Source organism: Dipteris shenzhenensis, chromosome 33 (assembly GCF_047967505.1).
Source record: "Dipteris shenzhenensis isolate YYH24624 ecotype China chromosome 33, Dip_SZ_1.0, whole genome shotgun sequence".
Taxonomy (NCBI): Eukaryota; Viridiplantae; Streptophyta; class Polypodiopsida; order Gleicheniales; family Dipteridaceae; genus Dipteris; species Dipteris shenzhenensis.
In genome coordinates, this window is record NC_141628.1 from 41,114,884 (window position 1) to 41,186,972 (window position 72,089).

Genomic DNA, 72,089 nt, shown 5'->3' on the forward strand with positions numbered 1-72,089 from the left:
CTACGTGGAAGAGGGGTCGGACCAGGGGTAGTCGTAGTGCTAGGTCCGAGAGGAGTCGGACTAGGGGTAGTCCTCGGGGTAGTTGCCTGAGAGGAATCAAAGTCCTTTGGAGCATATAGATCGTGAGCTCTCCTCCTGTGAGGCTGTCCGTACTCATTGGATGAGCGACGTGATCCCATGTCTAACATAGATACAAACAGAAAACAAAAAAACAAACATAAGCATTCTCATAGGCATAGGCATAGGTAAGAAGAAAGAAGAGGGAAAGGAAAGAAGAGGGAAAGGAAAGAGGGAAAGAAGATGGAAAGGAAAGAAAAGAAGAGGCAAGAAGAGGCAAGAAGATGGACAGAGGCAAGAAGAAAGAAGAGGGAAAGGAAAGAAGAGGGAAAGGAAAGAGGCAAGAAGAAAGAATAGGGAAAGGAAAGAAGAGGGAAAGGAAAGAGGGAAAGAAGATGGAAAGAAAGATGGAAAGGAAAGAAGGAAAGAAAAGAGGGAAAGAAGATGCTTCTCTCATTCTCTATTTCCGCATAAGCTCATGCATAAGCATGAGCTTATGCGGAAACTTAAGCATAAGCTCATGCTCATGCATGAGCATAAGCATGAGCTTATGCTTATGCTTATGCTTAAGCATAGGCATCGGAAATAGAGAAGGAGCTTATGCGGAAATAGAGAAGGAGTTTCCGCATAAGCTTCTCTCATTCTCTATTTCCGCATACGCTCATGCATAAGCATGAGCTTATGCGGAAACTTAAGCTCATGAGCATAAGCATGAGCTTATGCTTATGCTTATTCTTAAGCATAGGCATCGGAAATAGAGAAGGAGCTTATGTAGAAATAGAGAATGAGTTTCCACATAAGCTTCTCTCATTCTGTATTTCCGCATAAGCTCATGCATAAGCATGAGCTTATGCGGAAACTTAAGCATAAGCTCATGCTCATGCAAGAGCATAAGCATGAGCTTATGCTTATGCTTAAGCATAAGCATAAGCATAAGCTCATGCTTATGCTCATGCGGAAAAAGAGAAGGAGCTTATGTGGAAATAGAGAATGAGTTTCCGCATAAGCTTCTCTTATTCTCTATTTCAGCATGAGCTCATGCGGAAACTTAAGCATAAGCTCATGCTCATGCATGAGCATAAGCATTAAGCTCATGCGGAAAAAGAGAAGGAGCTTATGCGGAAATAGAGAATGAGTTTCCGCATAAGCTTCTCTCATTCTCTATTTCCGCATAAGCTCATGCATAAGCATGAGCTTATGCGGAAACTTAAGCATAAGCTCATGCTCATGCATGAGCATAAGCATAAGCTTATGCGGAAGCTCATGCGGAAAAAGAGAAGGAGCTTATGCGGAAATAGAGAATGAGTTTCCGCATAAGCTTCTCTCATTCTCTATTTCTGCATAAGCTCATGAGCTTATGCGGAAACTTAAGCATAAGCTCATGCTCATGCATGAGCATAAGCATAAGCTCATGCGGAAGCTCATGCGGAAAAAGAGAAGGAGCTTATAGAGAATGAGTTTCCGCATAAGCTTCTCTCGTTTTCTATTTCTGCATAAGCTCATGCATAAGCATGAGCTTAAGCGGAAACTTAAGCATAAGCTCATGCTCATGCATGAGCATAAGCATAAGCTCATGCGGAAGCTCATGCAGAAAAAGAGAAGGAGCTTATGTGGAAATAGAGAATGAGTTTCCGCATAAGCTTCTCTCATTCTCTATTTCCGCATAAGCTCATGCAAAAGCATAAGCTCTTATGCGGAAACTTAAGCATAAGCTCATGCTCATGCATGAGCATAAGCATGAGCTTATTCTTATGCTTATGCATAAGAATAAGCATAAGCATAAGCTCATGTGGAAAAAGAGAAGGAGCTTATGCGGAAAAAGAGAATAAGCTTCTCTCATTCTCTATTTCCGCATAAGCTCATGCAAAAGCATAAGCTTATGCGGAAACTTAAGCATAAGCTCATGCTCATGCATGAGCATAAGCATGAGCTTATGCTTATGCTTATGCATAAGCATAAGCATAAGCATAAGCTCATGCTTATGCTCATGCGGAAAAAGAGAAGAAGCTTATGCGGAAATAGAGAATGAGAGAAGCATAAGCTTCTCTCATTCTCTATTTCCGCATAAGCTCATGCATAAGCATAAGCTTATGCGGAAACTTAAGCATAAGCTCATGCTCATGCATGAGCATAAGCTCATGCTTATGCTCATGCGGAAAAAGAGAAGGAGCTTATGCGGAAATAGAGTATCATGAGAGAAGCATAAGCTTCTCTCATTCTCTATTTCCGCATAAGCTCATGCATAAGCATAAGCTTATGCGGAAACTTAAGCATAAGCTCATGCTCATGCATGAGCATAAGCTCATGCTTATGCTCATGCGGAAAAAGAGAAGGAGCTTATGCGGAAAAAGAGAAGGAGCTTATGTGGAAATAGAGAATGAGAGAAGCATAAGCTTCTCTCATTCTCTATTTCCGCATAAGCTCACGCATATTAAGCATGAGCTTATGCGGAAACTTAAGCATAAGCTCATGCTCATGTATAAGCATAAGCATAAGCATAAGCTCATGCTTATGCTCATGCGGAAAAAGAGAAGGAGCTTATGCGGAAATAGAGAATGAGAGAAGCATAAGCTTCTCTCATTCTCTATTTCTGCATAAGCTCACACATAAGCATGAGCTTATGCGGAAACTTAAGCATAAGCTCATGCTCATGTATGAGCATAAGCATGAGCTTATGCTTATGCTTATGCTTAAGCATAAGCTCATGCTTATGCTCATGCAGAAAAAGAGAAGGAGCTTATGCGGAAATAGAGAATGAGAGAAGCATAAGCTTCTCTCATTCTCTATTTCCGCATAAGCTCACGCATAAGCATGAGCTTATGTGGAAACTTAAGCATAAGCTCATGCTCATGTATGAGCATAAGCATGAGCTTATGCTTATGCTTATGCTTAAGCATAAGCATAAGCATAAGCTCATGCTTATGCTCATGCGGAAAAAGAGAAGGAGCTTATGTAGAAATAGAGAATGAGAGAAGCATAAGCTTCTCTCATTCTCTATTTCCGCATAAGTTCACGCATAAGCATGAGCGTATGCAGAAACTTAAGCATAAGATCATGCTCATGTATGAGCATAAGCATGAGTTTATGCTTATGCTTATGCTTAAGCATAAGCTCATGCTTATGCTCATGCGGAAAAAGAGAAGGAGCTTATGCATAAGCTCATGCTCATGCATGAGCATAAGCATAAGCTCATGCTCATGTATTAGCATAAGCATAAGCTCCTTCTTATGCGAAAACATTCGCATAAGGTCATGCTCATGCATTAGCATAAGCATAAGCTCGTGCTTATGCTCATGCATGAGCATGAGCTTATGCGCGAGCTTATGCTTATGCTAATGCATGAGCATGAGCTTATGCGAACGAGAGAAGGGGAAAATAGAGAAGGGGGAAAGAGAGAAGGGGGAATGAGAGAAGCATAAGCATAAGAGAATAAGAGGGAAAGGAAATAGAGAATAAGAGGGAAAGGAAAGAGAGAAGGGAAAAGAGATGAGGGGGAAAGAGAGAAGGGGGAAAGAGAGAATAAGAGAAGAGGGAAAAAAAAGAAGGGGAAAAAAGGAGAATAAGAGAAGGGGGAAGAAGAAAAGAGTGGGAGGGGAAGAGAGGGTTCATACACCCATCACTGCAGCTAGCGCTTAAGGCGCTAGCTGCAAGCCAATGCAAATAACAAAAATAATAAATGGAAAAAAGAGGAAGCACTTACCTGAAAAAGTATGTCCCGCTTGGTGTAGTGGACTGGCCCTACAAAAGAGAGAAAACAACCCATTTTTTCAAATAAGATGTTAGTGGAAGGAGGAGATTACAAAAGCAACTTCTTGAAGGGAGGAGATTGAGGAGACAAGGAAAGGAGGAGATTGAGGAGACAAGGAGAAAGAGAAGGAAGAGAAATACAGAAAAAAGAGGTGAGTTCTCTTTCTTTCTTGAAATCTCGTTTTTTGTTTCAATCCTTTCAAAACAAGCATGAAAACTAGTTTACAGGTTTAGCAATACAAGAAGAAACACTCACAAAACTAAAGCTAACAAACAAACAACCTACATTGTTGAAACAAACTCACCTCTTGAAGAACTTTCTTTCAAGAAACCAAAGAGGGAAAAGGATAGAGAGGCAGTACAAGAGGTAGGAGAAGGGTGAGGAGTGGAAAATAGAGTGGGAGGTTGCTTGGAATAGGTGGGAGGTCGTCGAAAATAGGTGGGAGGAGATTTTGGGTTGCTTACTTGAGAGATTAGGGAATAGTATGAAGAAAACACCGCGCGTTTAGCGTTTCGAGTTTTAACCCACAGTGTTGCTATATAGCGACGCTCATTCGTCGCTATATAGTGACGCTTTTAATTAAAAACGTTGCTATATAGCGACGGAACAGAGCGTCACTATATAGCGATGCTTACTGTCTCTTTTTTAATATGGCCTCAAGAGAAGCTCAAACATGCTATTTTATAATTGTCAATATCTCCTCTTCATGCTTATATTGTGATTTTATAAGTGTAGATGGAAGGGACGAGTGGAAGCTCGTCCGATGATGCACCAACGCCCGGGAGCACGAAGTGGCTTACGGAGAGGTTATACTGTCATTGCACTCATTGCAAGCGAGAAGTACGATATCAACGTCGTATTATCATGCGCCACTTGCGGATGTATGGGGAGGAGCCGGAACCAGTACCCCCCGTTGGTGTTGCACATGTTGATGGATCATCGGTAAGTCAAAGCTATTTAAGTTCACAATCTTATTGTATACCAGGAAATAGAAGATCTTATATTTACACGAAATCTTAAAACAGGATGAGGAGGGTGACGAGGGTACACATATACCTTCTCACTTTCAACAAGACTATAGTCTCCCGAATGATGACGAGGGTATGGTCAACATGATGGATTCCATTTTTAGGGGCACTACATCCCACGTACACGTGATGTCAGAGTCTGAGGTCAAAATGCGAGAGTTGCAATCAACACAATCGTACGAGGGTGCTAGGATGTCTAAACTACGTGCTTGTCTCTCAATCTTGAATCTACAAGTACAGTATGGGTGGTCGGATACAAGTGTCTCGGCCTTAATGAGGTTAGCCCTTGCATTAATTTGACTCATTATTTGGATATTGTTTGATTTGAGAATCATCATTTGGATAGTGTCTTTGTCATAGGTTGCTCTAGAAGATGTTGCCTGCACCAAATACCATGCCCGCATCAAGAGATGAAGCGAAAAAGATGCTAACAACGGTGGGTATGGATTATGATACCATCCATGCTTGCCATAATGATTGTATTCTCTTTCGTCGTGAGCATGGAGATTTGGCTAGTTGTCCAAAGTGTGGGGAACAACGATATAGAGATGACTTGCAGGGTGAGCGGATACCGGTAAAGGTCTTAAGACACTTTCCCATCATTGCAAGAATACAACACATGTTTCGATGCAAATCCATAGCGGAGTTGATGACATGGCATGCATCTCATCGGTCCACTGATCACACATTGAGGATTCCCGCAGATTGTGCAGCTTGGAAGCACATCGATAATCAGTGGCTGGACTTTGCGAGGGAGCCATGCAACTTACATCTTGGGCTAGCCATGGATGGCGTGAATCCTTTCGGGTTACGCTCGACATCTTGGTCGACATGGCCCATAGTCGTGGTGAATTACAATATCCCACCATGGCTAACAATAAAAAAGGGACACCTCATGCTTGCACTACTTGTGCTAGGAAAGTACAAGGCAAAAAACATGGACTTGCACATGGCACCTTTGATAGAGAAGTTACAGATATTATGGAGAGGAGTGCAGGTCTTTGATATTTCCAGAGCTCCTAGACATACCAATGATATTTTGGTCAGGGGTATCTTGATGTGGACCATGCATGACTACCCAGGATATGGAGAGTGCGCAGGTACGTGGTTATGTCTTTACATGTACAATGAGGGATTATGCTTTTTTTACTCTCTTTTGCATGCATGTCTTGTACTAACACATTCATGCACACGTGCAGGACTTGTTACAAGTGGGTACCATGCTTGTCCTGTTTGTGGACCGGCTCTGAAATCGCTTGCACTCTACTCCAAACATATGAGGAAAAATGTTTATGAAGGTCATGCTCGATACCTTTCGCTCGACCATCTCGCACGTGGAGGTCAGCTTGATCCACCACCATCATATTTGAAGGCAAGTGATTGGATTTAAGCTTGGAGGGCGAATGGAGAGGAACCTCCTCCTGGTATGAAGAGGCTATCGATCTTTCACGAGCTTCCTTATTGGGGTCAGCTACAAATCAATCATTTCTTGGATCCCATGCATATCTTCAAGAATGTGGGGGCTACTATTTGGGCACACTTGGTTGGTTCCAAGGACTCGAGAGGAGTGCGAGAAGACTTGCGTGCTATGAATAGGATGTCTCGTTTGTGGCCCCAAGTGCATGCTTCGAGAAAAGTTGTCCTCCCGAAGGCAACGTGGATCCTCTCTACGAGGGAGGAGGCAGCGGTCAAGGCAGACATTACCTCTTTTCAAACACCGAGAGGGTACATGCGTTGCTTGAAAGGAGCATTTTCAAAGGACAATAAGCTTAGTGGCCTCAAGTCCCATGATTGGCACAAGGTCTTACAGGTATTCTAAGTAGAATTAGTCTACCGATAATAGTGATGCGTTAGCGTAATTATTATTATGTTATATTGTTGACATGACTTCATTGTTGCTTTGATAGTTCATCCTCCCAATTACAATAAAAGGGTGCTTACAAGAAGATGTTAGAAATGCTATATTCAAGATCTGTGGTATTGTGAGGTATGCTTACTATCAAATCGCATTATGTATTTTCTTAATGCACATGTGAAATAGGTGGATATCTCAAATATCTTACATATGCATGGACATGTGAAATAGGTGGATATCTCAAAAAGAGATCTCTATATCGAGAATTGAGAAGGCTAGGGTGGAATCCATCGAAGCCGTATGCTTGCTTGAGAAGCACTTTCCCTCAAGCATTATGACAACTCAAGTCCACTTGCTTGTGCACATAGTTGATGAGGTGACTATAGCAGGTACCATTCATAATCGATGGATGTTTTTTCTCGAGCAGTTTATGAAAACTTTAAAGGGGTTTGTAAGACAAAGAGCAAGACCGGAAGCAAGCATGGCAGAGGGATGGCTTGTGCAAGAGTCATTAGTATATATCACAGAGTTTCTTGCATCCACGGATCCTGATATGCCACAAGCTTGGCACAACAAGGATGATGATCACATCATTGGCGAGGTTTCCCAAGGAAAAGGGATTGAAAGAAAGATGAGCGAAGAGCAAATGGAGAAATTCAATAAGTTTTCTATCCTCAATAGCCCTGAGATGCAGAAGTGGATTGAGAGATATGAAGTGGTCAAAGCAGAAAGAATAAATGCAAGGACGAGATTCAGAGTAATGTATAGGCGATCACAACCATATCCACGAGATCTGGCTCTTCTCCCTACTCACATGTCACTTGATTGGCTACAACTGGCTCTACGTAAAGCCGAACATGATGGAGAGACAATAAACGAGCGCGAGCGGGAGTTATCATCTGGATGTATGGGTGCATGTAAGTTTCTTATCTCTTGACGTAATTAAGTAATTATTTGTGGCAATATATGCTATAAAATAGGTGCATCTTCATTGTTTTAATGATGCTCTTTTAAAGTATAGTGCATTATGGTCATATGGACGACATTTTCACGTGGAACGCATCGATTCAAAGAGAGTCACGTATGATTGTGGAGTCATGTCTAACTTCACATAAGATAGCTGAGCAAGTGCTTTGGATACCAATCTTCTCTCCTCACAGTTGGATTATTGTGGAACCATACGCGACATCTATGAAATTGATTTCAGACGATTTACTATTTTCATTCTTGATGTAAAATGGTTTAGAACTACTTACAACGGTCCCCATGCGATAGTGAGAAAAGATAGTAGCGGTCTCTTTGCAATAGACTCCACCAAACATTGGACCGATGAAAGTGATACTTTTATTCTTCCCGAGCACTGTGAGCGGGTGCATACTAATGATTTAATTAGTCGAATCTTTCATTTTTAAAGTCCATTGATATATATATAATTGACGACATTTGGCACCCATCTTCAATATAGGTGGTTTTTCATCCAGATCGTTCTGATCCAAGATGGTGGTACGTGATCCAAGTTGCACCACGAAGTAAGCAAATTTTTGAAGATCGAGATGTGGATATGGAGATGCCACTACCAATGCCGGATCCAATTGATGAATCTAGCGAAGAAGATGTAGATCACCATATGAGCCAAGAGGAAGATGCGCATAATGACATCGCATGGGAGGAGGATGGAGATCACGATATTGACGAAGAAGACAACAATCATCAAGATCAATCACCACACTTAAGCCTTATTGAAGAAGATGATCAAATACTTTTAGGTGAACGTACGATGCTAGAATACGATGATGATATAGGAGATCAACTCGGTATAGAGTTGGAGATAGACTTGCTTGGCGCCTTAGACTTGGCTCAAGATGAAACAATTGATGTAAATGCTCTTATTTGATTTTTCTCATCTCAAACTTGGACATGAATATATGAGCTTCAAAGGCTTGATGTACATGCTCTCTTTTTTTTTTTCTCTATGAGCTCAAACATGTATGAAAATTTAAAAAAATTTGTCATTGGAAAAAACTAACTTTTAAGGCCTATTTTAAAAAAAAAAACCTCTCTGTAAAAACGTCGCTATAATATTTTGTATCAGTGTTGCTATATAGTAACTTTTGAAAGTCGCTATATAGCGACTTTTACAAAAGTCACTATATAGCGACTTTTAGCAACAGTCGCTATATAGCGACGATTTACGAAACCCGCTTTTCATACTGATGATTAATGTTAAGCGGGCGCTAAACATCGGTACATAAACGTCGCAATAGGATCCGTGTGTAGTAGTGGGAGAGCTACAACATTTACTATGATATGGTATGAGTCAAGGGGTAGGAAGGAGAACCAGGATAACAATACATTATATAGTAGTTGTCTGAAAAAGGAATGGGTCCCAAACCATGATGCAATTTCAAACCTTTCCATAGAAATAGTCAAAGTATCTTGGAAATCAAGGACGAAGAAAACAAAGAAGCACATGGAGTGTGATGTAGAAGAAAAAATGAAAAATTCGCAACCAATTATCTTGCATATTATAGAGTTCATAAAGATGCTTGCCAAGGAGGAAGTAGAAGGAGATAGCGCAAATGAAGAATGCCCATGATACTCCCATGATAACACCTTTCAAATATCACTACAAGTCACATGCCCTTTTTCGATGAAAATACCGACCTTTTTTACACTAAACAATTTTTTTTAACGGGCACAAAGGTCGGTATTTACATCGCTATAAGCATCGAAAAAGAACGGTCGCTATATAAGCATCACTATATAGTGACACTAATAAGCGTCGCTATATAGCGACACTGGTAAACGTTGCTATATAGCGACACTGGTAAACGTCGCTATATAGCAATACTGGTAAACGTTACTATATAGCGACGATTAACAAAAGCTTTTAAAAAAACATTAGTGGGGCTAAATAGGGCCACAGCAAGCCCTGCTTTGCCCTACTAATTTTTTTTAAAAAGTAATTGCAAAAGAATGTTGTTTGTTATAAATTTTTTTTGGTGAAAAGGGTGATACAAAATCGCTCAAAAGAGCTGAGCAATAGAAGCATATACATGTCAAAGATATGCAACATTGTTTATTACAAAATTACCCTTTTGAAAGAGAGGAGAAAAGAAGAAAAGAAGGAAAAAAAGAGAAAAAGAGAGAAAGCATATGCTTATGAAAAGAAGAGAAAAGAAAATGAAAGAGAGGAAATAAGAGAGGGAAAAAGAAGAGAAAGGAAGAGGGCAAAAGAGAAGGAAAAAAGAGAGGGGAAAATCATATGAGCATATGAGCATATGCTCATGAATAAGCATAAGCATATGAGCATAAGCATAGGCAAATGCATATGCTTATGAAAAGAACAAAAGAAAGGATGAAAGAGAGGAAATAAGAGAGGGGAAAAGAAGAGGGGAAAAGAGGAGAAGGAAGAGAAAGGAAGATGAGAAAAGAGAAGGAAAAAAGAGAGGGGAAAAGCATATGAGCATATGAGCATATGATCATGCATAAGCATAAGCATATGAGCATAAGCATAAACAAATGCATATACTTATGAAAAGAAGAGAAAAGAGGATGAAAGAGAGGAAATAAGAGAAGGGAAAAGAAGAGAAGGAAGAGGAAGGAAGAGGGGGAAAAAGAATGAAAAAAGAGAGGGGAAAGGAGCATAAGCATAAGAGAAGGAAAAAGAAGAGGGGAAAATAAGAAAAGAGAGAAGAAAAGAAGAAAAAAAAGAGAAAAAGAGAGAAAGCATATGCTTATGCTTATGCATGAGCATATGAGCATATGCTCATTCATAATGAGAGAGATACATAGACAAATGAATATGCTGATGAAAAGAAGAGAAAAGAGGATGAAAGAGAGGAAATAAGAGAGGGGAAAAGCAGAGAAAGAAGAGAAAGAAAGAGGGGAAAAGAGAAGGGAAAAAGAGAGGGGAAAAGAAGAAAAGAGAGGAAAAAAGAGGAAGCTTATGCTTATACTTATGCATGAGCATATTAGCATATGCTTATGAAAAGAGGAGAAAAGATGATGAAAGAGAGGAAATAAGAGAGGGGAAAAGAAGAGAAGGAAGAGGGAAAAAGAGAAGGAAAAAAGAGAGGGGAAAAGCATATGAGCATATGAGCATATGCTCATGCATAAGCATAGGCAAATGCATATGCTTATGAAAAGAAGACAATGAAAAAAGAGAGGGGAAAAGAAGAAAAGAGAGGAAGAAGTGGAAATAAGAGGGGGAGGGAAAGAGGGGGAAAAGAGGGAGGAAAAGAGGAAAAGAGGGAAAGAAGAGGGAATAAGAGAAGAGAGGGAAAGAAAGGGTTCCTACGCCCATCACTGCAGCTAGCGCTTAAAGCATTAGTTGCAAACCAATGCAAATAACGGAAACCAAAAAAAGAAAAAAGAGGAAGCTCTTTTTTACCTAAAAAAGTCTCGCTCAGTGTTTCGTGGACTGGCCCTACAAAAGAGAGGAGACATACCAATTTTCAAATAACTAGTTAGATGAAAAAGGAGTTTGGAGAAGCAACTTTCCATAGGGATTGGATTGAGGGGACAACCATAAGCCTACAAATAAGGAGAAAGCAAGAAAGGAAGGGAAAGGGGAGGAAGAGAAATACCAAAAAGAGAAGAGCAAATCTCGTTTTTTATCCTTAATCTCTGAAAATCAAGCATGAAAATTAGCACATAGGCTTATCAATGTAAGGAGAAACATGCTTCAACTCTCACAAAATGAAATCTCATAAAAAATGAACCTACATTGCTTAAAGAGACACACCTTCTTGAAAAACTTCCTTTCACACAAGTAGAAAGAGAGAAGGGTGGAGAGGGAGCACAAGTGTCAATGGGAGAGGGGCTTGGTAGGGGTGAGGAGTATGGGGAATAGAGGAGGAAAGCGAGGTCGCCGAATAGAGGATGAAAGTGTGGGAGGAGAGTTTTTTACTTTTCTCGCAATAGAGTTGTTAAAGATGGCATCGCGCGGGGTTTCAGGTTTTAGTCCCCCAGTGTCACTATATAGCGACATTGTTCAGTTGTTATATAGCGACACTCAAACCCTAAAAGTGTCGCTATATAGCGACACTTATACCCTAAAAGTATCACTCTCGTATCACTATATACTTATACACTAAAAGCATCGCTATATAGCGACAGTTTAGGGCACTTGATCTATGAAGAAAGAAAAGGAGCTCATGGGTGGCTATTTTTTGGATCTTAATGGATTTCATTGCATTTTGTGTTGTGATTTTGGAGGTGTGCAGATGGAAGGGACGAGTGAAAGCTTGTCAGATGATGCACCAATGCTTAGGAGCACAGAGTGGCTTTCGAAGAGGTTCTATTGTCATTGAACTCATTGCAAGCGAGAAGTACAACATCAATGCCGTATTGTCATGCACCACTTAAGGATGTATGGGGAGGAACCCAAACTAGTACCCACCGTTGGTGGTGCACGTGGTGATGGATCATTGGAAAGTCAATGCTATTTGAGTTCATGATCAATATTGCATGCATACATGACACAAAATCTTGAGACAAGATCTTATATTTACATGAAACCTTGAGACAGGATGAGGAGGGTGGTGTGCATATACCTTCACACTTTGAGAAGGAGTATAGTCTCCTAGATGTGCCAGATGATGATGAGGGTATGGTGGACATGATGGATTCTATTTTTAGGGGCAATGCATGTGATGTTCGAGTATAAGGCCGTGTACATGGTACCTTTGATAGAGGAGTTATAGATCTTATGGACATGAGTGCAGGTCTTTGATATTTCTAGAGCTCCTAGACATACCAATGGCATTTTTGTGTGGAACACATCGATTCAAAGAGAGTCACATATGATTGTGGAGTCATGGCTAACTTCACACAAGATAGCCGAGCAAGTGCTTCGGATACCAATCTTCTCTCCTTGCAGTTAGATTATTGTGGGACCATATACAAAATCTATGAAATTAATTTCAGACAATTTAGTATTTTCATTCTTGATGTAAAATGGTTTAGAAATATTTACGATGGTCTTTGTTCTTCTCAAGCATTGTGAGCAGGTGCATACTAATGATTTAATTAATTGAATCTTTCGTTTTTAAATATCAATTGTACATGTACTTAAGCATAGTTTCATATAATTGATGGCATTTGGCACCCATCTTCAATATAGGTGGTTTTTCATCCGGATCATTCTGATCCAAGATGGTGGTACGTGATCCAAGTTGCACCACAAAGTAAGCAAATTTTTGAAGATAGAGATGTGGATATGGAGATGCCATTACCAATGCTAGATCCAATTGATCCAGATGGATTTAGAGAAGAAGATGAAGATCACAATATGAGCCAAGAGGAAGATGTGCATAATGACATCATATGGGAGGAATATGGAGATCATGATATTGAGGAAATATGGAGATCATGATATTGAGGAAGAAGATGACGATCATCAAGAATCACCCGACTTTATTGAAGAAGATGATCAAGTCTATGGTGAACGTACAATGCCAGAGTATGATGATGATATAGGAGATCAACTCAGTATAGAGTTGGAGATGGACTTGTTTGGTGCACTAGACTTAGCTCAGGATGAAGCTAAGTCTCAAACACGGACATGAATATATGAGCCTCAAACTTAATGTACATGCTCTTGTACTTTTATTCTTTCAAAGGATCAAACAGGTATGAAAAGAATTTTTTTTTTTCATTGGGTAAAACTATCTTTAAAGGTCGGTGTGGGAAAAAACACTCTCTATAAAACGTCACTATATAACAACCTTTTACAAGTCTAGCAAGTGTTGCTATATAGCGACACTTTTAAGCCCGCTTTGCATACTAATGATTAGCACCTTGCGTGCGCTAAACGTCGATGCTTAACCATCGAAAAAGGGCCTATGCCTTGTAGTGTATCGAGAAAGACTGAAGGTGGTGGTGGTGATCAGATGAGAGTGAATGAAGATGACACCTAACATTCGAACAAGCAAATGTTTAGATTGCTCATTTCTATGACAGTAGAAAAGGACATTCGAACAAGCAAATGTTTGAATTGCCTATTTCTACTTACATAATCAAATTATTGAAAAGGCCACAATAGATCCTTTCATGTTTGGATCGCCCATTTGTACTTAACTCACTATAAGGCAAAAATAAGTTATTGAAAAGGCCACAACAGATCCTTTGTACAAAGACTCATTCCGAGCAATATTTCTTGTAAACTTATGATAATGTAAAATTGCAAGCATAGCTATTGCTATTTTTAGAGTATAAAAGAGGCTTCCATCATGTCTCATGTCTATATAAAACTTTTAATTTCTTGAATATTCAAGAGTCTTATAGTTTTCTACATTGAAAGTAAAAAGAGTCTCGTAAGTATCTTGTGTATACCTTTTTTAAATTTTGTGAATCTTCAAGAGCGTGGTTTTTCATGGATTTAAACTAATAACTCAATAGATTTTTTAATTTAAGAATACGATTCTTAAAAGAAAGAGATACAAAATTAGGATCTAATAGTAGTTTTTGCATTATTAGTGCAACATTGTAGAGAGATGTTATGAAATGTATTGTGTGGAAATGATAGTGCTAGAAAGTAAACTTTTGATTCTTGAATGACATTTTCGTAAAGTAAGCTTTTCATTTGGGAAGGATTTTAAGGGCTAGTCCAAATGTAAACATATGAGTCCAAATTTAATTAAATAAGTGTTAATATGTATGTGTGTGTGTGCATGCATCAAGAGAGAGAGAGAGAGAGAGAGAGAGAGAGAGAGAGAGAGGATCAAAGTTCTTCAAAGTATTTTTGGTTGATAATCAGGGCCAGGTATATGGTTTGCAATCATCATTCTTATCACCCTCTAACATGTGTGTGTGTGTGTGTGTACACATGCTTATCTCAAGAAGAATCACAAGGGTAAAAAACATCTTCACTTTATTGATGGTGATGTAGTTCTTTTGCAAAAGTTTTTGCACGTAAACAATCTCACTGTGGAGGATATCCTTTTGGATACTCCCCCTGCTGGGTTGCATTTTCCTTTCTGTACTTTTTGCTTAGCCTTTTGGTTTTTCCCAAGGGCCTACTTGTAATCTTTTAACTTTTGTACTTCATGGTGGATTTTCACCTCTTTTGAGGTTTCCCATAGAGAAATATAAGATTTCACTAAAAAAGTGTGTGTACACATGCATATATATATATATAGACATACATACATACATACCAACAAAGGAGGCCCTTCAAGGGTCCCCTTTAGTTTCAAGGGCTATATCGGCATGCGTTGTCATAGTTTCTCCCATGTCCAAGTTTCGAGGGTGTTGGTCACCTACAATCATGCCAATGCTTAGTGTAGCATAGATGTTCACAAGTGTAGCTCAATCCTCAGGTTTTAATCTAGTGAGAGGTGTAGGTTGAAGCATGGATAGCAACTCTCACACTCACATAGGTGAGAAAGAGGGTTGTAACATGGGTGGAGGCTCTCACCTCCATGGGATTTTAAGGGTTTAGAAATGGTTGCACGGTTCAGAAGGGGGAGAAGGTTGAGAGACAGAACTATTGTTGAGGAACATTTGTAAATGGTGACTTCATGCTTGGCGTGTGTCTAATTTTTGTGGATATAGACTCACTCTTTGTAGGCTCTATACATTGTCATCCAGATACCCATACTTCTTTTAGTACATTGCATGGTCTATCAATATTTGCAATCGTTGTTGGAATAGATGGTATTATCCACTTTCTTGATACAAATTTTAGGAATCCATGCTCACCTTAATCTTTTATACAAGTGTTGATGTCTGTTGGGTACAAAGTTTGCACATCTTTCTCTTGGGGGGGTCACTTAGTGTAATATGTCTATATCATGTGCATTCAAGGCTTCTTTTTTTAATCCCTAAGTAACCTATTTTTATCATTTCCTTATGCCCCCTCTATAATTTTTTTGAAAATTTAAAAGCTCTAAAATGTAAGTATAATTTTGTTTCTAGAGGGATTTTTAATGTCATTATGTGAGAGATACAATACTACTTTTGCAGTCGTTTTGGAGGAAATATGAGAGATATAGAATGTATCAGACATGTTATTTGAGGCTACACACATGAAAGAGAGGAACTTGAGTGCAACAATAGGGAACATGCAAATTCAACCCTGATGGCAGTGCCAAAAGACTAAGAGAAACAGAGAGTAAACAAGGCAATGCATGTATATCAAAAATAAGAGAGAAAAATAGCAAAGAAGCCAAATCATGTGTGCCATACACACTAAGTTCCAAGACTAAAGAGGTATGCAAATTAACTTGAAATATGCAAAGAGCTCCTGCAAGCCAAAAGAAAAAACATTTATAGAAATTCTTTGTCAAAGATTGGGAGAAGATTGGAAACTTTTATAAATGACATGTATGCTTCAAAATGTCACAAAACCATGTGTTTGGATTAGTCAAATCGACAAAATATTTTATGGGAATACATAGTAGTTATTTCTTCTTCTTTTTTGGCAGAATCCCAACCTTTATTTTTTTTTAAAAGAAGAGAAAATACATAGTGTGCATATATGTCATCATGTCTGAGTACAAAACTTCCAAAGCCTTAGGACCAGAGTCTGGATAAGGCTTTACAAACATCGTTCCTATGAACTAAAGATACCATTATTCTCTGAATTTCCTCCATGTCGCTTCCAATCGGGATTCTTCCAAGCGGAGGGTGTTGAAAGGCTCTTCCATTTCTGAACTTTCAAACAAGGACAATATACTAGCTCTTAGAGGTTGCATCATTTGATATGTGAGATCGTTTTGCTTGCCTCTATCATCGAGAAGCGTCATTCTCCACTTGAACTTGGAAGCTACATGCATGTTGTTCAATTTTCTTTCTACCACCATCCAAAGTTCCCTAGAGATGGGGCACGCCCATAGCAAATGCATATGAGGTTTCTCTGAACCTGTAGTAAAGTGAACACTCCGGGGGGATGCAGGGTTCCATTTTGATAGCTGAGATTGGACCCGCAGTTTGCCTATCGGAACCCATTGTGTAGCATCCCAGACTCTCCTCAATCTAGCTACCCACTAGTCCCCACTCCATCTCACAGGGCATGGAATCTCCATTGCCTGTGTGCAACTTCTGCACCTGTCGTTGCCTTTGACTCCCTAAAGTCACGACTATTCAGTCTTTTGCGGGGCTTGCCAACCGGACTCGTGAACTCCCTAAAGTCCTGAGCCTCCCTATAGAGGTGGCTAGTTGGCTAATTGCTCTTAATCCTCTAGATTGTGCTCAGTAACTAGCTGCCTCTCTCTATTGTTAAGATCGAACTCCCTGGCAATTTGATCGGGCTGCTTCCAATTTGCCCATTTGCCCCGCCTAGGTCCCAGATCTCTAAAGGCTATAATGCCCTTTTTAGAGATTCTCATAACGAGTCTTGGGTTTTCATGAATTATTGCTAGGCCACCCAAGAATGCCCAATCTGCTATCCATAGGGACCTACCTAGAGACGCATCTCCATAGAAATTGTGTAATCCAGTCCAAGGGCCAATTCGAAATGTAAAATAAGGAATTTTTATGTTTTCTGTTATTTTCAATGTGTAATATTTATATTGGTGCATCAGGGGACACATGGCGAGCTGCGATTAACACGTGGCAAACTACCACTAGCACGCCCAATTGGGCTTCATGCCCCTTAACTATACCTGCATTTGCCCCTTAACTATACCTGCATTTTGCCGTTTGGGTAGTGATGGTGGCCGTCGCTCTGAGGATTCTTAATGATGGAAAGAATATGGCGAAAGCCTGAAACGCTACAGCTATTAGCTGCAACGCACACAGACTTTTTCAATAAATTTGGAGACGTCCACCTCTAGCAAATCATTCGAAGATTGCTTGCTGTTCTTCGACGATATCCTCCGCTTCCGGGTCGTGTAGCCATGGCGGACAATCAATACTTATCTGAAGCCATGGATACTGAGAATAACACCTTTGGCAACGGTACGCTTTCCTTCCTTCAGCTTTAACTTCATCTTTTAACTTCGTTTCTTTTAGATTTTCTAGTTTCGTGAATGCTGAGGCTCGACTTTCATGTGCGGCTATTATGTTCTTCTCAGTTCGTGTGATTTTCTATCAGAGACTTCGATAAGACGCCTAGCGATAGTGAGCCTGTGTCACTTCTTGACTGTTCGGTTTGTGTAGAGCTCGAGAAACGCTATGGGAAGACGCCCATGATTGAAGGAGCAGATGAAACTGCTGCCCATTCTGGTTCATGCGGAATTTTATATTGAAGAATCTGTTTTTCGCTTATGCATTTGGCTTGCATGGCGTTGAATACTCTCTCCTATCCTGGCATCGTCATTTGGCAAGTCTAAGAGAGATGCCCACTTGTTGAACCACTCTGCGATCAAGAAACCAGCGAAGAAATCATTCCAGAAGGCATTTCACACAGCTGCTAAGGCGGCCTACGTTGAAGGTTAATTTCTTTTTGCATTCGTCTGTCCGTGGTCTGTCTGTTCTGCAAACGTTTGTTCGTGTTCCGTCTGTCGTCCGCATGTGCACCTTTCCTCCCGCTGCTACTGACTCCTCGTGCTATGGACTCCAAACTTCGTTAAGCGATTCCCTCAGGGCTTGCCCGTCATCTCGTTGAAGGCCGCCTCCAACTCCTCTCTTCATCACTCTCTCTCACCCTCTCCCTCCCTCGCCTCTCTCTTGCTCTTCACGCTCGGCCACACCCCCTGCCTCCTGCTAGATTGAACCTTCTCAAACCCACCACCTGCTTCTCCAATTGCTCGCTTATATCACACCGCCGATTGCCCTTTCAACGTTACCTTAAAATTTATTTTTGCAATGCTGCCTCCCACGACTGATTAATTAATAGGCGTTTTTTTTCTGGGGGCCCTATTTGTATGCGTTTGTTCGTGGTTTTCTAGTTCTGTGCACTAAACATTTTCATGTTTCTTTTCAGGTACACGGTGTCCCGAACGATGTGTTGCTCCTGCATTTTCATTTTGTCTAAAATTTAAAATTTTAGTTGGGCATGATAGTTTCTTAGATTCGTTTTACTTAAGATTTTAATTGCTTGGTATAGTTAAGGGCCATTAAATATGTTGTAGAGAGTCCTTTGTAGTAGAATATAACTATTGCATCCTAGTGAAATATTAATGTGCTTCTACCATACTTTACCTTATGGTAGAAAACATATGTTACTTTTCTTTAGAAATTAAATTACATTTACTGAAATGCTACTTTGTTTCATTGAATTCTTCTTTTTTTGATTGTGTAAATTGCCTAACCATGTATCTTTCTATTTATATGCATGCCTAACCATGTATTTTTCATTTATTTGCATGCATGAGGAAATTTTGCCTTTAAAAAACATGTTACATAGTAGTTAAGCAAAACACTAGTTAATCCTAATGGTTGATTATTCACATTGTAATGAATAAATAATTTCTTATATATGTCGCAACATTATTGGCAGTAGCAAATTGTCTATTACACCCATGAAGGCTTTGGAAGATGAAGTGAACTCATCTTAAGATAGTTATCTTGACAAATTATTTGAGCAAAAGAATGATGGAAATAATCAAGCCATTGTTGTAGCAAATAAAGAATATCTAAAGGATTCCACCTCATTTCCAATATTATACATATAGCAACGCACTGATTGCATCATTCATAGATTTGCTTTCGAGGGAAAGCTCTTGGCTAAATATGGAACATACAAGGCTAAAGACCTAGAGTATGATGTTGTTCTTTAAGCTGACTTCACAGATAGACACAATTGTGACACTATCACATTTGTTGTCCCTCATTCCTATGTAGATCAATACAAAGATAAGTTGGAGGTAGATGGCTTCTATAGGATTGAAGGGCCTTTAGTGATAAAGAAGAGCCTTGGTGAAAGTGGTACTTCTTCTTATTCAATTCATCTTGATGCCACAATTAGTGTTTTTAAAGGTGAACCATTTGAAGGAACTCTCACTTTGTTGAATGATCACAAGCTTGCAAAATATGTGCCTTTTGTCACAAAGAATTGTAGGTTTTTGAAGCAACCCAATATGGCAATGGGCACTATATCATTTGTTATCATCAAAGTTGACAAGGATGGAGGAGTAGTAGATCAATTAATCATTACAGATGGCCCAAGAAATGAAGACCATGGTGCAGTAAACAGAACCTTCTAATTGTACTTCAAAATGCATGGTAAATTTTAAAACACACATAATAATGAGTTCATTTTTAATGTTTTCTAACTCACTTTTGTGAACGAATGCAAGAGTTTGTTTGCATGCCTTGTTGAGGAGTATAATGAAGAAGGCATTGTCATGTACACACTAAAGAATGTGTCCTATATGGTAGTAAGAAATACATTGTGTGTCTTTGACTTCACAATTTTAGCAAACATGCCTGATGGTGCAAAGAAAGAAGAGCTTACCCAAGTGCTTGTTACCCAAGTTCGAAGTCTTGCATATAGGCACATGGTAAAACTTATACTTGCTCTTGAAGGTTCATTGAATTTTTTATTGTTTTTCACTAACTTGTAATGTTTCTTGTAGGTCAATGGTAAACTACAATTCACAAATTTGAACTCCCAACTTGTGGAATATTCATGTGCAGTTTGTGCGGACACACGTGTGAGTCAGGATCTTCAATGACCTTTTTGCTACACCTGCAATCGTAAGCAAGAGATCATTCAAACACCTTGCTTGACGAGAAAGATAGTTCAATGACTTGGTGAAGACGTTGCAATACACTTGCAAGGATCCCATGTTGACTCCATTCTCCCTTTAGAGGCTCCTTTCTTAGAGCTTCATAGTGAAAGTGCTCTTCGTGTTTGCTCAATGCTCCATTGCATTAAGTGTAGTGGCACTTTTACAGTGAATAGTTCTGGGCATGTAATAGGCTTTGAAGGAAGCTCTTGATTGTAGTGCACCATTTCTTGATCTCTACAAGGTGTACTTTGTCAATGGAAATTTAACATTGTGTTGATATTGTCTTTGTATTTTTTGAATGAAAAATGGACGTCTCATTAAAAACAAGTTGTCAAAAATATCAATGTGTTTGATCTTGAATCAAATGTTGCTTTCTTGCAGCAATATCCACAAAACACATAGATGAGAAATTGTTTAGTTGATCTTCTTCCATTGCAAACATATTCCAATCTGCTAGAAATCATTAATAAATGTGTTCAAACAGGTGAACTATTTGAAGTGCTTCCTTGGAAAATGCTCTCAAACCTTCACCATAATTCATCTAATAAAATTACATGTGCTCAAGAAGTCAAAAAAATGGTAGCAAATATCTCAATGTCTAGATCTTTATTATGTAGTTGCTTTACAAATTTTTCGCGTGCATTGGGTTGTTCATTCAAAGTCATTTGTAAAACTAATAAAAATGCCTATCAATGCTAACATGCACACTTTCATAATAATATTTTGGTGCATATGCTTTTACTAGATGAAACTACAATACCTATGCAAATATCACCTTTACGATATATCCAACGAAAAAGAGCATACATCCCTCGGACAAAAGAACATGAAAGCCAACTTGGTTTGATCGTTTTGAACAACCTTAAATTAAGTGCGAAAGAGGTTGCTATGATATTCATTGAAACATATAAATATGTACCTTACAATATACAATCTATTGCACAGAAGGTATATAAAATTAAGGTCCCAATTATCGCAAAAGAGCAAACCAAGGTATTTGAAAGTACAATAGCAAACAAAGAAATTGATATAAGAGAAGACAATTGTTCTTCAAAGAAAGGAACAAGTTTTAATTTAAGGAAGGATGAAGAAACAAAGAAGAGAAAAGCAACTAGGCCTGTTGCAATACACAAATACATGAAAGCAATTCAAGATACACCACAATATTCTTGCAAATGTTGTCATACATTAACATTCTTGTCCAATATGCATGCAATAGATCATTCAATAAGTACTTTTTTAATTCAAAATAACATCATTACTAAGGAATTTAATCCCAAAGAAAAAAGCTTATGCTTAATTTGTTTCAAATATATCAAGAGAAAGATAGTACGAATGATTTGTCATATCAACATGCCACTTGCTAAGAAAAAAAAAATACACTAGTCTTCTTAATGATATTGAAGCTCGCCTTATTTCTATTGGAACCCCTTTTGCTCAGATACACAAACTCAATTTTGATGGACAATACAGCCTCATGGGAAGCATCGTGACTATTTTTGATGATTAGATTAAACATTAAATGGGCTCAATATATAGAGTCTTTGCAAGAAAATCAAATACAAGAGAACTCATCATTAAACAACAACATCGATGATGATAATGATACCTAATTAGAGACACATTGATACATGGGATTTACTATAGCCAAGAAGTAATTGACTTTGAAGACAAAAGAATAAATATTGCACCCTTAGAAGGTTTCTCACCTTTAAGCATCTTTAAGGACAAACATTGTGAAGAACTAGCCTTCCCTAAACTCTTTTAGGGATGTCAACACTTATATAATGTACCAGATCATGCTTCAAACCAAGGCATTTCACAATGGGAAGTGACTAACAAAGACCACCATTTTGCATTCTCCATAGAAAGATTATTTTTTAAAACCATGAAAATATTGGTTCATCAAGTACTATCATCAACTTGAGTGCGTATGCGCAAAGCACAATTACATGGTCGAACATTAAGGGCAAAAGACACAATGTAGAACACATATGTTGAATGCCTTCTCCATTCCAATAGAGGATATCGTGACTTCACATGCATGCGAACATCATCTGACCACAAGATGAAGTTACAAAAAAACCTTTTTGGCATGGTTAGACAACTAGGTCCTCCAACGTTTTTTATTACATTCTCATCAATAGAAGGACTATTAAAACCTTTGTTGCACCATGCAAGCAGCCACCTCAGCCCAATCAACCGTCGCTCCCATTACCTTCTGCTCAATAAATCACGGCTTTGTTCCTATGCGAAACGTGCATCTCGTCTCTGTGTCTGTAGAAAGGCGACCCATCGCAGCTTGCTGTGGGCCCAATTTATGAGAGTTAGATAAAGTGCATGCAATATGGAGTAAAACAAATAGAACAATACATTAAATGAGAAGAAGCAGACTTACCACGGTTGCCTTGAATGCCAACCATCTGCCTGCACCAAACTGTGAAGTACCTATGACGTCCAACCATCTCCTCGCAGCCCTCCTCTGACCCTTAAACATTTCGGGATGGTCCCTATTCTGCTTCTTGAAAAAATTCTAATTAGCTTTATCTGCCCAGCTGGGTTTAGCCCTCCCCTTTTTGATGGAAGTACGCAAGGTTTCAGGACCTACGATGCTTCAAGACCAAACCCATGCGCTCTTGCATGTAACTCTCATTGAACTCCCAATTTGAGGGGTTAGGGTATTTTGCTTTCAATTCATTGATGACTGCCTACTTTTGGTCATCTTGATACGGCCAGTCAGTAGCTATGGCACTCCTAAAGTGGTGGCTCATCAACCACCTCATGGTGGGCATCACTGCTATGTCCTTTTTATCTTCTATTATCTCTTCAGCAGTCGTGATTTGATAGGATAGGTCCTGGGTAAGGACTCATGGTAGTGGTAGAGTCAGAGCGAGTGGTGTTTGTGTGAGCACTTCCAGAGCGAGGAGTAGCAGTGGGAGTAGGAGAGGACAAAGGACACTGGTACTAGGTCTCGAGATCAAGTGGAGACCTGCAGGGATGTGAGTGTGCTCACTCATCTACATCTCCCGAGTCAGCACAACATAAGCAACCCCTCCTACTCTTCCTTCCCTTACGATGGGCATGCCTAGGTGATGACCCCTTAGTCGAAGGGGCTAGAGGGGATGGCTGTGTAGTAGATCCAGCCATGGGTGTAGGCAAGGGAATTGCTGAGGTCCTCTGGGATAGCACAGAGAAGAATTTCGCTGCCTCCTCATCAGTCATCTGTGCCACAAACTTATCGGGACTCTTGACAAAGCCATGGGCTGCTAGCAAAGGAGTTCCCCGAGAGGTAGTCGCAGTGCTACGTCCGAGAGGAGTCGGGCCAAGGGTAGTCACAGGGGTAGGCCCCTGAGGTGTTGCCTGAGGGGAATCAAATTCCTTTGGAGAATAGAGATCATGATGTCTCCTCCTACGACAGTTTTCGTACTCGTCAAACATGCGGCGTGATCCCATGTCTAATGTAGACACAAACACGAAAACAAAAAACAAAAAACAAGAGCGGGTAAGAAGCGGAAAGTATATTAGGGAAAGTGAATAGAAGCAAAAGAGAAGGACATCCAAGCTATACCTTGATTGTGATGATGACTAGCTCTTCAAAATTGAGAGAAAAAACTACTTTGAAAATTTCTCCTTTATAAATAACGTCTTTCAATCAATAGGTAGCTATACCCCACCTCAATTAATCTCCATTCTCTCTTTGAGGAGCAAATTGACCAAGTCCTTGCATATGATGTGACAAAAAGAGCAAATGTCCCAAGGAGACATGGCATTACAAGTGTAGACTTCAATGCCAAGACCCAGTGATCACATATTTGTACACAACCTATTTGTTGAAGCTAGTTACAATTCCAGGTGCATCCAATAGGGCTTCAGGTACTGTAAATGAACTTGTTAACATCCAATAGTTGCTATGTGTAGTATAATAAAATTGTTTCTCTTGCATTAATGAAGAGAATTTACATCAACAGCTTCATCCTAAGCCAAGTCTAATGTGCCAAATAAGTCTATCTCTAACTCTATATCGAGTTGATCTCCTATATCATCATCATACTATCATCATCATACTCTAGCATCGTACATTCACCAAAGAGTACTTGATCATCTTCTTCAATAAAGTTTGGTGATTCTTGATGATCGTCATCTTCTTCCTCAATATCGTGATCTCCATCTTCCTCCTTTACGATGTCATTATATGCATCTTCCTCTTCGATCATATTGTGATCTTCATCTTCTTCGCTAGATCCATCTAGATCAATTGGATCTGGCATTGGTATTGGCATCTCCATATCCACATTTCTTTCTTCAATACTTCATGGTGCAACTTGGATCACATACCACCATCTTGGATCAAAATGATCCGGATGAAGAACCACCTATATTGAAGATGGGTGCTAAATGCCATCAATTATATATATATAATTATGCTTAAGTACATGTATCAATGGATCTTTAAAAACAAAAGCTTCGATTAATTAAATCATTAGTATGCACCTGCTCACATTGCTCGGGAAGAACAAAAGTATCACTTTCATCGGTCCAAAGTTTGGTGGAGACTATTGCAAAGAAACCGCTACTGTCTTTTCTCACTCTCGCATGGGGACCACTGTAAATAGTTCTAAACCATTTTACATCAAGAATGAAAATACTAAATCGTCTAAAATCAACTTCATAGATTTCGCATATGGTTCCACAATAATCTAACTGTTAGGAGAGAAGATTGGTATTCGAAGCACTTGCTCGGCTATCTTGTGTGAAGTCAGCCATGACTCAACAATCATACGTGACTCTCTTTGAATCGATGCGTTCCACACAAAAATGTCATCCATATGATCATAATGCAGTGTACTTTTTGTATTGTAAAAGAGCATCATTAAAACAATGAAGATGCATCTATTTTATAGCGTATATTGCCACAAATAATTACTTAATTACATCAAGAGGTAAGAGACTTGCATGCATCATACATCCAGATGATAACTCTCACTCGTGCTCTTTTATTATCTCTCCATCGCGTTCTGCTTTACGTAGAGCCAATTGTAGCCAATCAAGTGACATGTGAGTGGGGAGAAGGGCGAGATCTTGTGGATATGGTTGCGATCGCCTGTACATTACTCTGAATCTTGTCCTTGCATTTATTCTTTCTGCTTTGGCCGCTTCATATCTCTCAATTCACTTCTGCATCTCCTTGCTATTGAGGATACAAAACTTATTGAATTTCTCCATTTGCTCTTCGCTCATCTTTCTTTTAATCTCTTTTCCTTGGGGAACCTCACCAACGATGCGATCATCATCGTTGTTATGCCAACGACATATCAGGATCCATGGATGCAAGAAACTCCATGATATATACTAATGACTCTTGCACAAGCCATACTTTTACCATGCTTGCTTCTAATCTTGCTCTTTGTCTTACAAATCCCTTCAAAGTTTTCATAACTACTCAAGAAAAAATCCACCGACTATGAACAGTGCCTGCAATGGCCACCTCATCAACTATGTGTACAAGCAAGTGCACTTGAGTTGTCATAATGCTCGAGGGAAAGTGCTTCTCAACAAAAGAATACGGCTTCGATGGATTCCACCCTAGACTTCTCGATGCTCGATATGGAGCTCTGTTTTTTAGATATCCACCTATTTCACATGCCCATGTATGATATATTCATAATCTGTCTACATATTATTTAGCTTAAATTGAAGAAAATGCAATCAATGCAATTTGATAGTAAGCATACCTCACAATACCATTGATCTTGAATATAGCATTTCTAACATCTTCTTGTAAGCACCCTTTTATTATAATTGGGAGGATGAACTATCAAAGCAACAAAGAAGTCATGTCAACAATATAACATAATCATAATTACACTAACGCATCATGATTATTGGTACACTAATCCTACAGCTTAGATTACCTATAAGATCTTGTGCCAATCATGGGACTTGAGCCCACTAAGCTTATTGTCCTTTGAAAATGCTCCTTTCAAGCAACTCATGTACCCTGTGGGTGTTTGAAAAGAGGCAATGTCTGCCTTGACTAGTGCCTCCTCTCTTGTAGAGGATCCATGTTGCTTTCGGGAGGATAACTTTTCCTGAAGCATGCACTTGGGGCCACAAACGAGACATGCTATTCATAACATGCAAGAACTCCTCTTGAGTCTTTGGAACCAACCAAGTGTGCCTGAGTCTTTGGAACCAACCAAGTGTGCCCAAATAGTAGCCCCCACATTCTTGAAGATATGCATGGCATCCAAGAGATGATTGATTTGTAACTGACCCCAATAAGGAAGCTCGCGAAAGATCGATAGCCTCTTCATACCATGAGGAGGTTCCTCTGCATTCACTCTCCAAGCCTGAATCTAGTCACTTGCCTTCAAATATGGTGGTGGTGGATCAAGCTGACCTCCACGCGTGAGATGGTCCAGCAGAAGGTCTCGAGTATTACCTTCATAAACATTTTTCCTCATATGCTTGGAGTATCGTGCAAGTGATTTCAAACCCGGTCCACAAACAGGACAAGCATGATATCCACTTGTAACAAGCCTTGCATGCGTACATAAATGTGTTAGTATAAGACATGCGTGTGAAAGAGAGTCATAAAAGCATAATCCTATATTATATATGTAAAGATACAACCACGTACCTGTACACTCTCCATATCCTAGGTAGTCATGCGTGGTCCACATCAAGATACCCCTGATTAAAATATCATTGGTATGTCTAGGAGCTCTGGAAATATCAAAGACCTGCACTCCTCTCCATAAGATCTATAACTCCTCTATCAAAGGTGCGATGTACACGTCCATATTTTTGGCCTTGTACTTCCTTGGCACAAGTAGTGCAAGCATGAGGTGTCCCTTATTTATTATTAGCCATGGTGGGATATTGTAATTCACCAAGACTATGGGCCATATCAACCAAGATGTTGAGCAAACTTAAATAGCATTGACAAACCGATAATCCATTACCATGTGCAACACCAATGGTGGGTACTGGTTCGGGCTCCTCCCCATACATGTGCAAGTGGTTCATGATAATACGACATGGATGTCGTACTTCTTGCTTGCAATGAGTGCAATGACAATACAACCTCTCCGTAAGACACTTTGTGCTACCGAGCATTGGCGCATCATTTGACAAGCTTCCACTCATCCCTTCCATCTTCACACTTCTAAAATCACAAGATGAGCTACAAGGAAATCTATTAAGATCCAAAAAATAGCCACCTATGAGCTCCTTTTCTCTCTTCTCACAATAAGTGCCATGAACCGTCGCTATATAGCGACGCTTTGCTCTGTTCCATCGCTATATCGCTATATAGTGATGCTTTGCTCTGTTCCATCGCTCTATAGTGATGCTTTCTGGATATAAGCGTCGCTATATAGCGATGGAATAAGAGAAAAATATTGCTATATAGTGACGCTGGGGGCTTAAACCCAAAACCCCGCACGACGCTTTCTTCAACATCTCTATTGTGAGAAAAGCAAAAATCTATCCTCCCACCTTATATTCGATGACCTCGCTTTCCTCCTCTCTATTCTTCACTCCTTACCCCTATCCAGCCCCTCTCCTAAGACTTGTGCTCCCTCTCCACCCTTCTCCCTCTTTGCTTGTGTGAAAAGAAGTTTTTCAAGAAGGTGAGTCTCTTTAAGCAATGTAGGTTCGTTTTTTGTGAGATTTCATTTTGTAAGTATTGAAGCATGTTTCTCCTTGTATTGCTAAGGCTATGTGCTAGTTTTCATGCTTGATTTTCAGAGGTGGACAACAAACGAGATTTTGTGAAAGAAAGAAGACTCAACTCTTCTCTTTTTGGTATTTCTCTTCCTCCTCTTTCTCCTTGTTTGTAGGCTTATGCTTTCTCCTTATTTGTAGGCTTATGCTTGTCTCCTCAATCCAATCCCTTTGAGAAGTTGCTTCTCTAAACTCCTCCTTCCTCTAACTAGTTATTTGAAAAATGGTGTGTTTCTTCTCTTTTTTAGGGCCAGTCCACAAAACACCGAGCGGGACTATTCTAGGTAAGAAAGTGCTTTCTCTTTTTTCCTTTTGTTATTTTTGTTATTTGCATTGGCCTACAGCTAGCGCTTAAGACGGGCATAGGAACCTTCTCTTTCCCTCTCTTCCCCTATTCCCTCTTCTTTTTCTCTCTTCCCCTCTTCTTTCTCTTCTTTTTCCCTCTTCTTTTTCCCCTCTTTTAATCTCTTTTCCCCTCTTCTTTTTTCCCCTTTCAATCTCTTTTTCTCTCCTTTCCTTCTCTTCTTTTTCCCCTCTTTCAATCTCTTTTCCCCTCTTCCTTCTCTTATGTTTATGCTCTTTTCCCCTCTTTCATCCCCTCTTTCAATCTCTTTTCCCCTCTTTTCTTCTCTTTGCCTATGCTTATTCTCCTTTCCTTCTCTTCTTTTTCCCCTCTTTCAATCTCTTTTCCCCTCTTCCAATCTCTTTTTCCCTCTTTGCCTATGCTTATGCTTATGCATGAGCATATTCTCATATGCTCATGCATAAGCACAAGCTTATGCTTTCTCTCTTTTTCTTTTATGCTCATATGCTCATGCATAAGCATAAGCATATGCTTTATTTCATTTTCTCTTATGCTTATGGTCTCTTTCCCTCTTCCTTCTCTTATGCTTATGCTTATGCATGAGCATATGTCTCCTCCTTCTCCTTCTCCTTCTCCTCTTTTCCTCTTTTCCTCTCTCTTTCTCCCCCTCTTTTCCCTCTTTCAATCTCTTTTCATAAGCATATGTATTTGCCTATGCTTAAGCTTTCTCTCTTTTTATTTATGCTCATATGCTCATGCATAAGCATAAGCATATGCTTTCTTTCCTTATCTCTTATGCTTATGCTATTTTTCCCTCTTCTTTCTCTTATGCTTATGCTTATGCATGAGCATATGTCTCCTTCTCCTTCTCCTTCTCTTATGCTTATGCTTATGCATGTCCTTCTCCTTCTCCTTCTCCTTTCCTTCTCTTCTTTTTCCCTCTCTTTTTCTCTTCTTTTCATAAGCATATGCCTATGCCTATGCCTGTGCATATGCTTATGCTTATGCATAAGCATAAGCATATGCTTTATCAATGTATTCTCTTATGCTTTCTCATTGTATTCCCATATGCTTTCTCAATGTATTCTCTTGTTTTTTGTATTTTGTTTTGATTTTTGTGTCTATGTTAGGCATGGGATTACATCGCACATCCGAGGAGTACGGAAACCCTCGTAGGAGGAGACATCATGATCTCTATTCTCTAGAGGACTTTGATTCCCCTCAGGCAAAAACTCAGGGGCCTACCCCTATGACTACCCCTGGCCCGACTCCTCTCGGACGTAGCACTGCGACTACCTCTCGGGGAACTCCTTTGCTAGCAGCCCATGGCTTTGTCGGGAGTCCCGATGAGTTTGTGGCATAGATGACCGATGAGGAGGTAGAGAGATTCTTCTCTCAGCGATCCCAGAGGACCTCAGCAATTCCCTCTCCTACACCAATGGCTGGATCTACTGCCCAGCCATCCCCTCTAGCCCCTTCGACTAAGGGGTCATCACCTAGGCATGCCCATCATAAGAGAAGGAAGAGTAGGAGGGGTCACTTATGTTGTGCTAACTTGGGAGATGTAGACGAGTCAGCACACTCACATCCCTACACGTCTCTACTTGGTCCGGAGCCCCAGTACCAGTCAGGTCCCTTGCCCTCTCCTACTCCCACTGCTACTCCTCGCTCGGAAGCACTCGCACAAACACCACTCGCTTTGACTCTGCCACTACCATGAGTCCTCCTTACCCGATCGAGGACCTATCCTATCAAATCACTGCTACTGGAGAGATAATAGAAGATAAAAAGGGTGCAAGATTGATGGCCACCATGAGGCAGTTGATGAGCCACCACTTTAAGAGCAGCATAGCTACTGATTGGCGGTATCAAGATGACGAAAAGAAGCAGGCGGTCATCGATGAATTAAAAGCAAAATACCCTAACCTCCCAAATTGAGAGTTCAATGAGAATTACATGCAAGAGCACATGGGTTTGGTCTTGAAGCATCATAGATCAACCTTGCGTACTTTCATTGCAAAGGGGATGGCTAAACCCAGCTAGCTAGATAAAGCTGATTGGAAGTTTTTCAAGAAGTAGAATAGGGACCATCCCAAAATGTTTGAGGGTCAGAGGAGAACTGCGAGGAGACGGCTGGGAGCCATAGGTACTTGGCACTTTGGTGCAGGCGAACGGTTGGGATTCGAGGCAACCATAATAAGTCTACTTCTTCTCATTTAATGTATTGTTCTATTTTGTTTTACTACATATTGCATGCACTTTAGTTAACTCTTGTAAATTGGGTCTACAATAAGTTGCGATGGTCGCCTTCCTACAGAGGCAGAGATGAGACGCACGTTTTGCGTAAGAACAAAGCCGCGGTTTATTGAGTAGAAGGCAATGGCAGTGATGGTTGATTGTGTTGAGGTGGCTACTCGCATAGTATAAGTCTCGAGGCAACCATAATAAGTCTACTTCTTCTCATTTAATGTATTGTTCTATTTTGTTTTACTACATATTGCATGCACTTTAGTTAACTCTTGTAAATTGGGTCTACAATAAGTTGCGATGGTCGCCTTCCTACAGAGGCAGAGATGAGACGCACGTTTTGCGTAAGAACAAAGCCGCGGTTTATTGAGTAGAAGGCAATGGCAGTGATGGTTGATTGTGTTGAGGTGGCTACTCGCATAGTATAAGTCTACTCCTACTTGTAATCTCACTTCTTAAATTGTTTTATTCTTTAAGTTCCAATCTAATTTCCAATTAATATAGTTTCACTCTTAGAATCAAAGCTCAAGTGTCCCGTCAACAGAGGTGAGCGATGACAAGGGCCAGGGATCAAGCACAGCTCATGAGGGCCAAGGATCAGGCACAGCTCACGAGGACCAAGGATCAGGCCAGCACGACAAGGAGGAGGAGGAGGACGACGATTTGAATGAGTAGTAGTAGTCGTAGTACTAGTAGTTTGCATATACTTCGTGATGTATATCCTTTTGTATATCAGCTCGTTTGAGCGATTTTGTATCACCCTTTTTGAAAGGGTAATTTTGTAACAAACAATGTTGTATATATTCAACATGTATGTGCTTCTATCGCTCGATCGGTTCATTTGAGTGATTTTGTATCACCCTTTTCACAAGGAAAATTTTATAATAAAAAACTTTTTTTTGTAATTACTAAAAAAAAAACATTAGTGGGATAAAACAGGGCTTGTTTAGCCCTGTTTAGCCTCACTAATGTTGTTTTTTAATTTCTGTTAATCGTCGCTATATAGCGACGTTTACCAATGTCACTATATAGTAACATTTGATAACGTCACTATATAGCAATGCTTATATAGCAACTGTTCTTTTTCGACACTTATAGCGATGTAAATAATAACCTTTGCATTTGTTTTTTTTTTAAATTAATGTAAAAAACATCGGTATTTTTGTCGAAAAAGAGCCTATGCCTTATAGTGCTACAAAGGAATAATAAAGTAGCAAATCGACTAATGAATTGAACCAAGCATATGTGAACTGTGAATTGAGAGTTGAAAATTTTTTGGGTGCAATTTAAATGTTGGTTTTTCTTGGAGGGTGGCAAAGAAATGAGGTGATTACCAAGCATGCTCAATTCAATTTAAAACACTCTTTTTTTTTTAAATTGAAATGTTGATCAAAATTTTAAAGTCTTATAATGGAACAAACAAGAAAAATGTAGGAGCAATTCATTAATGCTCTTATAATTGTATTTTAGTTGTCCTCCTATTGTCTTTGATTTTAGTGTTTAGAGCTTTTATTTAGTATCTTGGCTTCTAGGTAGAATGGCTCATTCAACATTCTTTTATGCATGATTCAATGGGTATTGTAGCTATATCCGCAATCTTTTCTATTCTAATCTGAATTTTTTTTCCAATCATGTATATTTGCAAATAAAATGTGATGAATTGAGCATCATTTTTCTCTTGAAAGCTTGAGCAATATTTGCTAACAAAAAAATTGGGTGAACATTTAGTGCAACATCTTTGAAAATGCAAGCTTTGGACTTTAATGATGCTTGTAACTATGGACTGTGACATACTTCTCAAGAAAACAAAAAATGCTCTCAAGTATAACCCTAGCCCATGCCTACCCCATGGGCCAATCTACTAGTATTTGCAAAAATGCAACGAGTAACGCAACAAGCTATAATGTTTAATAATAAATGGTTGAGATGCTTTACATGCATCATTAGAGGTCTATAACCAATCATTTATAAAATATTTGATGATGACGATAATTAATTTTCTATCACATGAGCTTCATCAAAGTGAAGCCTAATTGGTCTCATCATCGAATGATCCTCATGTTGTACTACATGGCAATGCCAAACATACCCAGGGCCACTTGTAGGATCGAAGGGGAATGAAGATTCATCTAAACTAGTGAACCGAAGAAGTAGACGAATCATTTGGTGAGGCCACAAAATTACATTGTCTTTCCATCCTTGTTGATAGAAATATGGGGCTCTGGGATATTCAGTGAAGCAACTACCCTCATTCGGATACTGCAACTGTACCGAACAATTTCCTACTGCATATTCTTCATCAAGTAAGGATTGTTGATTGAGCACTTGGAAGCGGATAAGGTGAATGTGAATGGGATGTGGGAAGGGGGATCGATTTATGACCTCCCACATCTCTGTGCTTCCCACAATGGGAGTTTCTGTCACTGGATCTTCCCAAGTACGATTGTTGATTACGTACTGGTAAATTCTTCCATCTGCCATGCGAGGTGCCAGCATTAAGACTCTAACCTTGTTAACATCATGGGGAGGATACTCACAAACTGGTAGCAATACTGACGGTGGTTGGTTGATGATCCGCTGCAAGTCTTGAATTATTCCTTCCTCAGTTCCGTTTTTCGTAACCACCACGAATTTCATGAGAACGGAGGTTTGAGGTGTAGTAAATTCAGGGAACTCAATGGGATCTGGTTCTACTGCCATGTTCCGGAGAAACACTTCTGTTCCATTTGGAAATGTGGACAAGTCGACAATAATATCTGCTCTCTCTGAAGGGGACAAAAGTAAGGAGCTAAGATTTAAAGGCTCCGCAAGAAACCCACCATCGGTACCTATTTGGAGAATGGGCAAGGTGATGTTGTTTGATAGGCTTAGATACAAGGCGGTGAACCGTGCGTTACAGGAATTTAGGAGGCGAAACCTATATGGCTTGGGATACACGAGGAGATATGGCCATGCTTTGCCATTGACTAGCCAAGTGTCATACCACTCAGGGCACCAATTAATAGGGCCGATCACGCCAGGCCCTGGCAGATTGATGGAACCATTATCGTAGAATCCCAGGTCTTTCATCACAAGCGGAAGGCCAACTGGTAAGGAAAGGCCTTCTTCTTCAGTTGCGGGATTGAGTATGTAGAGACCAGCTAAGCCAGCCAAAACGTTCAAACGGGTGATGCCCAAGGTGTGGTCGTGATACCACAAAGCTGCAGGGGGCTGCTGGTTGAGATAGGTGTAATTTTGTGTGACAAAGGCGAGCCCCGTCTCGTTCCTCGGGGTAAACCAGGCATCCGGATTGCCGTCGTAGATGCTTTCCACCTCCGCCCCGTGCAGGTGCGCAACAATGGGAACGCCTCCTCGGCGAGGATTAGCCCATGGGATAAATGTTTGAAAGGGAAGAAAGGGACGGTCGTCCGGGATATGATTCTCCCACCGAACGTGCGCTGGAGTATATCTCCTTGCCTGCAGAAATCCATGTTAGCAATTTGATCACTCTACATTCTATGTTGTAAACAAGTGCTATTTGGTCTGGACGACAGATAAATGCCAGCCTTACCATCAATGTAGGTCCCGGGACTGTTGCGGTCTCTTGGCTCGTCCCGAATGCGTAGAGCGTTGTGTTGGGAAGATCACGGTGGAGTTTCTGCAACAGTAGCAACGTGCTTGAATTAAGAAACGATATAGATGAAAACAACATAGCCGTCATCCTGTCAGCCAAAACTGAAGATCAAAGAAGCTGGAACAGAAATATATGCAGTGGGCGTAGAACGGCTATGAAAGACGTTAGAAGATCAGAATACTCCTTTCAAAATATGCGACATTTCGGTTTCATGCGGGGCAATGGGGGTGCCACAGCAGACGCAAACAAACCTGGGTGATCTTGTAAGCGCCGATGGTGATGGGGCGACCATGAGTGAGATCCAGAGTGGCAGGAAAAGGAAGGGGATCCACGAACTTCTCGAGCTCAGGGCTTGGATAGTAGCAATTAACTCCGATAGCATCGGGAGGAGGGGGAGGGGGATTATGAAGGGCTAGGGAGATATCAAGCATGGAGTCTACGACACTAAGAAGCAGCACTATTACGAGAAGTTTACGAGAGGAGGTCGTCATTGCCATGCTGGTATCTGGATATCGAGGTGCGGACTTATATGCAGGCTGGCCGGTGAAGCATTCAAGCTTCAGGTCCATTGAGCGTGCTTCACGTTGAGCGTGCATTTGATGGACGTCCATTGAGCGTGCTTCATGTTGAGCGTGCATTTGATTTACCTTTGTAGGAGTTCTGAGTACATGAGTAGGACTCGTGAGTACATGAGTAAGTTCATGTGTCACACAGTGTTCTTTCACAATCACGATCAAAATTGTAGCAAGATAATAATCACGAATGAACAAGAAGAGAGATTCCAGTATGAAGCAAACTGATGAGTCTTTACAATAATTTTGGAGAAGAATCACTCTGTGAAGGAGCATGGCAATGGTGGTGGTAAGAGCAAAGACAGTAGCAATTATGGATCCAATTGATCTAGATGGATCTAGCGAAGAAGGTGAAGATCACAATATGATCCAAGAGGAAGATGCATATAATGACATCATAAAGGAGGAAGATGGAGATCACGATATTGAGGAAGAAGATGACGATCATCAAGAATCACCAAACTTTATTGAAGAAGATGGATCAAGTACTCTTTGGTGAATGTACAATGCTAGAGTATGATGATGATATATAGGAGATCAACTCGATATAGAGTTAGAAATAGACTTATTTAGCACGTTAGACTTGGCTTAGGATGAAGCTGTTGATGTAAATGCTCTTCATTAATGCAAGAGAAACAATTTTATTATACTACACATAGCAACTATTGGATGTTAACAAGTTCATTTACAGTACCTAAAGCCCTATTGGATGCACCTGGAATTGTAACTAGCTTCAACAAATAGGTTGTGTACAAATATGTGATCATTGGATTTTGCAAATGCCCTCGGGGGGGTCACTATGTATAAACCCTCTATATCACATGTGTTCAAGGCCTATATTTAAAGTCCCTTATCTGTAAAAAATTTCATTAATAAAATGTACCCCTTTTCTATACAAATCTGTAAATTTTTTCCAAAACTATTTTAAATAGTCCCTTATGTATATTTATTTCTGTAAATTTTAAAAATAAAAAAAATCCTTTTGTTGAACTCACGTGATAGGGTTACATATGATGAGTGACCCCCCCGAGCAAATGCCTTGTCCATACTTTTTGGCTATGTCAAGGGAACAATTGTAGTAGTCAATAACATTGCCAATTCAATAATGTTTGTTGTGAATAATGTAGTTCATTACAATCATGGGAAACTCACTGATCAACATGGTGAGGGCACTTTCTCTTGGGAGTTCGTGATCATGGGTGGCCCTAGAGCTTGCAAAAATTTGCATGGGTACAATGTAGGAACTAGGGTATCTTCTATATATCAAGGCAACTTCAGACACACCATCAATCATTATGATGTCTTTTTGTTCTTTTCTCAATATGTGCTAGAGTAGGTTTTGAAAGCTTCTCAAATCATCTAAAGTATCAGGCTGAAATAACTTTTTTAACCGCAAAATACACAAGAATGGTCCCATACGCTTCACTAAAAGTATTGATCTTGCTTTAATACTTTAGCTCTTCCTCTTCATTATTTTCTTAGGTTCTGAAATATTTGCACTATGCTTCATGATCTCCTACTTGCGCTACCTATGCATATAGATAGTCCCTTCCTTGTGGCCTCTTGAATCGACTATCTTTAATGCATTTTAACAATTTCTCTAGAGCACATAAAAAAACTTCCTATAGCATATTTTAATAGTTCCTTCAGAATGAATGAATGTCCATTGAAGGAGAACCGCGTCTGACAAAGGACTGGGCACAAAAATTATCAAAATAGTGCACGTTATCAATGTCGGGGATTTTCGAAGAGGTGAGAATTACCAAGGGTAAAGTAGATGGAATAGTCATCCTATCACGGGTGTTGGCCATAATTAGTTGCGAACCTGATGGTCAGTGGGGTGTAGGATTTGCCTATTAGATGATTGCACATGAAGGGCTCTGCTCTAGCCAGGGATCCCTCCGATGAGATTTCCATGATGAGGCATTCTCGATGTCAATTCTTTTCTGATCCGTGTTGTTTGATTCCTGATTTGGATGCAAGGGATCCGTGTTGTTTGATTCCTGATTTGGATGCAAGGCTGATTGATTCAGACATGAGACTTAGCAATTATTCACTTCAATGGAACGTAATTTGCAAAATTTTTCCAATTCTTTTTTGATTCACGATATTTGGTTCTTGATTCCAAACTCAAAAGAGGATGCAAAGGAGGCACAAACAGGGAAACTATGTTGCAATGGGCTTGTTTCAAGTGACACATTCTTATGGTATTCACTCAAAATGGGCTACCATACCACCATCTCTTGTGCTCTTCTTGTTCCTTGAGCTTCTTCAAGTAATATAAATAAGAATCAATGGCAATGGCAGTGGTAAGAGCAGAGACAGTAGCAATTATGGATGCATGCCTACATGGTGCTATGGGTACCCTCAACTTCTTCACCCTCTTGTTTACATAGGCTTTGTAGGCTTGGCACTGCTACCCTTGTCATTTATACCACCATCTCTTGCACTCTTCTTGCTCCTTGATCTTCTTCAAGTAATATAAATAAGAAGCAATGGCAATGGCGGTGGTAAGAGCAGAGACAACATCAATTATGGATGCAAGCCTACATGTTGCTATGGGCACCCTTAGCTTCTTCACCCTCTTGATTGCATAGGCTTTGTAGACTTGGCACATCTACCCCCATCGTTTTGTTTGTGGCATTGTAATTGCAAAGCTTTTTGTGCCTTTCAAATGCCATATTTTGCTTCTTTGAGTCTAGTGCTTTTCATGGGATGAGCATGGTCGATACTAACAATTTCTATTGCTGCTGCGTGATGCAACCATTCAAAAATCTTTCTTAGCATCCTCTCTTTCTTCCCCTTGATCAGTACTTTGAAGATTTTCAACCATAGCTTTAAAAGCTTTGAAATGTCCAAAGACTTCACTTTTATGCCGCTCTTGAAGTGATGACTCATCAACCTCCTCATGGCGGCCATCACTGCTTTGCCCTTTTTATCTTCTATTATCTCTTCGACAGATGTAATTTGATAGGAGAGATCCCCTGATGAGTAAGGAGGACTGACGATGGCAGAGTCTGAAGGAGTGGAAGCTGCACGAGCGCTTCCGGAGCGAGAAGTAGCAGTGGGAGTAGGAGAGGGAAAGGGACCTGACTGATATTGTGTCTCCGGACCAAGTGGAGACCTAAAGGAGTGTGAGTGTGCTAACTCGTCTACATCTCCCGAGTAAGCACAACATGAGCCGCCCGTCCTACTCTTCCTTCCCTTGCGAGAGGCATGCGCAGGTGATGATCCCGCAGTCGAAGGGGCACGAGGGGACAACTGGGCAGTACGTCCACCCGTCGGTGTAGGGGAGGGAATTGCTGAGGTCCTCTGAGATAGCAGAGAGAAGAATCTCGCTGCCTCCTCATCGCTCATCTGCGCTACAAACTTGTCGAGACTCCCAACAAAGCCATGCGTGGCTAGCAAAGGAGTTCCCCGAGGGGTAGTCGCAGTGCTACATGGAAGAGGAGTCGGACCAGGGGTAGTCGTAGTGCTAGGTCCGAGAGGAGTCGGACCAGGGGTAGTCCTCGAGGTAGTCGCCTGAGAGGAATCAAAGTCCTCTGGAGCATAAAGATCATGAGCTCTTCTCTTGCGAGGCTGTCCATACTCATCGGATGAGCGACGTGATCCCATGTCTAACATAGGCACAAACACGAAAACAAAAAACAAAAAAACAAACATAAGCATAGGCATAGGCATAGGCATAGGCAAGAAGAAAGAAGAGGGAAAGGAAAGAAGAGGGAAAGGAAAGAGGGAAAGAAGAGAGAAAGGAAAGAGAAGAGGAAGAAGAGGGAAATAGAGAATAAGAGTTAGAGAGAATAAGCTCATGCTTATGCTTATGTAGAAATAGAGAATGAGAGAAGGGGGAAATAGAGAAGGGGGAAAGAGAAGCATAAGCATAAGAATGAGAGAAGCATGAGGGGGAAAGAGATAAGGGGGAATGAGAGAAGCATAAGCATGAGCTTATGCAGAAATAGAGAAGGGGGAAATAGAGAAGGGGGAATTAGAGAAGCATAAGCATAAGCTTATGCGGAAATAGAGAATGAGCTTAAGCATAAGCATAAGCATAAGCTCATGCTTATGCTCATGCATGATCATGAGTTTATGCGAATGAGAGAAGGGGTAAATAGAGAAGGGGGAAAGAGATGAGGGGGAATGAGAGAAGCATAAGCATAAGCTTATGCGGAAATAGAGAATGAGCTTATGCAGAAATAGAGAATGAGAGAAGCATAAGCATGAGTTATCTATTTCCACGTAAGCTCATGCATAAGCATAAGCTTATGCGGAAATAGAGAATGAGAGAAGGGGGAAATAGAGAAGGGGGAAAGAGAGAAGCATAAGCATGAGCTTATGCGGAAATAGAGAAGGGGGAATGAGAGAAGCATAAGCATGAGCTTATGCAGAAATAGAGAATGAACTTATGCGAAAATAGAGAATGAGAGAAGCATAAGCATGAGCTTATGCTTCTCTCATTCTCTATAAGCTCATGCATAAGCATAAGCTTATGTGGAAATAGAGAAATAGAGAAGGGGGAAACTTAAGCATAAGCTCATGCTTATGCTCATGCATGAGCATGAGCTTATGCGAATGAGAGAAGGGGGAAATAGAGAAGGGGGAAAGAGAGAAGCATAAGCATGAGCTTATGCAAAAATAGAGAAGGGGGAATGAGAGAAGCATAAGCATGAGCTTATGCGGAAATAGAGAATGAGCTTATGTGGAAATAAAGAATGAGAGAAGCATAAGCATCAGCTTATGCTTCTCTCATTCTCTATTTCCGCATAAGCTCATGCATAAGCATAAGCTTATGCGGAAATAGAGAAATAGAGAAGGGGGAAACTTAAGCATAAGCTCATGTCATGCTTATGCTCATGCATGAGCATGAGCTTATGCGAATGAGAGAAGGGGGAAATAGAGAAGGGGGAAATAGATGAGGGGGAATGAGAGAAGCATAAGCATAACCTTATGCAGAAATAGAGAATGAGCTTATGCAGAAATAGAGAAGGAGAGAAGGCTAGGCATGAGCTTATGCTTCTCTCATTCTCTATTTCCGCATAAGCTCATGCATAAGCATAAGCTTATGCGGAAATAGAGAATGAGAGAAGGGGGAAATAGAGAAGGGGGAAAGAGAGAAAGGGGAAAGAGAGAAGCATAAGCATAAGCTTATGTGGAAATAGAGAATGAGCTTATGCGGAAATAGAGGAGAGAATGAGCTTATGCTTCTCTCCTTCTCTATTTCCGCATAAGCTCATGCATAAGCATAGAGAAATAGAGAAGGGGGGAGCTTAAGCATAAGCTCATGCTCATGCATGAGCATAAGCATGAGCTTATGCTTATGCTAATGCTTAAGCATAAGCATTAGCATAAGCTCATGCTCATGCTCATGCATAAGCATAAGCTCATGCTTATGCTCATGCATGAGCATGAGCTTATGCAAATGAGAGAAGGGGGAAATAGAGAAGGGGGAAAGAGATGAGGGGGAAGCATAAGAGGAAAGAGAGAAGCTCATGTTCTCATGCTATGCGGAAATAGAGAATAAGAGGGTAAGGAAAGAGAGAAGAGAAAAGAGAGAAGGGGGATATAGAGAAGGGGAAAAGAGAGAATAAGAGAAGAGGGAAAAAAGAGAAGGGGGCAAAAAGAGAATAAGAGAAGGGGGAAGAAGGAAAGAGTTTTAGGGGAAGAGAGGGTTCCTACGCCCATCACTGTAGCTAGCGCTTAAGGCACTAGCTGCAGGCCAATGCAAATAACTAAAATAATAAATGGAAAAAAGAGGAAGCACTTACCTGACATAGTATGTCCCGCTCAGTGTAGTGGACTGGCCCTACAAAAGAGAGAAAACAACCCATTTTTTCAAATAAGATGTTAGTGGAAGGAGGAGATTACAAAAGCAACTTCTTGAAGGGAGGAGATTGAGGAGACAAGGAAAGGAGGAGATTGAGGAGACAAGGAGAAAGAGAAGGAAGAGAAATACAGAAAAAAGAGGTGAGTTTTCTTTCTTTCTTGAAATCTCGTTTAGAGAGCCCAAGCAGAAGAACTTGCACATTTGGGAAATATTACTATTGTGGCAATGCATAATAGTATACAAGATCTTCAATTGCAAAACAAAGAACTCAATGACAAAGTGCATGCACTGGACTTGGAGCAACATGAATTGGAAGAATCAATTTAGAAGCTTACTGAAAGAAAACAAGATTTGGAATCAGACATGTATTTCTTTTTCCCATCCTACATAGACAAAGGAATTTTACCAATCTACACAATAGGATGTGCAGTATTATCACCAGTCTCCACAAATCCTGATCTTTCCATTTTCCTTACATCCTGCATCCATTCTGCATGAGCTGTCATGTGGTTTGATGCACCTGAGTCAACATACCACACATCATCACTTTCTTTTGCACTTGTCACACAATTGGTCATGTGCTGCACCATAAACAAATGCTCATTTCTGTCACCACCCTGTCTACTAGAGGATGCATAATTGCCTTGCTGCAATTTTCCATTCATAATGTCATTCTGCTTTTTATAGTAGTCTTTAGCCATATGACCCATTTTACCACAGTAGTAGCATTCAACATTGCTATTTGCATTTTGGCCTCTCTGCCATCCACCACGACCTCTTTGGCTCCCCCTGCCTCTAAAGTTACCATGTCCTCCTCCATAGGATTGGTTTTCTTGAATTTGCTGCATATTCTGATTTCTACCATAGCCTCCAGATCAGCCTACTCTACCTGTGCCTCTACCTCTTCCAGCATTCGAGTGAAATACAGTTTCTTTTGAAGTTCCTCCTGAAGAAGATGCACCACCATTTCTGTGCTCTTCAAAAATTAGAAGAGCAATCAACTCCTCAAAATCAGGAAATTTTTCACAGATGGCAATGGATGTCCAGAATTGTGCATAATCCTTTCTTAGACCATTCAAGGTCACAAAAACTAAATCATCATCTTCCACTAGCGACCCAATGGAAGCAAGTGCATCAGCAATCTTCTTCACCTTCATGTGGTAGTCATTGATGCTCATATTTTCCCTCTACACATTATGCAACTCCTACTTGAGCTGCATTTTCCTGGCTTGTGTATTTGTGCTATATATTTTTGTCAAAGTATCCCACACCTCCTTCGACGTGCTTGCATCCTGAATATGCAGAATCATAGAATCTGAAATACAAATAGACAGCCAGTACATAACTTTTCTGTATCTCTCATGCCATCCTTTAAATGCCTGTAACTCCTGTTGATTGGGAACATTAGGAATAACTGGTTCTTGTTCAGCTCTAGTAATGAACTCCCAATAGCCTTTTCCCTTAGGAAAATTTTCATTCTAAACTTCCATGCTTGGAAGTTGTTCTTGTCAAGCTTTTCAATGACTATTTATGAAAGAGCATCAGATGCCATTACAGAACACTGCAAAAATATTCTGTCACTGCAAAAACCACTTCTGCCTCACAAGGGCAAATTTGCAAAACTGACGAAAGTGGTATTTGACCACACAGTCACTTCCTAGTGACGATTTTGCATCAACAAGAAATAAGAATGATTCTGTCACTCTCAATATCTCTCCGCACAGGCATACGATGCAATTTCTGTGGTAACTTTTCACCAATCTGCGGAACGATGGTCGCACAACAAAAATAGGGCACTTTTCTGAGTGCCTGTGGAAAACTTCCACCACCAAAACAGGCCTCGAAATGGCCTCAAATCAAAAAAATAATGTGACTCAGGGCTTTGCTCTGTCCCGCAGCATATACTACCCTCTCACCACATCACGAAGGGCATCCCAATCTGAGACATTGCACTCTTGCACTTTCCAACTGTGCTACTTGTAGAGATTTGCTCCCAAACTCGAAAAAGGAAAGCAACACTGATCCTCTTACCAAGATAGCACGAACTTGGTTTGCTTCCTTGAGCTCCTTACCACAAACTGCGAGCTTTGATACCATGTGAAGAGAGTGGGAGAGAAGTAAGGAGTCTCACTTGTAGCTTTCTCACATACACAATGGGGGAATACACACAAAGGTGGAGGCTGAAAATAGTTTTTCTCTTCTTAGTTGTGAAAGCCGAAAGAACTCTCTCTTAGTACAAAAGGAATAGATGAACCCTATATGTGGGTCTCAAACCGAACTCAGCTAACCTTGGTGGCACACTAACTGAGCCACTAACTAGAGTACATAAAGATAGCTGTCATCCAGCTATTATTCATGGGCGATGTACCAACCATATCTACAACTAACAAGTCGATGACATAAATGCACAATGGTCACCTTGGCATATCACGAGTGGAGCTCGATATCTCAACAAGCCCCAAATGTAAAATGTTTAATGAATAAAGTTAACACTATTTTGAGTCATTTATAGATTCTAAAATTTAGAAATTTGTTTGGAAATTACAGAATTGCATGTGCGACATGGCACGGCGGAGGGGTGAGTGGGTTGGGAGGGAGGGTGGTGAAGATTAAGTATTACCAAACTAGTGACAAAAGACTGGGGGGAGGAGGTGCGCTCAAAATCCCTAATCTAAAAGAAAAACCCTAAAGTGCTTTAAAAAAGACTATACAAAGCACTTCAAAACCCTAAAATCCCTCATTTCTATGGCACGAGTTAAACAAACTGCTAGACCCATTGGACATCATTTAGATGCTACCTGTTGTCCTCCTCACAATGCCATGGCCTCCGAACACTGCAAGCCCCAGTGGCCATGAGGGCAATGATCAGTAGAGATCTGAAGGCAATTCTCACCATCAAGAGTCCAAGCAATGTGAGTCCCCACCATCCGACTCTCATGGGGGATCCCAAGGATCTCAGCACCATGAGGAATCCCAACACATTGAAGGATCCAAGCACGATCATGGGTCCTCATAATCCTTCCACACAACTAGCCATGGAAGTAGAGAGGTCTCCCAAGAGGGGCAAAATAGTCCAGTCAATCCTGATCAACTGCCCCTCCCTCCTCTGTGGGGTCCTGGCATGGAGCATCTAGACTAACAAGGGGAGCAAGAAAGGCAAAGAGAGGAGATGGAGAGATTACAGGGGCCACAACAAGAGGAAGTATTTGGCGGGCTCGCAGATATAATGAACCTTGGCCCCAATCATCCAACCAAGTAGACCGCACGAAAGAGCACCATCAACCCTTTGTGCCTTGATATTATCAAGTATGAGGAGCCTCTTATACGAGCTGCAAGATCCTTAGCCTGCTGTCTCACAACCTCATGAAAAGGAAAAGAGACCAAGGACAAAAGCAAACCCCTAGGCACCACAAGCCACCTCGAAGGACCCACCAGACACAGGAAGAGCACAGGAAGAGGAGTTTGAAGAGGTGGTTGCAAGGGAGGAGAGGCGAAAGAAGTTCAAAGCAGACAAGCGGCCATGGAGCCATGTCCAAAGGTCAGTGCAGGGCCCCCCAAAGATTAAGAGGCACAAAAAATTAGGTGTGAAGGCTCTTCAAGAGATCCACAAGTTCCAAAGCACTGTGGACAATCTCATTCCCCATGCACCCTTCCAACGTGTTGTACGTGAAATAGCACGGCATTACAAGAGTGATGTGCATTTCACTTATGGCACTATGGGAGCAATTTAAGAGGCAACGGAGCAGATGATAGTAGGTCTCTTTGAAGACGTGAACTTATGTGCTATCCATGCCAAAAGAGTAACAGTGATGGACAAGGACCTTGCACTTGCCTTGAAGCGCATCCGCTCCGATCCCTCCCTTAGTCCCTAGATGTTGTTTAGGTTAATTTGGTGTAACCTGAATCATTTTGTAAATCTCTGCCCTTTGAGGCCAATGAATAAAAGATATTTTCATGTTCTATTATTGTTCCCATGTTATTATACATGTTACGTCATGCTTTCCATCAGTTTATGCAAGTTTGGTGTGAATTTGAGTGGTCAAATGATGTTTTTTCACCATGGTGCAGAAGGCAAATGTGTTCGACATCGCACGGGGAGCCCAAAAATGCTAAAACCTACTATGGCATGTATGGAGCCTCTTTGACTTGGTGCATATGGGGCCTCTTTGATAGTCAAAGAGGCTCCATACATGCCATAGTGGGTTTTAGCATTTTTGGGCTCCCTACGCGATGCCGAACACATTTGCCTTCTGCTGCGTGGTGAGATTCTTACTGGATTGCTCAGAAAGACCATTATAGCGCAAATATTTATTTGATAGCATGCTTTTGGATAGAATAGTGAATGAAAATATTAATGCCAACAACAATTAAAGTTACAAAATACAATGACAGTATAAAATAAATTTTGTAAAAGAAGACAATATGGGGCACTATATAAAAAGTATATATGTATTCATATAAAACAAAATTTCTATACAATAAGGCTTCAGAGCCTTTCTCTCTTCTCTAAAACATTGAGAACATCGGGCTTTCAATTCCCAAATACACTCCTAGCTCTAAACCTAGTTGATAGAGAGTCAACGCTATTGTCGTTGCTCACCAGGGACATGGTTGCAGAGAGAGAGAGAGAGAGAGAGAGAGAGAGAGAGAGAGAGAGAGTATATTTCATATTATATACTATCTAATATACATTATGATATATATATATATATATATATGTATGTATGTATGTATAAAGACAGAGAGAGACAGTGGGAGTGAGAATATATTACAACTGTTCTATAATATATGGAGACTAATCCCGTACATGAGACGTGAGGTTGAGAGAGAGAGGTGTGTGTGTGTAAGAGAGAGAGAGAGAGAGAGAGAGAGAGAGAGATTACATACATATATACATGTGTATGTATGTATGTATGTATGTATATTTATTTGTATTTATACTTTAAAAATATGTATATTTAAATATAAATATAAATATATATTTGTTTTTAAATAGATAAATAAACAAATATATATGTATATAAACATAAATTTATATACATAGATATTTATATATTTTACTTTATAATTATATATACATTTATATGTATATATATAATATTTACATTCTTTACTTTTCCCTTCAAATTTAAGATCCTTTAAAAGGATCACATGGGTTGCGTCTATGTGTGGCCAAGGGTAGAATCATCAATGAATGAGCAAATCCATCTCCCATTTAACACAATTTATAGTTATGCAAAGCTTGCATGCATACAAGTAAGAGCTCATACCGGTACAATTGATATTTGTGGAAGTTGAACTAAGGCATAGTGGTCATTCAAGCCACCCTTTGGTAGTGGCATTGCAACTGAATATGTGCTTTCCGTAGAGTCTTAGCTACATGTGTAGCCTTTGAAGGTCAATCTGAGGAGCATTCACAAGAATCGAAGGTCTAGACAACTCCCATTAGGCATCTGCCTGCCATCTTGATCTATCTTAGTGTGTCTTCTTGGTCTAGCATGATCATGGGCTGTAGGAAGCAAGACAACACTACTACACACGGATCCTATTGCGATGTTTACGTACCGATGTTTAGCGCCCACTTAGCATTAATCGTCGGTATGAAAAGTGGGTTTCCTAAATCGTCGCTATATAGTGACTATTGCTAAAAGTCGCTATATAGCGACACTGATACAAAATATTATAGCGACGTTTTTACAGAGAGGTTTTTTTTTTTTTATAAGCCTTAAAAGTTAGTTTTTTCCAATAACAAATTTTATTAAATTTTCATACATGTTTGAGCTCATAGAGAATAAAAAAATGAGAGCATGTACATCAAGCCTTTGAAGCTCATATATTCATGTCCAAGTTTGAGATGAGAAAAATCAAATAAGAGCATTTACATCAACTGTTTCATCTTGAGCCAAGTCTAAGGTGCCAAGCAAGTCTATCTCCAACTCTATACCGAGTTGATCTCCTATATCATCATCGTACTCTAGCATCGTACGTTCACCTAAAAGTATTTGATCATCTTCTTCAATAAAGATTAGGTGTGGTGATTGATCTTGATGATTGTTGTCTTCTTCATCAATATCGTGATCTCCATCCTTCTCCCATGCGATGTCATTATGCGCATCTTCCTCTTGGCTCATATGGTGATCTACATCTTCTTCACTAGATTCATCAATTCGATCCGGCATTGGTAGTGGCATCTCCATATCCACATCTCGATCTTCAAAAATTTGCTTACTTCGTGGTGCAACTTGGATCACGTACCACCATCTTGGATCAGAACGATCCGGATGAAAAACTACCTATATTGAAGATGGGTGCCAAATGTCGTCAATTATATATATGAAATTATGCTCAAGTACATGTATCAATGGACTTTAAAAATGAAAGCTTCGACTAATTAAATCATTAGTATGCACCTGCTCACAGTGCTCGGGAAGAACAAAAGTATCACTTTCATCGGTCCGATGTTTGGTGGAGTCTATTGCAAAGAGACCGCTACTATCTTTTCTCACTGTCGCATGGGGACTGTTGTAAGTAGTTCTAAACCATTTTACATCAAGAATGAAAATAGTAAATCGTCTGAAATCAATTTCATAGATGTCGTGTATGGTTCCACAATAATCCAACTGTGAGGAGAGAAGATTGGTATCTGAAGCACTTGCTCAGCTATCTTATGTGAAGTCAGACATGACTCCACAATCATACGTGACTCTCTTTGAATCGATGCATTCCACACGAAAATGGTGTCCATATGACCATAATGCACTGTACTTTTTGTACTGCAAAAGAGCATCATTAAAACAATGAAGATGCATCTATTTTATAGCATATATTGCCACAAATAATTACTTAATTATGTCAAGAGGTAAGAAACTTACATGCACCATACATACAGATGATAACTCTCACTCGCACTCGTTTATTGTCTCTCCATCACGTTTGGCTTTATATAGAGCCAGTTGTAGCCAATCAAGTGACATGTGAGTAGGGAGAAGAGCCAGATCTCGTGGATATGGTTGTGATCGCCTGTACATTACTCTGAATCTCGTCCTTGCATTTATTCTTTCTGCTTTGGCCACTTCATATCTCTCAATCCACTTCTGCATCTCAGGGCTATTGAGGATACAAAACTTATTGAATTTCTCCATTTGCTCTTCGCTCATCTTTCTTTCAATCCCTTTTCCTTGGGGAACCTCGCCAACGATGCGATCATCATCCTTGTTGTGCCAAGCTTGCGGCATATCAGGATCTGTGGATGCAAGAAACTCTGTGATATATACTAATGACTCTTGCACAAGCCATCCCTCTGCCATGCTTGCTTCCGGTCTTGCTCTTTGTCTTACAAACCCCTTTAAAGTTTTCATAAACTGCTCAAGAAAAAACATCCATCGACTATGAACAGTACCTACTATAGCCACCTCATCAACTATGTGCACAAGCAAGTGGACTTGAGTTGTCATAATGCTCGAGGGAAAGTGCTTCTCAAGCAAGCATACTAGCCTTCTCGATGCTCGATATAGAGATCTCTTTTTGAGATATCCACCTATTTCACATGTCCATGCATATGTAAGATATTTGAGATATCCACCTATTTCACATGTCCATGAAGAAAATACATAATGCGATTTGATAGTAAGCATACCTCACAATACCACAGATCTTGAATATAGCATTTCGAACATCTTCTTGTAAGCACCCTTTTATTGTAATTGGGAGGATGAACTATCAAAGCAACAATGAAGTCATGTCAACAATATAACATAATAATAATTATGCTAATGCATCACGATTATTGGTACACTAATTCTACTTAGAATACCTGTAAGACCTTGTGCCAATCATGGGACCTGAGGCCACTAAGCTTATTGTCCTTTAAAAATGCTCCTTTCAAGCAACGCATGTACCCTGTCGGTGTTTGAAAAGAGGCAATGTCTGCCTTGACCGCTGCCTCCTCCCTCGTAGAGAGGATCCACGTTGCTTTCGGGAGGACAACTTTTCCTGAAGCATGCACTTGGGGCCACAAACGAGACATCCTATTCATAGATGCAAGTCTTCTCACACTCCTCTCGAGCCCTTGGAACCAACCAAGTGTGCCTAAATAGTAGCCCTCACATTCTTGAAGATATGCATGGGATCCAAGAGATGATTGATTTGTAACTGACCCCAATAAGGAAGCTCGTGAAAGATCGATAGCCTCTTCATACCAGGAGGAGGTTCCTCTCCATTCGCCCTCCAAGCTTGAATCCAATCACTTGCCTTCAAATATGATGGTGGTGGATCAAGCTGACCTCCACGTGCGAGATGGTCGAGTGGAAGGTATCGAGCATGACCTTCATAAACATTTTTCCTCATATGTTTGGAGTAGTGTGCAAGTGATTTCAGAGCCAGTCCACAAACAGGACAAGCATGGTACCCACTTGTAACAAGTCCTGCACGCGTGCATGAATGTGTTAGTACAACACATGCATGCAAAAGAGAGTAAAAAAAGCATAATCCCTCATTGTACATGTAAAGAGACAACCACATACCTGCGCACTCTCCATATCTTGGGTAGTCATGCATGGTCCACATCAAGATACCCTTGACCAAAATATCATTGGTATGTCTAGGAGCTGTGGAAATATGAAAGACCTGCACTCCTCTCCATAATATCTGTAACTCCTCTATTAAAGGTGCCATGTACACGTCCATGTTTTTTGCCTTGTACTTTCTTGGCACAAGTAGTGCAAGCATGAGGTGTCCCTTTTTTATTATTAGCCATGGTGGGATATTGTAATTCACCACAACTATGGGCCATGTCGACCAAGATGTCGAGCGTAACCCGAAAGGATTCACACCGTCCATGGCTAGCCCAAGATGTAAGTTGTGTGGCTCCCTCGTAAAGTCCGGCCACTGATTATCTATGTGCACAATCTGCGGTAATCCTCAATGTGTGATCAGTGGACCAATGAGATGCATGCCATGTCATCAACTCCACTATGGATTTGCATTGGAACATGTGTTGTATTCTTGCAATGATGGGAAAGTGTCTCAAGACCTTTACCGATATCCGCTCACCCTGCAAGTCATCTCTATATCGTTGTTTCCCATACTTTGGACAACTAGCCAAATCTCCATGCTCAGGACGAAAGAGAATACAATCATTACGGCAAGCATGGATGGTATCATAATACATACCCACCGTTGTTAGCATCTTTTTCGCTTCATCTCTTGATGCAGGCATGGTATTTGGTGCAGGCAACATCTTCTGGAGCAACCTATGACAAAGACACTATCCAAATGATGATTCTCAAAACAAACAATATCCAAATAATGAGTCAAATTAATGCAAGGGCTAACCTCATTAAGGCCGAGACACTTGTATCCAACCATCCATACTATATTTGTAGATTCAAGATTGAGAGACAAGCACGTAGTTTAGACATCCTAGCACCCTCGTACAATTGTGTTGATTGCAACTCTCGCATTTTGACCTCAGACTCTGACATCATGTGTACGTGGGACATAGTGCCCCTACAATTGGAATCCATCATGTCGACCATACCCTCGTCGTCATCCGGGAGACTATAGTCTTGCTGAAAGTGAGAAGGTATATGTGTACCCTCGTCACCCTCCTCATCCTGTTTTAAGATTCTGTGTAAATATAAGATCTTCTATTTCCTGGTATACAATAAGATTGCGAACTTAAATAGCTTTGACGTACCGATGGTCCATCAACATGTGCAACACCAATGGGGGGTATTGGTTCCGGCTCCTCCCCATACATCCGCAAGTGGCGCATGATAATACGACGTTGATGTCGTACTTCTCGCTTGCAATGAGTGCAATGATAGTATAACCTTTCCGTAAGCCACTTCATGCTCCCGGGCGTTGGCGCATCATTGGACGAGCTTCCACTCGTCCCTTCCATCTACACTTATAAAATCACAACATAAGCATGAAGAAGAGATATTAACAGTTATAAAATAGCATGTTTGAGCTTCTTTTGATGCCACATCAAAAAAGTGACTGTAAGCATCACTATATAGCGACATTTTCCTCTGTTCCATCGCTATATAGTGACGTTTTTAATTAAAAACATCGCTATATAGCGACGAATAACATTTTGTATATCCGCTCATTTGAGCAATTTTGTATCGCCCTTTCGAAAGGGTAATTTTGTCACAAACAATGTTGTATATGTCCGACATGTATATGCTTTTGTTGCTCATCATTTCTCAAGAACAATTTTGTATCACCCTTCTCGCAAGGGAAATTTTGTTATAAAAAAACTTTGTTTTATAATTATAAAAAAAAAAAGGATTAGTGGGGCTAAACAGGGCCAAAAGGAAGCCCTGTCCCACTAACCCTTTTTTTTTACTTCTGTTAATCGTCACTATATAGCGACGTTTACCAGTGTCACTATATAGCAATGTTTTAAGTGTCGCTATATAGCGACGTTTGCCAGTGTCGCCATATAGCGACACTTTATAGCGACAGTCCTTTTCTGACGCTTTTAGCGACATAGCGACGTTTGCGCCCATGAAAAAAATATATATATATGTAAAAAGCGTCGGTATTTTCGTCGGAAAATGGCCTATGCCTTGTAGTGCGAGAATGTGTTGGCTTTGTATTTGTATGCTTGGATGTCATGGTAAGGCATGCAACAGTATAGCCTTGCATGATGGAAGAGGGGAAGCAAGTTTAAAGGAAGTTTAGGAAACAACTCTAAAGTGTCGGTATTTTCGTCGGAAAATGGCCTATGCCTTGTAGTGCGAGAATGTGTTGGCTTTGTATTTGTATGCTTGGATGTCATGGTAAGGCATGCAACAGTATAGCCTTGCATGATGGAAGAGGGGAAGCAAGTTTAAAGGAAGTTTAGGAAACAACTCTAAAGTTTTAAAGATTGGCTTTGAGTTTGATTTTTCTGTGGGAACCACTTTGGTGGACATGTTCATAAAATGTGGGAGCATTGCAAGTCTTTAATTAACGTGCTTACATGGAGTACAATGATCTTGGGGTATGTTAAACAAGAAGAAAGCGAGGAAGCCTTTGCCTTTTATGTGCGAATGTAGGAGCAAGTTCTGTCGCCAAGTAGCTTTACCTTTGTTGCCATCTTGAAAGCATGTGGCAACACAACTTTGGATGCCATTCTCAAATTAGCAAGGTTGCTTTTGAGATCCCATGTTGAGACCCAGCAGAGCAGGCCTCTAGCCCATCATAGACGGGTCACATTACTCCATTATGTCTAGAGATAAGCTTGCACCATCTACCCTAAGTGATCTAATCTAACCTTCGTTTTGAGAAGCTAGCCTTGCTTCTCAATGAGAGTAAAGCATCAAGTATGTTTCATGTCATGTGGACTATAGCCATGAGAACTAAGCTCGAGACATGAGGCGATTGGATGATAGGTGGGGCTACACAGACCCATAGAGAGAGAGAGAGAGAGAGAGAGAGAGAGAGAGAGAGAGAGGGGGGGGGGTAGGCTAGAAGTGAAATAAGTTAGTGTATTCGTTAGAGATAAGGCCATGATGTGCTTGGACCAGTAATCATTAAATGTAATTGTATCTTTCCTAAGAGCATCTTGATGATCTGGCAAGCCAGAAGTGAAATAAGTTAGTGTATTAGTTAGAGACAAGGCCATGATGTGCTTGGACCAGTAATCATTAAATGTAATTATATCTTTCCTAAGAGCATGTTGATGAGCTGGCAATATGTCTAGAGATAAGCCACCACCCTCTACCCTAAGTGATCTAATCTAACCTTTGTTTTGAGAAGCTAGCCTTGCTTCTCAATGAGAGTAAAGCATCAAGTATGTTTCATGTCATGTGGACTATAGCCATGAGAACTAAGCTTGAGACATGAGGCGATTGGATGATAGGTGGGGCTACACCGAGAGAGAGAGAGAGAGAGAGAGAGAGAGAGAGAGAGAGAGAGAGAGAGAGAGAAAGAGAGAGAGAGAGAGAGAGAGAGAGAGAGAGGACAAAAAAATATAATGGTAGGCCAGAAGTGAAATAAAACAAGGCCATGATGTGTTTGGACCAGTAATCATTAAAGGTATTTGTATTTTTCTTAGGAGCATCGAGTTGGCCGTATGTCTAGAGATAAGCCAGCATCCTCTACCCTAAGTGATCTAATGTAACCTCTTTGAGAAGTTAGCCTTGCTTCTCAAGGAGAGTAAAGGATTAAGTGTGTTTCATGTCATGTGCACTATAGCCATGAGAACTAAGCTCGAGAGGTGAGGTGATTGGATGATAGATGGGACTAAACACACAAAAACACACAGAGTGAGAGAGAGAGAGAGAGAGCAAAATATAATGGTGGACAGAAATGGAATAAGTTTAGAGGCAACAAGCCTGCACCCTTGCCCTAAGTGATCTAATCAACCTCTCAACGAGAGTAAAGGATTATGTATGTTTCATGTCATCGAGCTGGCAGTATGTCTAGAGATAAGCCAGCATCCTCTGCCCTAAGTGATCTAATCTATCCTCTTTGAGAAGTTAGCCTTGCTTCTCAAGGAGAGTAAAGGATTAAGTGTGTTTCATGTCATGTGCACTATAGCCATGAGAACTAAGCTCAAGAGGTGGGGCGATTGGATGATAGATGGGACTACACATACACACACACACACACACACACACACACAGTGAGAGAGAGAGAGAGAGAGAGAGAGAGAGCAAAATATAATGGTGGACAGAAGTGAAATAAGTCCATGATGTGGTTGGATATGAAAGCTCCAAAGTTAATTGTATCTTTCCCAGGAGCACCTTGATGAGCAGATAGTAAGTTTAGAGACAATCCTGCACCCTTGCCCTAAGTGATCTAATCAACCTCTCAACAAGAGTAAAGGATTATGTATGTTTCATGTCATGTGCACTATAGCCATGAGAACTAACCTCTAGACGTGAGGCGTTTGGATATTAGGTGAAGCTACATCAAGAGAGGGTTTACTCTACTTTTGAATCAAAGGCTTGCTTTGCAATTGGATTTTCCATTCTAACACACCCCATGATGTCTACCTGCTTCTGCCACATCCTTAGGTACTCTAAGGCAATTGGATGATGATGAACCTACACCTGTGACCTTCAGAAGGTATCTAAGAATTGTGTTTTAATAGGTCGGCTTAGGTTGATTCACAAGGATCTAAAGCCATTAAACATATTGCTTATTGATGATCATAGGACTAAGGTCTCAAATTTAGGGTTGGGAAAGCTTGCATCTAAAGGTAACAAATGACATGGGGTGGGTAGAGGAGGCTAATGCATGGCAAGGGGAGGATAGGGGGATTTGATTTTTGAAATAGACGGTAGAGCCATGTGCCTTCCATGTGGATTTTTCCTTTTAACTGTCCTATGATTTCTACTTCCTGCCACCATATCCTTGGTCACTCTAAGCAACTTACTGCCTTTGAATCGGAAAATATTTGCACGAGTGCTTGGCAAGAGCTCATTAACAAATATCTCAATCCATCCAACTTGATTCCAAATTCTTTTCTAAGAGGAGATGGGCTAGAATCTTTGGCTATCTACCTCCTAAATACGTTGGTATGCTCGCTTTTGATTTGCTAATCATGCCAATTGATTTTTGCTCATGTTTGTTCTATGGAATCTGTGTGATCCAATTATACAATTGAGCCAATACATACCTGAAAAGGTTTTTGTATTTTGTTTTGGATGCAGCTCCAGAAATGGCTTCTACCATTGTTGCAAATCTTGGGGAGTCGGGTTTCCATGGGTGACAAAGCCTTTGGGCAATGAAGCGAGCTGCAAGCATGGAGGGCTCTGCAATTTCTAACATTGTGTTGTCATCTTCTTGTGAGCCACATAGCCTTCATGTGACAAATCAAGTTTTTGCAAGGGCGGAGACTTCAACCCATGGAGCAAATCAGGGTCCACAACAAGACAAAGCACCCATAGACGTGTGCACAGACGCGTTTCATGAACTAAATAAAAAACTTACGGGCGCGTCTATTTGCACGTCTAATTGCGTGTCTATATATCAGACTTACGCGTGTATAGTCGCGCAGTTAGACGCATAAATAGACGTGCTTATAAACGCTCTTATAGACGCATGTATAGATGCAAGTCGAACAGACAGACGCGAATATAAACGTGTTTTTAAACGCACTGATAGACGCACTTTTTAAAAAAAAAAAAAATTTACAGAATACTGTGTATGTTGTGTATGCTATATAGTTACAAGAATCCCATATCCACATTCTGTAATTCAATTCTTACAGCCAATCGCATTTTAATTACAATTCCAAATAAAATATTACAACTCCAAAACGCAATAAAATTGAAAGCTCAAAAAGTGCTTGTATATACATATATCACGAAGCTAAGCCATGTCATGTGGCTTCAAGTACAAAAAATAAGGAAGCTAAGCCACGTCATGTGGCTTCAAGTACAAAAAATAAGAGGCGTCTATATACAAGAGGCACGAAGCCAAGCCAGTGGCTTTAAGTACAAAAAAGAGTAGCTAGCATTACTTATACGACTAATCTATGTTCTCTAGGTCCTCGCTCCCTTCCACGCTCCCTTCTGTGCTCCCTTCTGTGCCTCCTTCCTCCTCTTCCTCATCGTCTTGTGCACGGGCCTGTAAACAAGGGACAACATATATCAATGTATGAAAAATCAAATCTTTACTTATAATTTTGGCATTATTTAATTACTTTCAAATACCTGGGGGGCCGCTCCAGTAGCTCGGGTATACTGCTTCTCAGTAATCAACCCGTCATCATAGAAGTGCCTCCATGTATCTCCTCTGCGATGGTGGCGGTGGTAGGCTGTCTCCACTGGAGTAGGGTATCTGCCCACGATCTCAAGCTGCATGACCGCGACACACTTTGTGGAGGGATTAGTACAAAGAAACAACCAACCTCCTAATAAACTACATAAGCAATATAATTTGAGATCGATACTTACGAATTGGGCCTCCCATGATTCAACACCCCCTGCTCCAAAATGCGTGCTTCCATATTCCTCCATCTGGATCCTCCATGCCTCCATGTGCTGCAGACTGGGGTCCTCCCTCGCTGACTTCATTGCCTTCTTCCACTCACGCTTGTGAGCGGTGTGGGGCGGGCCCCTTGGAGGTTGACCTGGCAAGCTCCGCTAGTGCCTGCCTCGTAAGCGAAGATCTTTTATTGCTAAGTATCGTAACAATCTTTGACTTCCCCCATTTATCTGTGAACTAGCGATTGGGGGGGTTAGGATACCTAGAGCGAACAGTAGCGAGGGTCTCATCAGCCAACCTCTTTGGGTGGTCTTTATAGTGGATAAAGCAATCTCTGTAATTGTTAGCAATTACAGAGTGCATGAAGGCCATGATGTCCTTCCCCCGCGCATCCATCAAGATGCCTCCTGTCTGAGTGATGTCATAATAAATCGTACCATCACCCAGAGGCACGTCTAAATCATCTGAATCATCCTCCTCCTCACTGCCACATGGCCCAAAGCATTGTGCCATGCATCCGCCACCGCTCTCCCTGCTACTACGCCTGCTACCCTATCGTGTTGAGCTCGTACGCTGGCCACTCGTAGCTGGGGACTGCACGGGACTATGTTGACCACTCGTAGCTGGAGAACCGAGTCTCGACGGCTGGGGAGTACGTCGACGGCTCGCCGAGACAGAAGGACCTCCTGACGGCATGGGGGAAGGGGCATAAGACGGGATGGCAGAAGGGACATAAGACGGCATGGGGGAAGGGGCATAAGACAGTACGGGGGAAGGGGCATAAGACGGCTGTGCTGACTCCGCTGGGGTGATCTCAGGCAGTGTGGGGTGGCTCAGAGTCTGTAGTGCCGACTCTTGGGGAGTGTTAAGGGTACCCGTCATATACCCGTATAACTCCGTAGGACTAGGAGGGTGCCCTAAAGGATTATATAAGTCCTTCCAAATAGATTCCCGCCGATTAGGTGAGCTAGAAGCACTTCCTGGCCACATGTTGAACTGGAAAAAAGGAAACAAATCTATTACTGATGAGCTGAGAAGAAAGGGGAAGAAAAAAGAGGCTCTGTCAGAGCGCGTCTATAGACCCGTCTGATTTGCACGTCTATAGACACATCTAGCAGAGCGTTTAACAGTGCATTTAACAGTGCATCTAACAATGCGTTTAACAGTGCATCTAACAGTGCATTTAACAGCGTGTCCAACAGTGCATTTAAAAGTGCGTCTAACAGGGCGTCTGTGTGAGCATCTACAGACACATCTGTGTGTGTCTGCAACAAGCCAGATGCGCGGTTAGACGTGCTTGTAGATGCACTTTTAGACGCACCCTCAGACATGCCTATAGACACACTCCGACAGGCGAGATTACTAAAAAATCGAAAAGGACGTTGCGCTCGACAAAAGAACGTGATGTTTATACCTAGATCCTGCGTTTCCTGGATGCGAGAAAGTACAAAACTAGAAAGAGAAAACTTCCAAACAAGAACAACTTCAAAAGGACTTACTTGGATAAAGGTATGGAAGGTTCTTCTTTCTTTTCCAAACTTGTTTCTTCTCCTTGTTCGTACTCCTCCTCTCCTTTAGGCTTGGAAGTAAGTGTAGGTACGGTCCCTTTCTCTTGAGTGAAAGCTTGGAACTATGTATGGGAGGCTCTCTCTTAAGCTTCGAATCTATGGAACTGCTAATAAAGAAGGAAGGAAGACGCTCGCAAAGTTTAAGTAATGAAAAGAAAAGCAAAGCGAGCGGCGCGCCGAAAAGCAGGTTTAAAAGCCGCGTCTATAGTCGCATCTATTGGCGCGTCTAATAACACAGAGTAGACGTGCGTTTAGACGAGTTGTTGGATGCAATGTTAGATGCGACTATAGACGCGAAAATAGACGCAACACATAGTTTAAATTAAGCATTTGAAGAAGAGCAAATTTGGTGGGTTGTTTGTTTGTAGGATGTCTCCATCTTCAACAAGTAGCTCCAGTGAGGATGAATCCCTCCGTATCCACCATCGCAAAATGTGGTTGGAGCAAAAAATCAAATGTCTGTGTGATCGATGTCGAGGAAACATGTATAACACCTATTTCATTAATTTTGGACTCTTGCACTGTCCAAATTCATTTTGTGAGATAATTCTGGATAAAACATTTCAAAAAAAGAGGCTCTTATAAAACAAAACATTGAGTCAAAAAGGAAGATTTAAAAAAATCAAATTAGAAAAAATGACATGAGATGTTAAAAATAGAGTACATCACATTGTTAAAAGAGACAAAAAAGTAAGATTTTAAAAAATCAAATTAGAAAAAATGGCGTGACATGTTATGAAAACTAGAGTACATTTCAAAAAGAGCACATCACATTTGTAAAGAAGTAGATCATATTACTCAAAGCCATATGGTGCCAAAAAACACCTTAATACAGTCTCTCTTAACATCATCTTAACATCACATTTGTACAAGAAGTAGATCATATTACTCAAAGCCATATGGTGTCAAAAAACACCTTAATACAAGGCCATATGGTGTCAAAAAACACCTTAATACAAAGCCATATGGTGTCAAAAAACACCTTAATACAGTCTCTCTTATCTAAGTCTAGAAGATCTCATCATTGGTCTCTCTTATCTTCTCAACAACCCAATCCTTCACTGCCTCCACAGCTGTATCCTCAACATAATTACATGCGAAGAAGAAGTTTAAGCAATCACAAATTGTTTCTTTATAATTTCTCTGAGAGGCTCTTATTGTTCTCTCAGCATCCGCATCAAATCGCCCATGACGAGAGCTGCGATAACGCAGGTTACTTAAGAAATCTAATAGATCTTGTCGTGCTTTTATCATACGTCTTAGAAGTCTTTCACTGTCTGCTATCTTGAGAGTCTCCTCCCTCTCTGCGTGCCTTTGTGCAGCAAATTCCTCTCTCTCCATGTGTGTCAAAGGAGAACCTTGTCGAATTCTGGCCTCTCTCTGTGCTCCTTGGTCAGCAATCCATTCTTTGAGATTGTTAATTCCGAACTCCACGTCTTCGACAATGCCAAGGACATCCATGGGTGGGGAGATGATAAAGAAAGGAAGATGGACTACGATGCAAGAAAGAAGAGAGTGTCTGCGGAGGAAGAACTAGGATAGAAGATTACTTGGTTATCAAGATGGATGAAAGAAGACTCTGAGAGTGTTTGCGGAAGGACTAGGATAGAAGAATACAAGTTAATGAGAAGCACTAGGATGCAAGAAAGAAGAGAGTGTCTGCAGAAGAACTAGGATAGAAGAATACTTGGTTATCAGGATGGATGAAAGAAGACTCTGAGAGTGTTTGCGGAAGGACTAGGATAGAAGAATACAAGAAGAATACAAGTTAATGAGAAGCACTAGGATGGATGAAAGAAGAGAGTGTTTGTGGAAGAACTAGGATAGAAGAATACTTGGTTATCAGGATGGATGAAAGAAGACTCTGAGAGTGTTTGCGGAAGGACTAGGATAGAAGAATACAAGTTACTCAGAAGGACTAGGATGTAAGAAATAAGAGAGTGTTTGTGGAAAGACTAGGATGGAAGAATACAAGTGCACTAAGGCACGATGTGTTCACTACGATAAGGATAAGGGTTGGAATAAAGTGAGTGGCACGATGTGTTCACTATGATAAGGGTTGGAATAAAGCGAGTGGAGATTGAATGCTCTACTTTAAGTGAGTGGAGATGATAAGGATAAGGGTTGGAATAAAGTGAGAGAAGCATTGCGAATGCTCTACTTTAAGTGAGTGGAGACTGTCCAACTGAATAAAATTCTCATTACACAAGGATTTATTTCCAAATAATCACATCATCACACATTCATATCATAAAATTGTGTGCATGAAGAAATATATTACAAATATTACATCATCACATATTCATATCAAAATTCTCATCACACAAGGATTTATTTTCAAATAATCACATCATCACACATTCATATCATAAAATTGTGTGCATGAAATAAATATATTACAAATATTACATCATCAAATATTCATATCAGAATTCTCATCACACAAGGATTTATTTCCAAATAATCACATCATCACACATTCATATCATAAAATTGTGTGCATAAAGAAATTATATAAATATCATGATTATGCCACTTAAGTAATAAGTCACAAATTGGTGTATAATCAACAAAAACTACAAACACAACATCATACATGCATCACAACTCTTGTGATGCTTCTAGTGGAGACTCTGGCAACTCTTCGGATGCTTCCAATGGAGGCTGTGGTACTGTAGATGTACACTCGGTCTCTACTTCTTTTGTAGTATGTAGTGCTTTCGGAGTAGACTCAGTATCCTCTTCCTTAAATGCAAGCGGAGGCGGTGGCAACTCTTCTGATGCTTCCAGTGGAGGCTGTGGTGCTGTAGGTGTACATTGGTTCTCTACTTCTTCTGTAGTATGCAGTGCTTTCATAGTAGACTCAGTCTCCTCTTCCTTAAAGGGAAGCTCTGGTATTGCTTCAGTTGCACGTTGTATTCTAATGGCAGCAATTAGGTCTCGAATGATTTCAGCCCTAAACAATTGTATATCCTCCTCTGAATATTTGAGCTCCAAAGAGTCTTCCGATGAGATCTGTGGCATAAGTGAGAAAATTTCTTTGAAAATCAACATGCAGTTGTAGGCAACTCTCCACCCACAACTATGCCCATCTTCCTGCTCTACTACTAAACACTTTTGGAAGTCTACCGAGTCTTTGTACTGTCCTGTTCCTCTGATAGCAGATACCAACTTCTCAATCGACCTGCTCATCGTGACATATTAAAAAAACTTAGTGTATCTATCACATAAGGTACATAATATAGAAGTAACAACAGATTAATAGAATACTTACATTTGCACTGAGCCATGAAAGCCTGCAATGGAGTTAACAAACCAACAATAGTTGTCTTCAAGGTTCCAAACCACCAGACTCCAATGTTCCCTACACGAATAATGAAGAACCATTATTATTTAACACAATGTTGCCAGTACAAGATGAAAATAAAGGTTGCCATGATACTTACATCTCATGATATGCCATAAATAGGACTCGCACGCCATGTAAATGTAAAGGCTGTAATAATTTACAAACATCGGCTATTGTCTTTCTGCTATCGCTAAGTATAGGAGAAAGGAGGGAATCCAACATATACGCATGATTTTGTACGACTCTACCAAATCGTGAGATAACTATACTGCACCAACAAATAAATGAATATTAGCTTATTAGATTTAATCAAAATAAATGAATATTAGCTTATTAGCTTATTAGATTAAATCAAAATATTGAATTATCAAGTAGAGAAAAAGTTTGTATCAAACCTGAGAATGGCCATCATAACGTTGTTATTGACCTCATTTGAAGCTCTAGAGAGAATTGAAATCTCTTCTCCCCCAAATTCAAGATACTGAGGTCTATGTTGAATCATAACCCTAACATTAAAAGAGCTTCCCAATTCTTTTAATGAGGCCATGTTTGTAGAGTTGAGGTCATCTATCCTCTTTGACTCTTTGATGGCATTCATTTCGCAATCAATGATTGCTCGAATGGTACATGTTATAAATGCATAGAGATGCAAATCCGTATATGTTGATAGTGTGGTGTCATTTTGCATCTCAAAAATTTGACCAAGTACCAAAAAGCAATTGTAGCCCACCCTCCATCCACAATTATAGATGTGGCTATTATCTTGATGTGATACCTGACATGTTATATACTCTATTTGTTGTGCCAAGTCACATTGCCGCATTACTATGTCGATAGCATCTACTAATTTTCGAGCTGATCTGCATATCAAAACATATAACAACAGTGAATATGTGCATTGCATATCAATCTACATGTCAAGAAGTGACAACAAGTGTAGTCTATACTTACTCTAACACATTGCCATGGACGGATGTCATTGAGTTTGCAAAGAAGCACTTCTTCGCAAGGATGTCCACGACTACCAGACTCCAATGTGAGCTGCATTATCAATAAAGAATAATTACTGTGTTTGAGACAATTCTAGCAAATGCAATAGAAAAAACAAGTAGGGTTTGATGCTTACTTCTCATAATATGCTGTAAAAATAACTCGTGCGTCATTCATAGGAATGTGCTTCAACCACTTGCAAACATTCTCTATGGTTTCTTCTTTGTTGATAAGCACTTCCGAAATACGAGGATCGAGCATATATGAAACGCTTTGTATATTTTGTGGAAAATTTGCTATAACATTGCTATATTTAAAAAAAAAGTATTAGCTTCTTGGGTTTAATCAAAATAAGCAAAGTATAAAGCCAAGGAAAAGGCTGCATCAAACCTGAGGATGGTTGTACATTAACCTCATTCTTTGGATTCAAGAGGATTGAAATCTCTTCTTCACCAAATTCAAAAAAATGAGGTTGTTGTCGAATTAACAACATAGCAGTGAATGAACTTCCAATCTGCTCCAATAGATTCATATTTTTATGACTCATCTTATTGAGGGAGTAGTCTACATCGTATTCTTCTTCACTTGCTATGTCCTCCACATCCTCCTTCTGCCATAAAAATATAAAAAAGTTATGCGATGTACACATCCCAAATAAAGGCTTAAACAAGCAGATAAGGTTTCATATATGCTTTCATTAGTGTAAGTCTCTCCTCTGCTTGGAGCAAAAATTTAAAAAGGTTTCATACACGCTTTCATTAGAGTGAGTCTCTCCTTCTCTTGGATGAAAAATTTAAAAAGTTATGAGATTTACACATCCCAAATAAAAATAATGGTTTAAATAATCATAGAAGTATAAAGATAGCATGCTTTCATTAGACAAGTTATGAGATTTATACATCCCAAATAAAATTAATGGTTTAAATAATTATAAAAGTATAAAGATAGCATGCTTTCATTAAACTCATTCTCTTCTCCTTTTGGAAGAAAATATAAAAAAGTTATGAGATTTATACATCCCAATTAAAGGCTGGAACAAGTATACAAGTATAAAGATAAGGTTTTATACATGCTGCAATGTAGTCATATTTTCATGTTGTTTCCCAATGGTAGTAATTAGATGCTGAATACTCTCAGCCCGAAATGCTAGCAGATCAGCTTCTATATATGATTCCATTTTGACTGGTAATTCCAGATCAAAAATCTCTCTAAGAAACAACATGCAGTTGTAGGCGACTCTCCACCCACAGCTGTGTCCATCTTTTTGCTCCACTGGCAGACGTCTTTTGAATTCTACTTGATCTTGTTGCTCCGTGGTTGTTCTGACAGCAGATACTAGCCGATATTATGCAGCACTGTCCAGCATGACATATGAAATATATTAATATGTCATGATCATAAGATACAAAATAAGAAAGTATCAAAAATATTAAGAGAATAATTACCTTGGGGAGTTGGCATGATAGCCTTCTATTGAATTCACAAACCATAAATGGTTGAGTTCAAGGTCCCAGAAGATCAGACTCCAATGTGAGCTACACGACCAGAATAAAAATGATTATTGTTTTACACAAACTTGCCAAAGAAATAGTAAAAATAAGGTTAGAGTTGATACTTACGCCTCGTGATAAGGCATTAAGATGACTCGCACCCCATCTAAATTCAAAGGGCTTAACCAGGTACAAACATCTTCTATAGTCTTTTGAGGAGAGCTAAGAATAGAAGAAAGGAGAGCATCGAGCATGTAGACACGATGCTGCACTGTACTAGGAAGTTGAGAAATAACTACACTGCACCAAGAAATAAACAAACATTAGCTCATAGAATTGATTTGCATTCTGCACTAGGAAACTGATATATAACTGAACTGTGAATAAATAAACAAATGTTAGCTTATTGAAGTAGCAATAAATAAATAAACATTACCTGAGAATGGCCAAGATAACATTGTCATTAACCTCTTTTAAAGGATTGGAGAGGATTGAAACCTCCTCTCTACCAAAGCTTAAATACTGAGATTCTCGTTTCAAAACGATCTTAACTTGAAATGAGCTCTCCATTTTATCTAATGCAGCTAAATTTGATTTTTCAATCAAATTTAGAGGTGGTTGCATTGTTGAAGTAGAAGGGAGTGCCTCCGTATTGACTTCATCCATTTCTTCTCCCTCTATTGCCTGTAAACAAATATGAGAGATTAGATTCATTATCTTTAAATTTAAATCTTATTTAAAAAATTGTATTTAGTTGAGAAATAGAGAGTTCATACCGCTAAGTATTGTCGTAGTGGCCTTTTTTCATAACCCTGCGAGCCATAATTATCAAAGAGGGCATCATCATATTTGTCTTCATCCACCAACCTCTCTGTGAATGGGTCATGTAAGTCCATCTTTTCATCATCAACAACTGGGACATTATGATCTTCAAGGTAATCATCCATGTCATCGGTGTCTTTGTGGTCTATCTCTTTTTCATAGCCTGTGGTTAGATCTGCTTGAAGCTGGAAATAGGCCATGAAATGCTTATTTTCAATAATATTGGTGGAGTTGCCTTTTCTTAGGAGATCCTCAAATAAATATCCCATCCTGCACAAGGTGACCTCCCAACCTGCCGGCAGCAAATTCTCCATCATGGTAAGCAAGAGACTCCCACTTTTTGCAGGACTTCCGTAGTTGTTTTTTTGATAATGTATGGACCTGGGAATATCTTGCTCTTCTAGCATCAATCTCAAATTATTTGAATTCCCTCTTATGTTCTTTTGTAAAGAGTGATCAGGGTTGGGACTCCGCATACATAGAAAGAATGATTCAAGAGTTTGAATCGCTATGCCACATTCTCTCTTGCCTCTCTTTGCTGCATAAACACCACTATAGATCTTCAAATCTGATGAATATGCTCGCTCTAGAGTAACCTGCATGGCTTCTTTGTCTTTTTTATCAACAAATATGACAATGTTACAAATCGCCACTTTGCTAATGGTGGTATATACTATTCTATCAATGAAGTTATGGATATCATCGCTAGAAACTTCATTGATAAAGAATAGTTGTGGCTTATCCCATGCTGACTCATTCTTAAAGAAGTCATCTTCTGAGACTCCCCTGAAGTTGACAAGCTTTCCAGACTCTGCCGTAACCTCTACATTGAATTGAAAGCTTTGGTGCATATCTGTTGGCATTCTTATCTCGCTGATTAATCTTTCCACATATGCAACCACCTGTTGTGGGATCTCTTTTCTCATATAAGAGGTTACTATTTCCGACCCATCTTCATCCTTTTTAATCCACCTGTTGGCCCATAGCTTTACCTTGGGTGTTGACAAAGAAGCTATATGCTTCACCACATTATAGTCAATGTTGCAATGAGTAAGTGGAATTTGTTTCTCTGACAGCAAATACTTGATGGCACTATGCACTGCATCACGCCTCACCTGTACATTGATGCATTCTTCCATGCAGTGGTCTTTGTCTTTTTTTCCAAAAAACCATTCTTTCTTTAAAATTCTTTGTGCTGCCATGGATGCATACTTATCAGGTAAGTACTTTACAGGCCTCCACATCCTTGCCGTCAACTCCTTCTTATCCATTACCTTTGACTTGCCGGAGATAAACAAAGGAGCTTCATAGGTCAGCTGTCCACGCTCACAAGCAATGCACGTTTCAAGCATCTCATTGAACACTTCAACAGGACGAAATATGATAGAAGTATAGTCGGCATATCTGTCCCTCACCACCTTGAGGCTTGTCATACTTTCTTCCCGCTCTTGGGTTCCCCTAGGCACAACTGCACTCAAAGAAGTATAAAAGTTTGTGAGTGTGTCGGCGTCTGCTTTTGTGACCTTTCGCTTCAAATCAGGATTTGGGGAACCAAATGTTGTCCATATCACCCTTGCCTTCTGTAAGACCTCTGATGTTGAGGATATCTTACGCTTTCCATGGACATAATGATTAAGTCTTTCGGACTCAATCAAATACTTAATCTCATGCTTGAATATACAGATCGTTGCAGGATAATAATGGAATGAGCTTATCTTTACAAATTGTTCTGGAGTGAGTCTTTTGCCCTCCTTTGCTTCCCTTGCGATCTGATTACAAGCATAAGCCCAATGTTGACCATCAATGGGCTGGAATCTGCAATGAAGGAGAAATTCCTTCTTGACTTCCTTTAGCATATTCTCTCCTTGTGCCTCTTCGCCTTGTTCATGTGGAATATTTTTTAGAGTGTTTTTAAAGAATTGACTGAAGATCTCCTCAAAATGTGTAGGCCCTGTAAATGTTATTTGATCCAGAAAACTATTTTTGGTTGGACAAAACATTATTGGGCGCAAGACCACATTACTTGCCACGGGTTTCTTACCATCTCTCAAAGCCTCGTATATTTGCATTGCATAGGATATATCAAGGCTTCGGCTATTAGTAAACAGAGCTGCAGCTTCCACATCTTTGGCATTCACAAACCACGTCCTTTGACCCCAGATATATCCCACATCATCATCTGTAACTGCTTCATTAAGACGCAGATTAAGATTTTTAATTGATGTGAGTTCATCTTGATCATCTTCAGCCTCGGATTCTGAGTCTTCTTCATCTTTCTCTTTTTTTGACCGTTTTTCATCCACATTATCTTTCTCTACAATGGGACGATGTCTTTTCTTACTGCTTGGAACCGTGGCTCTTGCAGTACTAGCCTTTTGCATTTCACGTCGTGGTTTGCTAGCAAGAGCTTCTAGCATAACTGCAGTGGATCGACCTTGATCTTCTTCAATTTTTGCTAATTCCCGTGCACTCAAGGCTTGTTTTTCATCATCCTTAGTTACATTCACCATTTCTGGCTCTACAAGTTTGCGCTCATGTTCTACAGGTTTGTGACAGTGTGCCTGTTCTTCTTGTCCCTGCATTGAAGTCTGAGCTTTTTGATCTCCTTCATGTGATGATTCTTGCATATGGAGAGCATATTTTGCATCCTGAAAGTATTCAAGCATTATCTTTGCATGCATCCTTTTTGCCACCACACTAGGAAATTGCTCCCAAGTATATGAAAGAGTCTCCAATGCCCTTTGCAACTCTGGAAACTTTGATGGTTGAGGAGGAGGCATCACAAAGGTCTTTGCGTCTCTCCTTGACACAATAAAATGCATACCGCCAACTTCAGGATCTAAACTCTTTGTTAAAATATCCACAAAGGTGTCTTTTCGCTGAATTATTATGCCTACTACAAGGCTTGAAGTCATATCTTTTTTGAAGAAAGTAGCATCCCATGGATCTTCAACACCATTGAACTCCCTTTTTGACATAAGTAGAAAGAGTCTCTTTTCCTTTTGATGAAGAAACCAGGCTCTTCTACCCATGTGATATCGAGTCCACCTACCAAAGCCATTGAGGCTATATTCCTTTCCTTTGAAATTCAAAGTGACATCAGAAACCCATTCTCTGATCTCAGAGTCATCTAGCATAGCCATCACATTAGCTGATTGCTCCATAATCCTACAAGAAAAGATAATGAAGAATTTAGATACATACAAGTAAAGTACAATATACAACCCTTGATACAATAAATGTGGAAAATAGCCCAAAAGGCTTTACAAGGCTTCATATGGCAATAAATGTGGGAAATAGCCTAAAAGGCTTTACAAGGCTTAAATATTTGTACAAATGTAAAAGAATTAGCCAATAAAGCTTTACAAGTAATATAAAATGTCGTCTAGTGATAAAGCTTCAATCTTCTTGAAGATTCATGTAATCTGTCCATCCATTGATATCTGAGCACTGATACCCAACTGTTGCAATCTATCCACTAAAAACTGTTCCACTAATATCCACTTATGCAGCCCACATGATATCCACTTATGCATCCCACTGATACTCGTTAATTAGTGAATGGTCGGGATGGTCGGGTTTATTACAAGGCGCTTCATATGACAATAAATGTAAAAAATAGCATAAAAGGCTTTACAAGGATTTTTATGACAATAAATGAGCTTAAATATTTATACAAATGCAATAAAAATAACCAATAATCATCAAGCTCCAATATGTCCCATGACATGTAATCTGTCCACTGATATATGCAATCTGTCCACTGATATCTGCTCATGCAATCTGTCCACTGATATCTGCTCATGCAATCTGCCCACTGATAAACTTCTTGGTAAATGGTAAAAGGTCTTATTTAATAGCATGTTATGAGTGTTAAACCGCATGTGAGCGAAGGGACTGACAACGATTAGGAACTAGTTAGAAAAATTTGAGCATGGCTTCGATTGGCAACTTGGAGAATTGTCTCTCCTCTAAGGCAATCTAATCTATGCTAAACTATGCTAAACCAACCGTCGAAGCGAAGAAAAGCAATAAATAATTTCTTTTTCTGTGTTCATTTTAATGTGCTGGGGTTTAAGAGGCTTAAATATGCAAAAGAAGGGGTTGTGATGTAGAGGCTAAACCTGCATGTGATATAAATAAAGAACAAGTATCTAAAGAAAAGTTAACATTTTTCAATTTAAAAGATGAATATATATAAAAACATTATCTCACCTTCAAAACAAACCATAAATTCACTCTTTTATAATTTTTTAAAAGTATAATATAAAGTATGTAAATATATAAAACTCTCTTTACTTTCTCTCTCTCTCTCTCTCTCTCTCTCTCTCTCTCTCTCTCTCTCTACTCCTAAATCTCTTTGCAGCCATAGTCAAGACACCTCATTCTCTCTCTTAATCTCTCTCTCTCTCTCTATAACTCTTAAGTATTTTTCATTCCTCTCTCTCTCTCCCTCTCTCTCCCTCTCTCTCTTTCTCTCTCCCTCTCTCTCTTTCTCTCTCTCTCCCTCTCTCTCCCTACTCTCTCCCTCCCTCAAGGAGCCACGGTCCCCAAGAGAAGCCAAGGTCCCCAAGAGACCGGCTTCTCTCTCTTAATCTCTCTCCCTCTCTCTCCTCTCTCTTTCTTTCTCTCCCTACTCTTCTCTCTCATTTAAAAATATAATATAAAAGATGTAAATATATAAAACTCTCTTTACTTTCTCTCTCTCTCTCTCTCTCTCCTCCTAAATCTCCTTGTAGCCATAGTCAAGACACCTCATTCTCTCTCTTAATCTCTCTCTCTCTCTCTTTGACAACTCTTAAGTATTTTTCTCTCTATCCTCATCCCACTTATTCTCTCTCTCCCTCTCCCTCCCTCTAGCACAGAAGTTTCATTCCTCTCTCTCTCTCTCTCTCTCTCTCCCTCTCTCTCTCTCTCTCTCTCTCTCTCCCTCTCTCTCCCTAAGTCTCCCTCTTCTCTTCTCTCTCTCTCTCTCTTTTCCTCTCTCCTCTCGCCACGTTTCATTCCCATAAACTTTCTCTCTCTCTCCCTCTCTCTCTTTCTCTCTCTCCCTCTCTCTCTTTCTCTCTCCCTCTCTCTCCCTACTCTCTCCCTCCCTCAAGTAGCCACGGCCCCCAAGAGACCCGCTTCTCTCTCTTAATCTCTCTCCCCCTCTCTCCTCTCTCTTTACCAGCTTCTCTCTTTACCAGCTTCTCTCTTAATCTCTCTCCGCCTCTCTCCTCTCTCTTTCTTTCCCTCCCTACTCTTCTCTCTCTTAATCTCTCTCCGCCTCTCTCCTCTCTCTTTCTTTCCCTCCCTACTCTTCTCTCTCATTTAAGGAGCCCCTCTTCTCTGTGTGAATCTCTCTCTCTCTCTCCCTCTCTTAAGGAGCCCCTCTTCTCTCTCTTAATTTCTCTCTTTCCCTCCCTCCCTATTCTCCCATTTCTCAAATTTACAAACTCGAATATAAATAAAAAACTAATTAAAATAGAACTCAAAAACTCAAATAAGAAACTAATTTAAAAAGAATTGTAATGCCTTCTAAAAGACCACCCTCCTCAAAAACTTTAAGAATAAACTAATTGAAAAAGAATTATAAGTAAAGAAAAAGAATTACAATACGAATTTTAAGAAATAGAACTCAAAAACCTTAACAAGAAACTAATTGAAAAGAATTGTAAGTAAAGAAATAGAATTACAAGACGAATAAAAAAGAATGCAAGTACCTGAAAAAAGTGAAAAAAGTAAGGCTCGGCTTATCCTTTCTCTTCCGCTCTTGGTTGCTTCAATGAAACGAGGAGAGAGTTAAAACTAGTCCACTCCTACACATAAATTTGAATTTTCAAAAAAGAGAGGGAAATTTGAATTCATTATAAATTTGAATTCAAATTTGTGTTCAACATTCTTCTTATACTTTCTTCTTATACGTTCCTTTTGAATTCAAATTTATGTTCAACATTCTTCTTGATACTTTCTTCAACATTCTTTTGAATTCAAATTTATGTTCAACATTCTTCTTGATACTTTCTTCAACATTCTTCTCGATTCTCGTAAGTCCTTTTCATTCTCGTAAGTCCTTTTCATGTAAGTCCTTTTCATTCTCGTAAGTCCTTTTCATTCTTCTCGTAAGTCAAATCTTATTTTTCGTTCTTGCTCGTGATAGTAAGTCAAATCCTCCTCTCCCATCTCTCTCTCTCCTTCTCTCTCTCTCCTCTCTCTCCTCTCCTTCCCTCCATCCATCCCTCGACCCAATCCTCTCCTCCAACCTCCTTCCCTCCCCTCCCTCCGCCGCCAAAACTCCTCCCTTCCCTCCGCTCCCCCTCCTTCCCCAAAATCCCCCTCCCCTCCTGCTACCCTTCCCCTCTCCCGTCGCCTAACCTCTTCCTCCCCTACCCCTTTTTCCCCCTACCCCCTTTTAACCTTCCTCCCTTTTCCCCACCCCCCTTGGCGACCCCCCCAACCTTTCCACCCTCTTCCCCACTCTCCCTTTGGCCCCCCCTCCCTCCTTCCTTGGTGACACCCCCCTCCTCTCACCCAGCTCCCCCTCCGCCCTCCCCCCCCTCTCCTCACTCCCTGGGCTGGCGGCCGCGGCCGCCAGCCCCCCCCCCTCCTCTCACCCACCCCCCCCCTTCGCAACCCACCCATCCCCCCCCCCCTTCACCCTCCCTGGCTGGCGGCCGCGGTCGCCAGCCCCCCCCCCCCTCTCCTCTCTCCCCCGTCCTCTCACCCAGCCCCCCCCCCCTCTCCTCTCTCCCTGGGCTGGCGGCCGCGGCCGCCAGCCCCCCCCCCTCCTCTCACCCAGCCCCTCCCCCTCTTCACCCTCCCCCCCCCTTCCCAACCCACCCATCCCCCCCTTCACGCTCCCTGGCTGGCGGCCGCGGCCGCCAGCCCCCCCCCCCCCTCTCCTCTCTCCCCCCTCCTCTCACCCAGCCCCCCCCCCCTCTCCTCTCTCCCTGGGCTGGCGGCCGCGGCCGCCAGCCCCCCCCCCTCCTCTCACCCAGCCCCTCCCCCTCTTCACCCTCCCCCCCCCTTCCCAACCCACCCATCCCCCCCTTCACGCTCCCTGGCTGGCGGCCGCGGCCGCCAGCCCCCCCCCTCCTCTCACCCAGCCCCCCCCCCTCTCCTTCCTCTCTCCCTAGGCTGGCGGCCGCGGCCGCCAGCCCCCCCCCCCTCCTCTCACCCACCCCCCACCCCTCCCCCCCTCCTCTCACCCAGCCCCTCCCCCTCTTCACCCTCCCTCCCCCTTCCCAACCCACCCATCCCCCCCCTTCACGCTCCCTGGCCAGCCCCCCCCCCTCTCCTTCCTCTCTCCCTAGGCTGGCGGCCGCGGCCGCCAGCCCCCCCCCCCTCCTCTCACCCACCCCCCCCCCCTCACACTCCCGCCCCCCCTTCGCAACCCACCCATCCCCCCCCTTGACCCTCCCTGGCTGGCGGCCGCGGCCGCCAACCCGCTCCCCCCCTCTCACCCAGGGGGGGTCTTCACCCTCCCCCCCCCCCCCCCCTTCGCGACCCACCCATCCCCCCTTCACCACCCTCCCTGGCTGGCGGCCGCGGCCGCCAGCCCCCCCCCCCTCCTCTCACCCAGCCCCCCCCCCTCTCCTCTCACCCAACCCCTTCGCAACCCCCTCTCCTCTCTCCCTGGGCTGGCGGCCGCGGCCGCCAGCCCCCCCCCCCCTCCTCTCACCCAGCCCCCCTCTCTTCGCTCTCCCCCCCCCTTTCGGAACCCACCCTCCCTGGCTGGCGGCCGCGGCCGCCAGCCCCCCCCCCCTCCTCTCACCCAGCCCCCCTCTCTTCGCTCTCCCCCCCCCTTTCGGAACCCACCCTCCCTGGCTGGCGGCCGCGGCCGCCAGCCCCCCCCCCCCCCTCCTCTCACCCAGTCCCCCCCTCTTCACCCGCCCCCCCCCCTTTCGCAACCCCTCCCCCACCCCCCCTTCCCCCCCTCAGCCGCTCCCCCACCCTCCCGGGCTGGCGGCCGCGGCCGCCAGCCCCCCCTCTTCACCGCGCCCCCCCCCTCCCCCTCTCAGCCGCGCCCCCCCTCCCTCCTCCCCCCCTTCAGCCGCTCCCTCACAGTCCCTGGCTGGCGGCCGCGGCCGCCAGCCCCCCCTCTTCACCCTCCCCCTCCCTCCCCCCCTCAGCCGCGCCCCCCTCCCTCCCCCTCTCAGCCGCGCTCCGCACCGCCTCCCTCCCCCTCTCAGCCGCTCCCCCCTCCTCTCAACCGCGCCCCCCCCTCCCCCTCTCAGCCGCTCCCCCCTCCTCCTCTCAGCCCCCCTCTGCACCCACCTGCTTCCCTCCCACCCGCCGCGCCAGCCTCCCCTCCCACCCCGTTCCCTCACACCCACCTCCCTCTTCGCCCCTTCTTCTCCTC

The 72,089-nt window shown here is 41.1% G+C and overlaps 1 protein-coding gene across 1 annotated transcript; it reads right to left on the reverse strand.

Moving 5' to 3' along the window:
- Positions 1-32,432: 32,432 nt before the first annotated feature.
- Positions 32,433-34,689, reverse strand: LOC147880115 (multicopper oxidase LPR1 homolog 1-like). The gene is made up of 3 exons (XM_087371860.1): positions 34,454-34,689; positions 34,140-34,226; positions 32,433-34,045 (listed from the first exon to the last, which is right to left on the reverse strand). Exons 1-3 carry the CDS (start codon positions 34,631-34,633, stop codon positions 32,582-32,584), a joined length of 1,731 nt encoding a protein of 576 aa, XP_087227986.1. The 5' UTR covers positions 34,634-34,689; the 3' UTR covers positions 32,433-32,581.
- Positions 34,690-72,089: the final 37,400 nt, after the last annotated feature.

Coding starts and splice junctions, on each gene's coding strand:
- LOC147880115 (XM_087371860.1), bottom strand. CDS start 34,633: ATGCTTGATATCTCCCTAGCCCTTCATAATCCCCCTCCCCCTCCTCCC. Junction 34,227..34,453: donor GCGCTTACAAGATCACCCAG/GTTTGTTTGCGT, acceptor CTACTGTTGCAG/AAACTCCACCGTGATCTTCC. Junction 34,046..34,139: donor TCCCGGGACCTACATTGATG/GTAAGGCTGGCA, acceptor GGATTTCTGCAG/GCAAGGAGATATACTCCAGC.